Source organism: Pagrus major, chromosome 17 (genome assembly GCF_040436345.1).
Source record: "Pagrus major chromosome 17, Pma_NU_1.0".
NCBI classification, from domain to species: Eukaryota; Metazoa; Chordata; class Actinopteri; order Spariformes; family Sparidae; genus Pagrus; species Pagrus major.
In genome coordinates this window covers 9,923,027-9,995,115 of record NC_133231.1, presented here as the reverse complement: position 1 = coordinate 9,995,115, position 72,089 = coordinate 9,923,027, and the positions used below count along the sequence as shown (strand labels likewise).

General features: G+C 40.5%; 4 protein-coding genes across 5 annotated transcripts; 1 reads left to right on the top strand and 3 right to left on the bottom strand.

Annotated features, from left to right (window-relative positions):
• Nucleotides 1–47,948: 47,948 nt before the first annotated feature.
• Nucleotides 47,949–58,383, bottom strand: trmt11 (tRNA methyltransferase 11 homolog). 2 transcript variants are annotated; one of them, XM_073486190.1, is made up of 13 exons: nucleotides 58,283–58,383; nucleotides 57,409–57,489; nucleotides 57,218–57,291; nucleotides 57,064–57,145; nucleotides 56,847–56,939; nucleotides 56,600–56,734; nucleotides 56,357–56,513; nucleotides 56,161–56,241; nucleotides 55,844–56,008; nucleotides 55,652–55,724; nucleotides 54,940–55,074; nucleotides 51,033–51,153; nucleotides 47,949–48,273 (listed from the first exon to the last, which is right to left on the bottom strand). In XM_073486190.1, the coding sequence occupies exons 1-13, from the start codon at nucleotides 58,358–58,360 to the stop codon at nucleotides 48,133–48,135; spliced, it is 1,416 nt and encodes a 471-aa protein (XP_073342291.1). In that variant the 5' UTR covers nucleotides 58,361–58,383; the 3' UTR covers nucleotides 47,949–48,132. The 2 variants fall into 2 exon arrangements, with proteins under 2 accessions (XP_073342291.1, XP_073342292.1); XM_073486191.1 differs by having other exon boundaries at nucleotides 57,424–57,489.
• A 797-nt stretch (nucleotides 58,384–59,180) lies between these two features.
• Nucleotides 59,181–59,690, top strand: LOC141011795 (actin-binding Rho-activating protein). Its single transcript, XM_073485083.1, has one exon. The coding sequence runs from the start codon at nucleotides 59,181–59,183 to the stop codon at nucleotides 59,688–59,690; it is 510 nt and encodes a 169-aa protein (XP_073341184.1).
• Nucleotides 59,691–60,760: 1,070 nt separating this feature from the next.
• hint3 (histidine triad nucleotide binding protein 3) lies at nucleotides 60,761–64,000 on the bottom strand. Its single transcript, XM_073485335.1, has 5 exons — nucleotides 63,863–64,000; nucleotides 63,165–63,282; nucleotides 62,850–62,919; nucleotides 62,360–62,486; nucleotides 60,761–61,777 (listed from the first exon to the last, which is right to left on the bottom strand). Exons 1-5 carry the CDS (start codon nucleotides 63,998–64,000, stop codon nucleotides 61,730–61,732), a joined length of 501 nt encoding a protein of 166 aa, XP_073341436.1. The 3' UTR covers nucleotides 60,761–61,729.
• A 2,038-nt stretch (nucleotides 64,001–66,038) lies between these two features.
• On the bottom strand, nucleotides 66,039–70,676 carry ncoa7a (nuclear receptor coactivator 7a). Its single transcript, XM_073485259.1, has 7 exons — nucleotides 70,562–70,676; nucleotides 69,327–69,522; nucleotides 68,307–68,459; nucleotides 68,071–68,223; nucleotides 67,868–67,963; nucleotides 67,580–67,653; nucleotides 66,039–67,337 (listed from the first exon to the last, which is right to left on the bottom strand). Exons 1-7 carry the CDS (start codon nucleotides 70,585–70,587, stop codon nucleotides 67,199–67,201), a joined length of 837 nt encoding a protein of 278 aa, XP_073341360.1. The 5' UTR covers nucleotides 70,588–70,676; the 3' UTR covers nucleotides 66,039–67,198.
• Nucleotides 70,677–72,089: the final 1,413 nt, after the last annotated feature.

Genomic DNA, 72,089 nt, shown 5'->3' with positions numbered 1-72,089 from the left:
TCTCCATTCTTTACTCTCATTCCTCCTTTCTCTCAACTTTCTCATTGCCCCTCTCAGTGTGAAGTGCATTGTAGTGCTGCGCTCATGCAGTGCCAGGGACCAACCAGCCCTCCTTGTAAAACCCCCATGTCCAATTTCAATTCTCCAGCTCCTTCCACCATTCGCCTTATCTAATTAAATCTGCACTCAGTGGGTCCCGGGCACTGGAAACTGCATTGTGGGGTCCCTGGACAAGCAAAACAAATGGAGACCCCAGCATGTTAAGATTAGAAGCAGACCCTCCATGTGGCTTTTGTATGTATGGAGAAAAAGCAAGAGGGAGGGTGGAACTGGTAGGGGGAGTGGAGGGATGCAGGAGATGGAAAAAATGCAGGAAGGTAGAGCAGAGGAGAGAATGTGAGGTGGATGTGGTGGGCATGGAGATGGGAGAGTGAAAGAGAAAGAATGAAGCGATAGACCATGGAGAGAGAGGTGGGAAGTGAAGAGCGGGAGGGGAAGAAAGAGATGGAAAGATGGGGAGCAAATGTGGAGAAGTGCCACGGGCATATACTGTAGGTGGTGGAGAAAAGTATCTGGTGATAGAACGATAAGTCCAGGTGGAACTGAAGTCATATTTCTTTACTCTCACACAGCAGAGCGATTTATGTGTCCAGAGGTCAGAAAGATAGAAAGAAAAGGCGTTAAAACCTTTTGTCTGCTGCTTTTAACATTAAACTGCTCAACCGCAAGCGTCTCGCTATCAGTTCATTTCCAGCTGTGTAAACATGTGGATGTGTTAAATGAACCACAAGCTGAGTGCCCTGCATCAGGGCTTCTGCTAGGCAAACAAATAAACACCAAGGCACACTAACCTCATAACCTGCTGTTATGTTATGCTGAGTGCACACAGACACACACACACACACACACACACACACACACACACACACACACACACACACACACACACACACACACACAAACACACACACAGCTGTGTGAACAATCATACCAGCACTTACACACATTCAATAACATGCATGGACACATTAGTGCTCATACACAAATGCCTGCACAACACACATATAGATGCAGATGCAAACACACACACACACACACACTGGTGCTATGAAACCAGATCAGGCATAACGGTGGTTGCTGTTGTCGCGCTTCTCTCAGCTCATTACCTGTCTGAACAACATCTCTCTGTGAGGAGTGTCATTCTACAAATCTTCAGAGATGGTAAAAGACGAAAGTGGGGCTCACTCAAGGCAAAAAGCGTAAGTACACATTCAGCAAAAGGGCTTTTTTATGTAAAAAAAAAAAAAAAAGAAAGAAAAAAGAAAGAAAGAAAGAAATTGTAATTTAGGTACTAAAATTGTAAATAATATTTGGATGTCAACTCATCCTGGTAATGTGATCATAATAAAGACATTTTTTAGGATATGTTTTCATTCATTTTGTTTATAGCAACCACAAGCCAACCATCATGTCCAGATGTTTGGACATCACCTGATGGGCTCATTCAGTACACATGCAACTTTTGTCTCCAGCTAACTGATGGGAAGTCTTACTTTTTATTTTAATAACATGTTGCACACCTGCGCAGAAGACAAAGTTGCTATCTCGACATTTGAGAGCAGTAGCTGTTGTTGCTTTTATATTTGCCTTTAAAAAACTTTAAATGTCAGTACTGGCAGGTTACACTGCCACTGTTTTCCGCTACATTGGTGCATGTACATTAATTTGATTAAATGTAAAGGCTAATACATAAAACAAAACTATGTTTGTTATCTATCAAGTGATGTTTCTCAGATACATACTCTTTGGTTGAGGGTAATGATGATAAAAATTGATGTAATTTTCGCAAACATGTGGTGGCAAGATGAAATATCGGAAATCAAGGATCAACAAGAGATGTTTCAGGAGACATTATAGCACAGACTTTTCAAAGTGTAGCTGATTAGATCATGTGCAGCATAAAAACTAAATATTAAACAATACCATGTGGATGGTCTGCAGCAGATTAGATCAGATGACACTGTAAAAATGTACACAGTTGCGTAGTTTCAGAATTTTGTTATACTTTATATTAGTTAAGTTTAGATTTTTGTTGCATTTTCGGAGAGCTGAGGAGTGTCATTCTCATACAGTGACATTCTTACACCATTTTACACACTTACACCAGATTCATTTGTTGCTCCTCGCAAAAAACGAATTATTTTTGAATTGTGGGATGTACCTCATGTTTCCTGGTGTCTTATTTATAAATGTTATCTATGCACAAAGGAAGGTGTATGCCACTTTGTAAGCAAACTTTGGGATTTATGATTAAAGAGACAAACTTTTAAAAGTATTACCTCAACATACTACATTTTATATGAAGAGTTCATTTGGCGATGCCTCGGCCTGCTCAGTCATCCTCCTGAATCCACACACTTTACATGTATTATATCATTTGAATCAGATATTCTGTCATGCAATTTGTAAATTGTGATTTTGTTGTTCTGTTGTGTACATACAACATCTATTGCATGTCTGTCTGTCCTGGGAGAGGGATCCCTCCTCTGTGGCTCTTCCTGAGGTTTCTTCCTTTTTTTCTCTCCCTGTTAAAAGGTTAGTTTTTCTCTCAATATGGCAAGTTTTTCCTCACTAGAATCGAGGGTCTAAGGACAGAGGATGTCATTCATTGTACAGATTGTAAAAGCCCACTGAAGCAATTTGATTTGATTTTTAGGCTATATAAATAAAATTGATTTGATTTGATTCATTTGCAAAAAACAAAATCAAAGCCATTCAAAATATGAATGAAACACCTGTTTGATACTCATAGGAGTACACACAAAAAGGATGATTCACCATAAGCTACATACACAATAAGATATCTGTTACTGCAAGAGAACCCATCAAAAATGTACTGCGATTATCAAACAATACCTTCGTGTTATGAAATGTATCCTCATGAATAATAAGGTGCAGAATAGGAAACATTGTGTTTAAACTGATGTCATTTTGGATGCCTCAGCCGAGCTGAGCATGTCCTCATTCACCTGCTCCTCAGCACAGACACTCTGTGTAAGGCTACGTGCTTTGGATTTCCACTTTTATATCAAACCACTTACATTTCAGAGCCAGCAGCATTCACTGTGTCTGTCACACGCTGCAAGGCAATGCCTTTTTTGCATTTGTAATGCCAACACTGTGTCTGACAAACAACATCTCAACCCTCCACAGCAAGAACTTTGATTTCACACAATGTGAAATTTCTTTTTGTAGCCTTTTTCTCTGCAGTTGCCATGATTATCATCATGCAGTCAGTATAAATGAGTATTAATTAGTGGCCTTTCACTGACTATTTATAGGCAACTATGGGCGTTACATGAAGCTCACAAAAATTGAGCTGGAATAGATCTCTTATAGCCAATCAAAATGTTTAATTGTACCCATGATGTCATACAAAGCTTTTCGTAGGATTTACAATGCAATCACTGCAAGCATCAAATGAAGCCACATAGAAAATAAATGAAACTTCTCAGTAGGAGAACAAACGTGGGGCAAACCTGTTTTAGTGGTGAGCACAGTGTTCCTGCAGTTTATTGTGTGACTTAAGTTGCTGTCTTCTAGCCAAATTGTGAGAGAATACAAAGAAACAAAATCTTCCTTAGTTACGGTGAAAGAGGAGAAAGAAAACACGTGTTGGACTTTGCTCTTTTTGATTGATGTCTTTGGAGATTTGCAGTGCCTGTTAGTCTGGTTAGTTTCAACAACTGCTGGTCACTTTTTCATCCAGGTCTCTCTCTTTTTGTCTCTTGCACTGTGTCTTACTTCTGAAGCGGCCCACCTCTAGCTCTTCAAAAATGCATAACTCAGGCTGAGACGCTGCCACTTCCTTCACAAAGTAGAGAGAACACAGACAAATGGCGGTACATGGGGATGGGGATGGGGACCATCTTAGCTGGAATTATGAATTCCTTTGGCCTTGAATGCATTGATGGGTCATCTGTGTCATGATTTACAGCCACCTCCCCTGTCTCTCTCTGCTGTTACAAGACACATCAGGACATCATTTGTTATAGTTTCCGTCTTTGTTCAACAAATATATGTCTTCTCTAATAGCAGCGCTTTCAACCTTCCTGAAACAACAGCGATAATGGATGTGATGTGTGTGTGTGTGTGTGTGTGTGTGTGTGTGCGTGTGTGTGTGTGTGTGTTAGAGGGAGTTGGACATTGGTCACTGTAGTTTTAGCAGTGTTGCCCTCTACTGGTGAAGTGCATTAGACTTTTGGTTTTAGATGTCATGTGCTGGTAACCATCAGTGGGACAGATAACAGAAGTTACACTCTGTTGAAGACTTGTCTTAGAAAACATAAGAAGTGATTATTTACACTTCCATGATTCTGTTTGTTTCATTCCAGCCTGCATTGTGTTACATAGACTGGTCAGTTTAAAAATTTCACCTGAGGTGTGGAGGGAAAGTTAAGTGAGGTGATCGATCAATTATTAATAAGAATGAACAAATGACAAAAAATAACTTCTTTCTCTTATTTGCTTTCTAGCTACTACAGACTGTGGAGTCCATCTGTAAATGAACTTCAGCTAGGGGCCATCTAGGGCACACACACACACACACACACACACATACATATACAGAGGGCATACTAGATCAATCCCCTACTGCCCAATTAGGGCTGACAGTAGGATTAAGGAAGGCTGACTCCCCGGGTCACGTGAACTCTGTTGTCTGATACAGTTCCCCTCTGGAGACACACACTGGATTGATAGCACACAGAGGAGTGCGTGTGAATGTGTGTGTGTGTGTGTGTGTGTGCGTGCGTGCATGCGTGTGTGGAAAGGGGAGTATGGGGAGAATCATTTGTTTTCCTTAGACGTGTGTGAGTGCTGGACAAGGTATTTGTGTGTGTCTGTGCAGGCCCGCTTGTTCATACATGTGCACTGGTGCGAGCAGAAAACAAGCATTTGTTACCCTCTCTACTAAATCCTTTGGACCTCTTCAGGTGTATTAAATTACCATATAATCCATCATGATATCATTACAATCTATCATTATAACTTTCTTTCATGTGGAACTTCTGGAGATATGTTCTCATATGCGAGTCACATGCAAGTCTATTCTTTTGAGCTATCATAAGACTTAACATTTGCATGCTGACAAATGATCAGGATTGATAATAAGTTCATGCAATTGCCACAAAGTCTGTTACAAATCTACAAAATGTGGTGGTGATTGTGCGTGCAGCCTCACTGAACCGCAGCAGTATCCATGTTTCATTAGCAACACGCACTATCCATATTTCATTACCACGCTGGTCAGTTATTCAATACCAACAGTAATACCTGGTCAACAAGAGAGGCCTCGCTGAACTTTCCTTGTTTCAAAGCTGCCTCAGAGAGCATGCAGAAAATAATGGGCCTCAGTGTTGTCTGTGGACCAGCGCCAAGTATTTTGTTTTTTCCGCAACTGGATGAGGAAAGGGAGAGAAAGTCTAGGTGGTTACTCAACCGTGTGTCAGGATATAATGTATTAGCCCAGTTAAGTGGCATAAATTGTTTATTAGCAGCTATTAAGTAAGAGTGAAATCCAAAGATGTGAGGGCAGAGAGGGCCGCCTGCAGATACACACATCTGATAATGTCTGTCAGGAGGTAAGAGTGCATGCACATGTGCACATGTACACGCTCTGAAATTTCTCGAGGATACAGGTGTTTGTGATGCTCTCGTCTTGTAAAAATGTATCTGGTTGTTACAGGAGAAGAAGAATCACCGAAGCTTCAAAGGACCAGACCAACTCACACCTCTGCTCCAGACAACCAATCATATTGAGATTCACACAGTAGAATCCTTCACGCATAAAGTCCAAAACTGAAGGCATTCAAGAGGATAAAAGGATTTAGTGGACCTCTGATTAGAGCGAGATAAGAAGCAGAGGTACCGAGCATCAGGTGTACGGGCTCATAGGGAGATGGAATATGTGTTTTTATCAGCAGGAGTTGTCGCAGGTCATAAATTAAACATAAAAGTATATTCTCCACATATGTTTGTGTAACATGGGCATCAACATGCCTGTGAGTTATGAGTTACTATATGTTCCACATGTTAGCTGTATGTAAATGCATTCCACAGTCTGCTAGAGTCTGTGTCAGCACCAAAACACCAAATATGCATGCATGTACGTATTTGTGAATTCGTGTGTGAATGCATCTGCGTGGGACATTCCTTGACCCCCAAAACCACCAGAGACTCCATTACAATCAGCCGCAGAAAGGGCGTGAACATGTCCGTTTCTCAGACTCTCCAACAAATGTAAAATCATGTTTCTTGTTTTGGTCTGAAATCCCTCCTGCGACATGAAACACTCCCAGAGCTCGCAGAGAGCTCAGCCAACACCAGAGTTGGACAGCAGCTCAGTGCTCGCAGCGTAATCGAACATGAAAAAGGCCTCCTCTCTAAGCATTTCCTTGGCCCTGACAGCTTGATAATGAGGGTATTGATTGCAGTAACGCATGCTGATGAGGGATCAATGGGCCAGGCACCGCACAGTGACATCTGTTAACAATGCTGCATGATTAAATTAATATGTGGTTTGGAAACTCAATCTCTCTCTCTTTAACCATTCATGCTGGAGGTATCTCCCATCGAAGAGAAGGTAATGCTGCCTTTCCCTGTTGAGATGCAGTGTGCTCCTCTGAAAAACTGGAGTTAGAGGTGGAAAAGAGAGAGAGAGAGAGAGAGAGAGAGAGAGAGAGAGAGAGAGAGAGAGAGAGAGAGAGAGAGAGAGAGAGAGAGAGAGAGAGAGAGGAAATGGCCCATAGTATTGTCACATCATGTAGCCACAGTGGGGGTTTTGTTTGAGAAAGAAAGAATACTAATATAGCATATAGCATAAATCCTGTAAGGTTGTTTAAACTACAGTAACAATGACCAAGCATCCAGTAGTGGGCCTGAAAATACTGGAAGTCTAGTCTCACTAGTCTGAAAGTATTCCAACTTCTTAATGGCACCAAAATAGATAAGGTGCTGAGTGCAAACTGGGATTCACTGTAGTTTTGGACGTAAGTGTCTTATAATTAAGGATTTGAAGAATTTTTGCCCGGATTAAAAAATCAATGCAAATTCTTGATTATTGAGCTTTAGAGGTGCTGCCAGACATTTTTCTATATTTGAATAGAGCCAGGCCCAACACTCTCAGTCTTTATGCTAAGCTAAGCTAATCCTTTCCTATATATGTTGTATATATGTAGAAGTTCCCATGAAACGGTTAGTGAAGTGCTATTTGCTTCAGTATAATTACGTGTTTCCTGTTGAATCAGGGAGGGAGTGGATATTAATTGCCATCTGCTGTAGCCAATAGCGCTGAATGTGCATCATGCCCCCTGCCATAGAGCCAGTGACCATGACCGGGCCGGGACAGAACAACAAAGCCTCTGACAAGAATGAGGCCAGTTGACAACAGAGGATGTAGTACCGAGGTGGTTTTCTTGCCAGGTTTGACTTCTGGCACCCTAGGACTGAGACAACAAACAGGACCACTAACTAGCTAATGGCAGCTACATTTAGCAGCAATTAGCAATCACTTTAGCCACAAAACTAATGGTATAGGTTATTTACTGTTATTGGTAATTTTTGGATGTTTTAAACTAAAATTCTTACACGTTGCACCTTTAACAAACATCCTCATCTTTGTTTAACTTTCAGCACTAAAGGAAATAAGTAATTTCCAAAATGTCACACTATTGATTAAAGCCTCGGATTAAAGACGGAGAATCCCTGGGTGGTCTGCATCACTACTATGAAAGTTAAAATCCATAAACTAAGGCCTCTCATGCCACACATAAAGACGCTAGTACACACACACACACACACATACATGCTGCTGGATCTCCTCCAGTCTCGCCATTCTTTGCCTCCACCTGGGATTAGACCAGGAAATTGTCTTGTTTTCAGGGTCTCATCCATCTTACCTCGGCTCGTCATGAGAGTCCGAGCTGGGGGTCCACACAGGAGCTGCGCAGATACAGGTCCACTCAAAAACATGTTTACAACAACAACATAAGTGATTTCTGTTATCAAACTTACAACTGATCTGGTCATAGAAACCATGTACCGGACAGTCCTCAGGACCTTGACCCTGAGAAGATAACAGCACTGAGATAATCATAAAAAAGGTGCTTGTTTGACCATCGGATTCATTTCAGTTGAATAAAACTCTGATAAGACTGGTCAAGCTGCAGAGTGCATCTCTCTGACTCTTTCATACTCAGAATGAAGACACAAAGCAGGGCTGAACTTCATGCATATGTTGCCAGATATCTACCCAAAGGAGAATGCATCCTTGCCAGAAAAGAAAAGATGAAAAGGCACATAATGTCTTAGGAGGTTTTTCTCTGACTGCTACCTATTATATTATAAGAGTCTGCTCCCCCGTCTATTCAGGGTTTCTTCAGTGCTCTGAGTCTCTTAAACTTCAAAGTTTCCCTTCTATTACTTCACTCTGAAGCCTCGCAAAGCTAATTGAAACTGAGTTGAAACACTGCAGAAACAACACAAGGCCCTTTCATTCTGCAACGGGGGAAACAAGAAGCATCACACTGCTTCTCTTGAGGTTTTTAAACAAAATAGACCAACAATGTGTCGTCTCTGCTTTGGCAGTACATTTTCATTGACCTGTCAAATTCAGAAATTGAGTGGAACAAGTTGAATACACTCGCCCTCTAGCTCCTAATTATGAGTCTGCATTAGCCTTGAAGCTTGTTGGATGGAATGGGCAGAGAAAATATGTAGATAAAGCCCAAACATTAGCTAGTTTACACAGACCTCCTCTTGTCTTGAGCGCACACACACGCACACAAACACAGATCTCCATAATTTGACAATAACTTGGCAGCAGCGCAGTTGCCAGATATTTGTCAGATTGAGCTTTAAGGTGGATATGTTAGAAAAAATATGGACAGGTTTGCATGCACTCACACACATTCCCTGTTTAACACACTGCAAACGTCCAAAATACCTCTGAACCTCATCCAAAGAAATTTTCCAAACTCTGCTAATGATTTCAATGGAAAGAAAAAACAAACAGGTTTTTCTTGTGTGCCTGCTTGATAGCCATTTGGGTGCAATTTCAAGCTATTAATACTTCATTTTCATAATTGTAGGGTCATCTCTGGGGTGTCTGGATATTTCTCCAACAGCTGGCTGCAAAGCAAAGTTTAGTTTAGTCTGGCCTGGGAGATAATCAAAGCACCGAGTCTGGTTAGAGTTATACCGTCAAATCAAAGGTGATTTTTTTGGCACTTGTTTTATTAAAGCATACAATGAATACTGACAGGCAAGGTGAGGGTAACAAGGATGGCTGCAATACAAACTAAACCCATTTGTTGAGAGTCAGAGAAGTAGAGCTTTATAATAAGTGTGGCAGAGCGTAGTTTTATAAAAACATAGAAATGTGCTACAGTATGTCTCATGTCTCTGCCATTTTTCTTTTCTTTCTTTTTTTTGAAGTATTTTTTTTGTAATTTTGATGTTTTTTTCTTGGGTTCTTTGGTTCATATCCACATATCTGTAATGCATGAATTTCATATGTAGAGCTATATAAAGGAATGTATGATGTTTATTTACTAAACATCGGAGTGTATGAATTTTGTGGTATAAATTAAATGTAAAAAAAAAAAAGAAATAGCCTAACTGGACTGATTAAATGGAAAAGTCATTTCCATTCTGTTTATTTTGACAGTTTTAGACAAACCTGCTTTTCCTCAATGTTCTAAAATGATTTACCAGAATAAGAAGAAGCTTCATGTGCTACTTAGAAATGGTAGAACCGTGGAAGCACACTGCTGCTTTGCATTAAGAGCTCTGTTTTGAGAGAGTAAACAAGCACAGCAGCCTCAGTAAACTCTCATTAACCTGGGTGTGACTGATGACCTGCAGAGAGAGAGGGAGGACTGACTGTGAGGAACCCGGAGACCCTCATTTCCCAAAACCCGTCCACTTACTACTCAGCACCTCTCTGCTGGTTGTCAACATGGGGTTGTTAAGCTTAGAGTGTTGAGGTCTAGAGGATCATCTGTCTGTCCACCACTGTCAGCCTCGACTCGCCTGCCCAGAAGGAAGGCAGGCTGACAGTTTCACGTCTTCCTCGCTGAATGCCGCCAAGTGTTTTCGTGTTCAATCAACCATCAAACGTGGCCAAGGCCATGCCAGCGGAGAGGGAAAACAACACAACGAGCCCAAAGCCGCTGCAACCGCCCTGAAAGCTCGGCACGTATAAACACACAGGACAGGCCTCAGCTGCAGGACTCAGATGAAAGTGAGCTGTGGAGACTGCATCGTGACATTTGCTCATTTGTAGAAGTCAGTACCTTCTCACTTCACATCTGAGGCATCCACTGTTTCAGGTCTTGTGTGATCACATGCAAGATTATGACAATTTGTTTGGCAGATGCTGAGGGAAATCTACTAAATTATTACACTGAAAAATGATTGATTAAAACAGCTATATGCCTTCTGTGAGAATGAGACTGGATCCAAAATCCAGGACCGCTTTCTAGTAATACAAGAAATATGAACACAAATACAAGGCCGTCAGCAGTGCTTGAGATTGGAGTGCTTGACTATTTTCTGCCATCATTATCCTTAAAATCATATGTCCATGCATACAGTTTATATTTACGAGGGGAAACTTGCGGCCAGAAAAGAGCTAGGTCTCACTGGGTAGCTACTAACTGAGATACCGAATAAATGGAACAGAAAGGTTGCTAATTTTTACCAAACCCCATGACCTGCAGTGTAAAAGCTGGAGGCAAACAAATGCCAATTAAATCATGGAAAAATACATTAAACCTTATGGCACCAGAGGCCAGATCAAACCAGTGTGAAGGAAAGAGTGGGCTGATGTAAAAGAACACTCACTGTTTCTTTCTGTTTCTCTCTCTTCATGGCTTTATTGCTGGATTAGACTCCTGTAAAGTACTGCACCTTGCAGACAGGGTCTCTTTTTACATGCAACAGGGGTCTCCTCCTCAAGGCCTATAAAGTCCAGCCAGCTGGCCTGAGACAGATGAATTTCACTCATTAGGTTACAGGTAAGTTGGAAAGACGAACGCATAGACGGAGAGAAAATGATAAGCAGGTGAAACAGGTAGGTAAATAACTTAATATTAACCACACTAGTTGTTCTGTTGGTTGGTCGGCCAACTATTTGATGGATTGTCATTAAATTCTGTACAGACGTTCATGGTCCCCAGAAGATATATCCTAATGATGTTGGTGATATCCTGACTCTCCTCCAGCACCACCATTAAGTTGACAGTTTCGCTTTTCAGTGAAATGTCTGTGGCTGAAATATTTCAGCTCGTCAGGTCAATGTTTTAATTCCTCCAGTAATTTGGTTAATAAACAAAACTAAAGACATTCCCATCAGCCTCAACTGTTCTTTGTGTTCAGTGCAAAGTTAGCATGCGTTTCAGCATCCTGATGTTAGCATTTAGCTCAAAACACCACTTTCCACTTAAGAGAGCTACTAGCATGACTTTAGACTTTTGTTATATTGTGCTGCCTATTCAATTAAACTTTCTCACTCTCTGTCACTGTGCATGTGAGTGAAAGGCTAACCGCAGTGGCCACCAAGTTCCAGTAAGACTGACTTAGCCACTGCCATAAAGTGGACACGCACCTACATATACATGTCGAATGAAACCCACATTTACCACATTAGAAATATATATAATGTGTCTCATAACTTGAGTCATCACTGCCCACCAATCATACAGGCTGTATGTACAGAGTAAAACACAAAAATACATCCACAAACCCGCACTGACCTTTCTAAAGGCCACACATGGCAACAGACCACATCCTCTAATTCTTCTTCCAAGTCAGCAGGGCAGCAATTGCAGCCATTTTAAAGGAACTAAATGTCGAATTCTGCTTTACAAAAGGGAAAATATTTCGCAGAGCACCTGTTTATTACTATCATTAGCCAGCTATCTGAAGGAGAGGCTGCGGGTTAAGTGCATCTGGCATGGCTTAATATAGCACGCAAACTACTGCAATGGCAAGTAACCATAAAACCACACATGTAGTAGTTAATATCCACCTCACTCTGTCCCATTAAAAACTGATTAAGGACTTCAAACAGCCTCCCTTACAGAAGCGGTCTTCTGCTTTGGTTTAGGAGAAAACAGTATGGTCTCTATAAACAGCTCTGGTTTGGACTGTTGTGGTCTGATTGGTGTTCTACAGTATTAATGTGGTAGATTTAGTCACTATGATTGTACTGTACTTTGACTGGAGCTCTGTGTGTCTGTGTAGGCAATATATGACTTTAATGTGTGTTTTGTTTCCGTATATAAGAACATAGATGCAACGCCGGATGGATTTAATGACACAACCCAACCTTTTCGGAAGGATGGTGGTTTTGAAGAATTAGTGACACATTTAGTCAGACAAAGCAATTTAATCCTAACAGCACATGGTTAAAGCTGTTAAACTCTTTTTTTTAAAAACCCTAATGTCAACGTCTATGTCCAAAATCCAAAGTAACAGAAGAAAAATAGAAAAAGCCAGAATTATTTATGGTTGCTTACTTAGATCAGTACAAATTCTAGCTCGCTCTATCACAGATGGTACAAGGGAATTCCAGATAGACGTGCACCTGAAAATAAACTAAAACAGACTACATTTTAAAAGCGGGGGCATTTTTCTCTGCTACAAGTAAGTGAGAGAAAAAAAAAAACATTCAGCACATGTTAGGTACCACTACTACTCGTTCACATCGTCTTCCAAAAAAACATAAGGTATGTGAAACATCTGCAAAGCATTTGCAGAATTAAAAATAAATTAATAAATAATAATGGCCGTCTGGTGCTCTGCCAGGATTTTGAGTCCAGTTTAATGGCACATGGCTTCATGGTTTGTATTAATTTACCCTGGGCTTTGGCGTTTGGCAGCAGGCTGAAATGAAAGAGACTAGCCCTGGGCAAAATACATCATATTTACTAATAAAAAATACATATTGGAGCTGCAGGTTTTTCCTACCTCACTTTTTCCGTCCTAAATTACTGAGCTTGAAGTGCAAATGTGTCCGTGTCTGGTAAGAGGTTAAATTAAGTGTGAATTTAATGTTCCAGCTATGCATACCAGCAGTGGATGATAAGAAGCCTGATAAGACATTAATGCTCTTATGGAAACACAAGTCGAGCATGAAAAGTCAAACTTCCAACACTGTTGTTAAGATTTACTGATATCAACACTTGGTACTTCTAATGCTTTTCAATTGTTATCATGTATTCATACATAATTCTTAATCAGGTCTACATTTGATATTTGCTGTAGTGTTTTTGAACTTATCATCCTATATCTGACAGCACTGTGTGTGGACAGATTTCATGTTTATGTTCATTCTTTCATGGATGCAGCTTTTATAAGCAGGCAGAAGAAAGGAACCTGCCCTTTAATGAAGGCCATTTATACGCCACAGATGGTATCACATACCGTATTCCTGATGAAAGGTTATGGAAATGTTCAAAAATAGTTCCTGAGTTTGGTCGGGAAAAGAGCAGCTTGGTAGCAGCTGCTAGTAGTGTTTTATCTGTCAAGTAAATCAAATAGTGACTCAAAGCTTTTAACAGTAAATTGTGATGCTGACAATTTAAAAAAAGATCAAAAACACTCAGACAGGCTGTTCCTAAGAGATTGTTACTGTTGAATTCATTCACATTGTATGTTTGGACAGACTTAGGGAGGCATTTTAAACTCATTTTGGCGATAACCACTGCACAAAAAAGGGTATTTTTTGATAATTAGCAAGTCATTTGCTGGCCTCAACACATTTTTCTACTTTCTGCTTAGCAGTGATGGTTGCTTTAGGCTCCGAAAGGCGATCAAAGGCTCTTCATACACCATTAACCAGGAAGTGCTGCCATAACGACTCGAGGCTGTTGCCAGGTTTGACACCCTTCCCGAATTTCACCAGATTTGTGCAATCACCCTGAATATATCCTTTTAATTCAGATACACCTAATAACTTCATCATACTGTAGACATGATGTATGATAACAGTAGTGCAACAACAGAACAAGGTGCCTATTTCAACATATTAACTACATCTTTCAGTTTATAAACAATAAAATTTAATTAATCCTTTTACGGTTTTCAGTCATTGACATGGTCATTCATGTGTGTATAATGATAATACTTTTTAGATGGCCACACTTTCTGTACTTATGTTAATCCTACTATTTCATATGTTTTCATACTACTACAATGATGTAAATATTTACATTCAAAATAAATTGGAAATATTAAGCCTGTAGAAAAACAAGTGTGTTCATTTTGGCCTACATACTGTACTGTAGAGGGATTTTGGTGATTTCTGAGTTAGTGATAATACAAGCATAATCTAAATAGCAGGTTAAAGAGACATGTTGGCGAGTGATGGCACTTGCTCACTCTAAGGTTAGCAGCTCAAGCTGAAGTGGAATAACTGTTCTGGTAGTTTGTCCACACTGTACATACTGTACATGCTTTGCCTCTAACCCCAACCTTAACCCTAATATTTTGGATATAAAGTCAAATGTTGGAAATCATCACCACACTTGCAGTATTTATCCATTACAAGGTAAAAATAAAACCTGCAATCTGATTTTGAAACATTACGACGGGTGAAGTGTAACTTAAAATGCTTCATATTGGTTGGTAGTTTTGGGGGGAATATGGACAATGTAACTTTGTGATATTGTTTGTTTTTGTAAAATTTTGTTTTTTGGAAAGAGAACAAGTACAACATTGAACCTTGCAAAATTATGTGTACCATGAAAAACAAACAGCAGTCTGGGCTCTCAGTTGCTGTTTTGATCACTTTCAAAAGCTCTTTTATTTTGAAAGCTAAACAAGCCTGAAAATAACTGTACCTTCCATGTGTTATGGCAGTTGTGTTGTGAGTTAATATTTCACGTTATCTTGTCTTTTTTGTTTTTGTTTTACAAGCATCACTGTGCTAGTAATCCTAGTTCACCATTAAAAAGATGCTGGTTCATTAACAGATCATAAATGACAATTTAGTGGTTGAACTCATTTGTAAAAATATGAAACATGTATTCATAGGTTGACAAACACTGTAAGCAAACACTGAGTTGTTACTCAAAAGTCTACAGGGATGTAGTCACATGTTTCTGAATCCAAACAGGATTAAACTTTAACATTCCTCCGTCACTTAAAAACCCCGTGCTCTTGACTTTGAGCCCATGGAGGTGAAATGATTACCAGTCCTCTGTGAGAGGACTGAGTGCTTCTGGATGTCATTTGGGTCCAAGAATTGGTAACATGGGGTCATACCACATACACACACACACACACACACACACACACACACAATAGACTCTGCCTTGCCAGAGGGCTTTACTAACTGATTGGTTAAACGTGTGACAAGTGCTGTGTCCGCTCCAATTAAAGACCTCCAGCAATGAAAGTGCAACTCACTCACTTGCACTTGTGATTGTCAAAATATAGACAAACATCTTAATTGAAGCTAATACAAGAAACTGTATTTTTTGTTGATTCTTGCAGCCCCTATGGAGGCTGTGAAAATTGTCCACACATGTACATGTGGTGGATCTTATGGTTTTATGATACTTGTATTTAATTTTTGAGCTTAGCGTGGAGAAAAGTAAAGCAGGTTGAGATGCAGGAGGGATGTTGTCGCTCTGGTTGGTATCTCTTTCTTTTTCTTTCTTATACACACAGCCTATAGGCTAATCTTGACCCTGTGAGAAGGCATCTGTTGACTATTGGACTCTGCAACCTGCTTCGAAAGACCTCCAGAGTTGAAAGCTAAGAAACATAAAACAGGTGCATGCAAACACACACACACACACACACAGAAAGAAAGAGGAAATGGCCCCCAGATTCTGACAGAGAATGTGTGAAGGGGGATTTTTCCCAGTCCTGCTGAATATCAATGCATCTTATTCTAAACACCAAAGCACATGTGTGGAGGTGTGTGGGCATCGTTTGAACCACTGTCTGCGTTTGGCAAAGTCAACCAATGTTGGTGTAAAAGGGTGAGAAGTGCTCTCAGGCGGTGCTGCTCGTGGGATGAGACAAACACATGGAACTGTAAATGAATCAATCTGTGAAAGTGCTCTTTATCTTGTCACTTTTTAGATATAACTCTTTATGCTGTCCTGTGGCAAACAGATTAAAACGTAAAGGAAATAGGATGCTAGAAGAATAATTTATTCATATAAAATATACTTTATGAATCCAATTTTCTTTTCTCAGCACGAGGTTTATAAGTATACATTATTGCTTGTTGTTTCTTTTTATCATGAAGTTTCCTCATGGATATATCTCAGATCAATTTATAACATGTGGTACTTTACATATCAGCCTCAGATGAAATGTGATATCAGTCAGTACTGTATAGCCTTTTATCTTCTTTTTTTTTTTTTTTAGCTGGTTGAACTTATAACTGGTTTCATTCATCTTATCTCACAAAGCCCACAGCATCAAAGATTCAGTTCTCTACCCCCTGCTGAGAATGCATATGTATTTCTATAGTAGGCAGACTCAGGCTATTGCAGATATCAAGAATGCAGGAAGAGCCATTTGTCATGGTTTAAGAAACAACAGGGGGTCTGACAGCAAGTGAGGCTATTAATGTTTCCGCTTGTCTAGTGTGAACAATGTCTTCTTCAGCTCTCTTATCTATAAGATAACATACATCAAAGCATGACAAGATAGAAAGGGCCTATAGACAGACACATACTATAGTCTTGAGGCAAAGACCTGCACTATGAATTTCACAGAATAATCCTTGCAATGTTACAAATTTCGAATAGAAATAGTGTTAAATATTAAAGGGGCTCTGAGGAACTTCTGCGTTGTGCCTGAAGCTGTTCATTAGTTTATATTAGTGGACTCCATTTCTAAACTAATGTTAGCTACTGCTGCTGAGAGGAGACACTGAGTCCAACTGACTGTTGAGTCCTTCACAAAAGAAATCCACAGTCCAGCAGCAACAACTTAAACAAATCATCCACAGGCTCGTATGAGAGACATGAAAAAGCTCTAATTTTTCAGGTCACATTACAATACGCTCACATATTTAGCCCTAACTGTAACATTTAGAGATATAAAGTAAAGTACGGTGATCCAACCTATCTGATGTTTCTGCTGTGCTTGTTTTCTGTGCTTTTTTGCTTTGCTAGCATGTTTGTTATCTACCCAACAGCAACATCTCTGTCTGACTGGGTATACTCAAGCTGTCATATACTTAGTCTGTGGCCCATCAGGTAAAGTAGGTCTCCAAACTAACAGTAGTGAAAGTGGTTTTGGTAATGAGACAATTTTAGATGAATATACACTTTAAAATAACCCTTTAAAAAAAGACAGTTAATCTGTATTTAATGTACACATGGTGCAGGGATTTTGTACCTGAAAGTTATTGTAAACAAACATTGTGATTGGTTGTGGACGTTGTTGATCGACGATCCAGACAATGATGATGAAAGATTTCAACAAGAGGAAGGCGCTCCTGCTGGGCCTCAAGTTGACACAGAAGTCAACCAATTTGTGGAAGCGGAAGATCCCCTGCCAGGAGGATCCAGAAGAAGAGAGGAAGATAGTGCACTGACAGCAACACTGAGGAAGATGACCCAGTGTCAGGGTTTTCCTATGGCCCAGTGCCTCGGAGGATCCAGGAGGAGACCAAGAGAGGAAGATGATGATGGTGACAAGATGAGCAGTAAGCGATTTCGGTGCTTGAACGTATGAATGTGGCCATCTCATCATGAGTTTAACACCCCACCTCCAGAGGAATGTTCATTTATTTATTGTATGTTTAATACTACCATGGTTCATTTAAAGCTCACATGCATTTTAAAACATGCATGACAGTTTTCATACTTACAAAAGAAAATTCTTTGTCATTTGAGGAGAAGATTGAGTTACTAAGAAGTTATTGTTCAGTGTGGTAACTTAAAGAATTGAGCTCCAAGAAAATGACCTTTTCAGAAGAGGTTTGCTGAAAGAGAGAGAGCAAGAGAAGGGAGTTTGTTTGCATTCCCACATAGTGTTTATATCATTGGTGTGCCACGCAGCACCGCCCCGCTCTCTAGGACTTTGTGTGTGCGTGTGCGCATGCATGTGTGTGTGCGTGTGCGCATGTGGGAATCATGAATCACTCTCTAGGATTCGGGGCAAGTCTCTGACAGCAAAGTGAAACCATTAGACCTGACAAGATGCGGACGAAAGACATTTCATTCACAAAATTCAATACAGTTTACTTTTCCTTACAACAACCGTCTAGTCCTCAAATATGGAAAACATGTGTACAAAAAAGTAATAACATAATCTAGTTTATTCATTTTGTCTGGCTTGTTTTTAAGTTTATGTCTCGTGGTAATTAATATCAACTGTTTATGTGGTGGACTGACTCCACAGACAGGATACGTAAATGAAAGCATAAGTGCTGAGTCAGCCTTGCCAACAACAACAACAACAGCAAAAGCTCTAGACATATGCACTTTTGGTCTATTTCGATCCATAGTTTGCAATAGTTGTTGTCTGGCAGATCATCACTTGTTGTCTAAGAAAGAAGAGTTTTGTTTCTGTGCATGTGTTTCATATGAAATTCAGGAACACAGTCTTCAAAACTCACAAAACAACATTTTTTAGCCCAATGCATTAATTGGAATAGCTTGACATTTCAAGAAATATGCTTATTTACTTTGAAGCTACAGCCAGCAGCCAGTTAAAAGCTAAGCTAAGCTTATTTTAGCTTAGCTAAGTGTAAAGACGGGACACAATAAAGCAGTCTCCTGGGTGAAAGTCCTGTGTTTGACCTATCCAACCACCCTGACATCCTCCCCATGCTGACTTTGTTGCTCTTCATACTACGTCAGGTTAAGATTCTAGTTAATGGGTGACCAGAACAGTTACTCTGATAGCTAATATTGCTGTGAATACAGACACTAAAGCAGGGTTGCCAAAAGTGGGGCCTACAGACCAAAGTTTGCTCACTATAAGATTAGATTTGGCCTGCCAGATGTTTCTAGAGAAAAAGTAATCATTGAAAATGTAAACCCGCTGCTCATGTTGATTTACTTATTGTGAGGTAAAAGTGACACTGGAAAGTCAGGATGTCAGTTAAGGGAACTTGGAATCCAAGTACCAATTTGTATCTTAACAATACAATACAATAGGTGTTTGCTTTTTGCCCATGGCCCACCATTAACTTTCAGTTTAGGCTGTCTAGGGGAAAAAGTTTGGGCACCCCTGCACTAAAGGTATCTTGTGCATCTGTATGAGCATCAATGGCATGATCAAACGTCAGTATTTGACAACCTGGGAATGAGAATAGGGCGCTAAAGCCTCGTAACATAAAGTTGCTTGTAGACACATAACGTTGGGAGAGAGCTAGACTAGCTGTTTCCTCCTGTTTCCAGTGTGCTAAGCTAAGGTAACAGTCTCCTGACTTCAGCTTTATATTGAACAGATATGAGAGTGGTTCTCATCTAACTCATAAAAAGAAAGCAAAGAAGCCCTTTTCCCAAATATGTCAGTACAGTAGCCTAATTGTAGAATAAAAGGGGAATGCATTACATGAAGCAGAAAAAAATGGCACACTGTCCAAACTAAACTAAATATTACAAAAAGAAATGGCAAACGTTCTTCTTCCTCAGGTGAATGAGGTCCGTAGAAGAACAAATCCCCCTTAATTACCAGCCTACAACAACACAGCTGCAATAGCAAAATGCAGCCAGTCCATTCCTGTGGTGTCAGGGTCCGGGGGTGTCAAGAGAGCTGACCCCCAACACACAGCAAATAAAACTGATTTACTGCCGCTTCGCTGGCTGCAGCGCACTTTATAAAACTGTCCTGGGTAGAGTTACGACCCCAAGTAACACATACATAGACACACGTTTCATGGGCACATATAAACACACACATACAGAAAGAACACATATGCACACACACACACACACACACACACACACACACTGAAAGATGGATGGGAAATTTGCTCAGAAGTAGACTCACGATTGAACATGCGAGCAGATACTTAAACACAGACACACACATACACAGAGACTCACAAACCTTTTAAGGGAAAGAGTAGGATACTCATAAAATGATAACCATCATGGATGTTTTAAAGACCAAAATTACAACTTCCATATATCTTCCCAATTTCCAAGACCATTTTTCCAAGTAATTTAGCTGCATTAATGAAAGATAAGAGAAAGGCTTGCATGACAGTGAGCAAATCTAAGCAAATGAGATGTGGTGAAAGAGAGAGGAGCCTGTGTGCTTACATGTTTTCATGGGAGCTTTTCCTGCTCGGCAGTGCCATGCTCCAGGGATGTTGTGCAAGGCAGAGGTCCTGCCTGTGGAAGGGGGAAGAGAGAGCAGAGAGAGCAACATCGGGGAAAATATTTTCCTAGCTATTCTTAATTTAAATGTTTCATCACACTGTAAGACATTTACACTGCACCCAAGCTGACCTTCTCTTTATCATTTCATCACACATTGCTGATGGGGTAACAACATACAGAAGGCAGTCTGTACATGTATAAAAAATGAATTCATAAAAGGTAGATATCGTATGACTGAGAAATTATTCCATTTTCTGAAAAATATGACATAATGCCTCTTCTGCTTTCAACTTATTTAAGTTGGATACGTTGATTATTATGTCTACTTTTTAGCTGGCATGATGAAGATTATTGTCTAAAAAGTTCTGTTGACTGTCTTTAGTTGGATTTCTTTCTTTAGATGCTGTGATAGAAATGAAACCTGTTAGTCAGAGGATGCAACTCCTCCTTAAGATGAAGGTACAGTGCTTAGTCAACCTCTGGCTGGTTCATGCAGGATAGTACAGATGCATCTGGCTGTACTGTAATGTGTGTGTATGAGACTATGAAAACACACAGACCCTCAGTCAAACACAATGATTCCCCAAACAGCCAGGTTGAGTCAAAATCAGTTTTGCCAGTCATTCATTTTTGTATGACTAACAATCAGTACTTGAAAAATCTTAAAAACAACTGAATAAAGTCTTATGTCATGCCGTTACAAGTACTCTATTACTACCCAACCCTTGCAAAACACACTCAAAATCAGAGCTGTGCATTAAACCCTGCGTGTTTTAGCCACCATACTTTTTCCAAAAGAGGAAAAGCAGAGCCATCAGCTCATGAGTTTAAATCACCCTCCACTGCTACACACTCCCTCGACTAGTTCATCCCTCCAACCCTTTGCCGTGGCGGATCACTGACACTAAGCAGATGTGCTGCCTTTTATCTTGTCATGACACCAAGCTACTGAAGGAAACCCTTAAGGCTCAGAGGTTCAGCCTGAACTTGATTTTATACTACTTGATACCTCATTAACAGCAGGATTTTGTATAATGGTTATATAATAATCTGGTGACAAAACCTCTAAATTTTGACATTGAGCAGATGCCTATTGGAGGTGAGTTTAAATACTCAGTGTCCTCAGGTTCTGGCTGACAGGAAATCAGCTTCAGGTTCTGTGCTTTTGGTTATAAGCTCATCATGCAGTAACTTAAGCCTGATTGTCACATCATAGAAAACTTGACAATGTTGGCAGACCATTATGTCATATGTACCTGAACATGTTATGTAGATGAGACAAAATTCAATTCTTGGATGATTCAAAACTTGGTGTAAGGCTCGACTTTTCAATTATACCATTAGGTCCCGGAACCTTTTCAGCATCTTAAAATATTGTTTGATCACGATAAAGTGTGAGTGCTGAGACTAAGCAGATGTTCTGTGTGTTATCTTGTCATGCTACAGTGCTACCAAAGTCAACCCCTTAGTTTTCAGAGGTCCCTGCCTGCCTGCTGCCCTCCTTTGTGGCCCGTGACGGCTCTAACAGTTTCCTGATTAACAGCAGCTGTCAGTGCAATAGGGGGGATGACTGGTCCCATTATTAACTATTAACTCTTTGTTGTAGGGACGTTTACAAAGAAATTAGTTATAGGAAGAATGTGTCATGTATTGTTTTCACACGCGGAAATTCTAATCCACATATGAATGTATGTGATTACATGCAGTTAGATGCAATGCACATTTCACATGTGGAAATTGTCATTCACATGTGAAATGATCAGGCCATGTGAAAGCCAATCACTCCTGAAAATCTTCTGTTCACATGTGACAACTGTTAAATTTTACTTCACATGTGAAATTTCCAATGTGAAAAATATTCAGTTTCAACAATCACATATAAATGCATGTAATTCGCAGGTCAAAATGTAAAACAATGCCAGGGCGTGGAAAAAGCCAATGACTTTTGAAAATTTCCAGTTCACATGTGACAGTAATTGCTTTACCCATGCAAAAAACTCAATTAACATGTAAAAACTGCAAATCACAAGAGGAAATGTATCGAATGTACAGTATGTAATTACAGGTGCAAATGTAATGTTTCATTCACATGTTAAAAAAAGTCAATCACTTGTGAAAATGTCCAGTTCACACGTGACTTGTTTCTTTTTACATGTTGAAATTCTACTTCATGTGAAATTGCCATTAACATGTGAACATTTTCAATTCACCTGTGATCTGACACATGTGAAAAAGCAAATTTCAAATGTGACATTATCGTAAGGGACGTGTCAAGTTTGCGCCAGAGCTTCACAATCTTTTGTGTGCTCTCAAAGGTGTGTACTGTATCTATAACACAGTATTGTGCCAGAACCACCTACACTGGGAGTTTTGCTTCTCATTACTACAAAACAAGAAAGCACACCAAAATAAAGATTATAGACTGCTGTGTGTCAGTGCTCGACCCATGTTGGGGTTTTATGCTGAAGTGTGTGTTTGACATGATTCATCATGTTAAGCCCAGTCTGTTGTCACAGGCTGATCTGCTGTATTAATGTGCATGTGTGAAGTATAGCTCACCATCACAGAGCAGCAGATGCAGACAGCATGTTAGCTATGCGAGAAATGTTGACACAAGTCTTGTTCACCTTGTTCCCTGAGGTACCAGGTCGACAATTGCACTCAGGCTCAGTTGTGGCAATATATAGCAGCCACTACTTTTATTATAATTACACAGACAATACTTTATGACACATGTGTCTATCTCTGTCATTCTGTCTTCCCTCCCGGCCTCCAACCTTCATCTCTGTGTGGTGCGCTCCGGCCATGAGAGTTGGACTAGAGATTCCTGGAGGTGGAAGGAGGGCTGATCCCGCTCTCTGTCACCCAGCGATGAGAGGTGATCCTGGGATTAGAGCGGTGTTGGTTCAGGCTGGGTCACTGGAGACAGACTGGGGCTGGCATAGAGACAGTAGCAGGGGGAGGGAGGGAGGGAGGGAGGAGGCAGGTAGGTTAAAACAAAGGAAGTATGAGGGTGAGAAGGAAGGGGACTGCTTAAAGGAGGGATGAGTTTGGAGAAAAATATGAGGAAATGCAAACAGAAGGATAAGTGAAGGTTGTTGCAGAAAAAAAAATGTTGGTTAATTACTAGCCGTGATAGCATTTGCAGCTCAGCTAACATTAGTTTGGTTGTTGTACAAAGCCCATGTGTGTATATGTTCGTGCTGTGTGCAAATTTACATGGCAGACATGCACTGAAGATACCTATATATGTATATGTTAAAAACAAATGGTCTAACTGCAACATTTCATTTGTTTGGCAACTGTGTGTAGCTATGATTAGCATCCCGCAGTTAGTTTGCTAACACCACACAAGTTAAAAAGCTGTTACCTGGTGGCCCGCTGGGCAGTAACAGATGCTAATGTGAATCATATCCCTTCTCTAACATGTGCAGTGTTGAAGTTTTTCAAGAAGAAGTGGTTCCTGTGGTGATATTCACAATAATCAGTGTTGCCAGACCTTGAAGAGAAACAGGCAACCAGGGCTATGGAAACAAGCTCAAAAGAAGTGACTTGGCTTAAAACAAACAGGTGACTTACCTAATGTAAGAGAGGCCATTTGATCAATGTATACTTTATACAGTGTATTCTGAATTTATTTTGCATTTCATAAGAAACCATTTCAAAAATACAGGATCTTGTAATTGTATATTTTTCTTTTTACCCCTAAGTAACTCGAGCAAAACCAGCTGAGCAACACAAAATGAGGAATGAATAAACTGATGAATGAAAAGAGAGTTAAGACCCTGCATATAATGAACTGACCAAGTATATTAGCGAACATTGACGGGGTAATAGTAATATCTCAGTAACAAATTTATATAGCACAATACCATCACCCGTACAAACTGGCATGTTGAAAAGGATCTGCATGATGTGCACATATATTACACTAATCTTACAGTATCTGCAGAGTGCCTTTTAATCTACTTACCCCACTTGAAGTTGAAGCCAGTTGAAACACTTTTTCCCCACTATTTGTTATATTTTTCCCATATTTCGCCCACCTGGCCCCTGGCATTGTTAGCTTAGTAACTGTACAATATTATGAGATTTTAGCCTGGAAACTGCCTTTGTCAAAAAGATGCTATTTTATTCGATGTATCTCTGCTCTTCTTTTTTTCTCCCCAGCATTATTTACTTTTAATTCAATTATAACTTGACCCTTTTCAACCTGTCTGATACCTAAACTGAGTATTTGCCCTCAGCATGGGACCAAAGATCAGAAAAAGAAAGAAGAAAAGAACAGAAGCAAAGAAAAGTACTTCACTCCACAAAAGACCTAACATAGGAATATGTCTGTGATCTATTCTGGACTTGAGACCTGGTGCTGCATGACATTGATAATGAGGGTAAAAGAAGAGCAGTGAATCAAGCCAGCCTGCACGGGACCTCCTCTTTCCACAGGTGCAGCACCTATTCTGTTTCAGACAGAGGTCATTGTCACCCCCCGCTGAGGGGTGGAGGGCTGAAGGGAGGGATGAAGTGACCGGAGGACAGGACCCTTCAGCGCCTCTTTGGTTTGACAATGGGTTGCTTCTGCCCGGCTAAACGGTGGGTTTGTGTGTGGAGGGAGGGGTCATGAGTGTGTGTGTGTGTGTGATGGCGTGCAGGACGGAGGGAGGAAGAGTTGTTACCTCATGGAAGCACTATCCTCCACATACACAGACACACACAGATCTCTTCTCTCACTCTGTGCTTTGACCTTGCACTGACCTGAGCCAGTATCTGGTTCACCTGTCCACAGGGGATCTCCTCATCCTGCTGTCAACTCATCACTCTCTGTCCAACCATTATACCTCTGTGGCTGCAGACCAGACAAGGGAAAAAAGGGACCATATGAGCTACTGTGAACCCCTGGTTGCACCAACTTTGGAAAAAGCGAGACTAACCTAAATAGATTAAGCGTAGAAGGGTTAAAAATACTGATTTCATGCTCAGTTGAGCTGGGTTGATAAACCTCTGATGATGCTAGGACATTGCTAGAGATAACGTTTTGTTAAATCTGCTGTCATGAAATGTGTTCAACAATAGCTATGAAAAATAAAACTAGAACTGGAAAATTAAAGTAACGTTGCAGGTGAGATTTTATACAATGGCCTTAGCAACACACCTAACGGTACACCTAACTGTAACCTGGGGCTCGGGGTTGACAATGAGAAATGGCCCTTTTGCTCCCTCCTGTGGGCAAAGCAGTCACATATGACAACGTCATTTTGTCCAATTTACTTTATAAATTGAAAAAAATGTGATTGAATATCTTTCGTGTGCTTGGATTGTTTTCACGCACTCACAACCTACAGTATACGGTGCAGACAAGTGCACTTCTGTAAAGTGAATTTGTTCATCAGGTGTCTGAGAATGTGAATGTGTTATTTGTCAAAATTGCACTGAACTGATGCTAAAGCAAACCGAAAATCAAACGTTTTCACATGAATTTACGATATAGCACCTCGTTACTCAGCAAAATGGTGGCGAATATGACAGACACAAGGCTGTAGCAATAATTTCTCAAGCAAAGTGTGAGGGAAAGGGAGCTGGAGCTGAAAAGAGAAAACACTGCACAGACGGAGGAATAGAGTGATGTATGGAGACGGAGCAGTGGTCTGGATGTAATAGTTTTGTCAAGAGTTTCCAGTGGCTCCTACAGCGAGGGCTGAGTGATGGAGAGAGGAGAGCATGGCCTTCACCTCTCTATGACACCCATCCATCCACCGTCGTAACAGGAGCGCATCACAGCGACAGCCAACAAAGGCAGCTCCACTGGTTTGAGATGTGCACTCACCACAATAAAAGGTCATGGAGAATATCTGTGTGTGTGTGTGTGTGTGTGTGTGTGTGTGTGTGTGTGCATGAGTGTGTGTGTGTGTGTTTCATAACAGAGACATCCATGGTTTGGTCTACTTAGCCTCTGTCCTATCATCAAAGGACACAGGTGAGAGCAGCATTGTGGGTCCTCAGTTCTCATGTTACCCTTTCAACTCAGGGAGCGCACATCAAAGACGGGGGCTTAGAGGGTACAAAATACTTGCACACACATGCACACACACAAAATCATAAAAAATGCAAGAATGTTCTGTATGTGCATACATTACTCACACACAAACACACAAGTACACTCTAAAGGGATATAGCCAAACATGTGTGTGCGTGGTATACGCATAAATTATGTAACTCCTCCTCTTTTGGTCCACAGCACCACTTTGAACAAATTGGTCTTCCTCCATAACTCAAACCTCACCTTGTCATATTCTGTGGTATCCATTAAATGCCACTCATTCACTGTGAGCCACAGACTTGTGCAAACTTGAACATGAAACATGAATGCAGGTTGTGAAAAAGTATAATCCTGTGATGCAAGTGACCAAAATGCTCAAGTTCTCCCCTTGTGTTATGCTCATCTGCTGATGTAGGGATCCCATGAAGATACTAGTAATGACCTGCCAACACATCATCATTTAAAGACCCATCTTAAAGTGTTTTCCTCCTCTGGACCTGCATGAAGCAGTCCTGTCAGGCCCTGATAGCAAGACAGTGAGGGTATGCCAGGTGCTTCATAGCAGTGGCCAATGCATGCTTGACACATTTAAAGGCACAACACACACGCAAATAGACACAAGCTCAATCACAAGCACAACTGTCTGCATGTCTAATGTGTAGCAAAGAAAACGCATACTGCTCTTGAACAGCAACAAATTTCAGCTTCATCAGTTTGAGTCGTCAAGCGTTCACTAGAAAGAAAAAAAGGTTGCGAGCAAAAGAATGATACTGACTTCAACTGGAAAATTAGCCAAGTAGATGACATTTTCAAAATGTGCTTGTTTTTCATTTGGATCCGTCTTGCCAGTGAATCATAACAATGCTTACAGAGCTGAAAAACGCAGAGAGCTTCTATGCTTTTTAGAGATCAATATGTCAGATTGAGTGATACAGGTCAGATGTGTTTATGTGCTTGGGATACCTCAGCGTGTGCAAATGAAAACAAACCACGCCTAAACCCACTCACCCAAAAGCAACTCAGTGCTAACGTTATGATTTTCGTAAAATTTTAGGTTCCTACTTTGTATCATAAAAATGAACCCAGTGAGCCTTTTGTAACTCGAGACCTGATGTTTATAAGAAACTTTGATTCATGCATACAAACATTTTGGAGATGGGGGAAACGGGCAATGCAAATGGTGCCATGATGATTTGAAGCCAGTTTTTATAATGGTGCCTCCCATACATTCAAAATCCCGTTAATTATAAGTCTACGCCATTATAATCATTCAAACCAGCAGTGTTATGTCTGCTTGTCCTTATGGTGAGCCCTGACAGTGAACACAACAGTGCTGTCAGGCACACAGATCCCATTCAAGACAGGGCGGTGGCTGTCAGACATACTCTTTCTTCTTCATCCTCACCTCACCATTCAGGAGGTGCTTTGCATTGACAATTTATGGTTGAATGTCAGATGACATGGGGCTGATCCACATGCAGACAGTCTCAAGTTAAGTTGGATTTATAAAAAGAAACTGCGCACTGGCAGGCAAGGTTTATAAATCAGAATATGTATTGGTATGCGTTTATGTCCTGGTTCTTACGTACACAAACATCTAGCGTTGACTCTCCATGGAGTTTTATGAATGAGGCCGCTGGTGACTGTCTGGCCCCAGACTGACCTAAAAACACTGTATGAGTGACTCTCTAGTGGAAGTGACTAAGGAAGTAACAAATCCTAAACACGAGTGGACACCTTGGAGATGCACGATAGACAGCGATGTGTCTGTGACGCATTTTAATCTATGTGTAACCAGAGTCAGTAAGTCTTTAGAAAGAGCAAAGAAAGCCAAACAAATACCAGAATGTTTCTGCTGTGTGCTTAATTCAGGGTGTTACAGAGAAGGAGGTAAAGAGATGTCTTATAGGACACACCTGCACACCTCTATTTCTGTTTTTTGTCTTTTTGTTTCTTGTTTTTTTATTCAATTTTTGATTATTTTTATAGAGGCATAGTCTTCCCATTATTTTTTCTTTTTCGTCCACATGTGAGCACCTGCTGAGCTCGTTGATAGAAACCATATCCAACATACAGTACTGTAGATTCATCCCTGTCGAAGAAAACTATTACAAATTAAAAAAGAGACAGTTATTGTCAAAATATATGAACAGCTCTCCCTTTTGAGGGAGTCTCCAATTAGGCTATATCATATTGATATGACCTGTGTCCTGGGAGAACAAGAACCCACAATACAGATAGATAAAACTAATAATACATTTAATGAGACAAGTAAGTATCCAGAAAGTTAACTTTGCATGTTAATGTTTGGCACTTGATGTCCTCCAACCCCGAGTCTGGCTGTCTCACATCGAAGCTGGTGTCCACACAGCGACATTTTAAACTTCTTTTCTTTTAATTAAGTTAAAAAGGCATTAGATTTTTATGAGTACAGTGTGATAAATTAATGAATAAAGTAGGCATAATGGACAATGGACCTTTTTTTTCAAGGCAGGTTGAACTTCTCCAGCTGCTCTAAGAAGCACTGAGCTGCTGAGCCTTCTCAGTGAGGCTCCTGATGTTCTGCTCCCCATTGAGATCTTGAGTGATGATGGTATCCAGGAAGTGGATGGACTCCACAGTGAACTATGATTTTGAATTGACTAAGCATATCGCTCCCCATTTTCCCTCCTTTTCACTGCTGTTCTGTGTTTTATTGTTTCTTAAGCACATCTCTTAAAGTTGCCCACCCACCCTTTTTACAGTGTGCGTAAGTAATTATGGCCACAACTTTGGTTTGAGGGTGGTCAGGTGAGCAGAGGCAGTTGAACGTCAAGACCTTCAAAGTGTCATTCACCCTAAAGTCTCACATTTCTAAGCAAACATATCTCAAAATGCTATATGTAGCCTCTCTCCCTTCTACAGATATCAGATATCACATTAGATGTAAACTGAATCCATATCAGTGCTGATTGTTATCATCTGTGTTAACTCAGTTGTCCTCAAACTGGCTCACACAAGGAGCTCAAGCTTCTCAAAAAACCTCAGAGGTTTCAACAACAGAACTGTAACTTCTCTATTTTCTCTTGAGCTCTTACAAACATATATTCCAACTTCTGCCTTGACACTTTAATAGTGTTTGCCTCATGACGCCAGTGTATCAAAGCACATATCAACAGTTAAAAAGAGAACAGTAATCCAATGCAGAAGAAGCATACATGATTTTTTCTTTGCACAGACACCTTCACTACAAGCCCTTTATCTGAGCCCAAGAAGTGATGTCATCTATGATCGTTGTTCCCTAATGAGGTCCGTGACACATCATGGAATAGATATGGTGTGTTTGTGTGTATGTGTTTCTACAAACACAAATATGTAACATATGCCAATGTAAGTGTCTGGGACTGCTTTCATCACAAAATTGCCGCCCCAGCTGAGTGCTACACTGGGATCAGCTTACTTCACCCCCACACATGCTGTACTGTACATTCAACCTTTGAGGACAACCGCTGAAATGATCTAGGAGCTGCAGCTTGAAGGAAACCATAACCTGCCCTGAGTCTGTTTCACAGTAGCACTCTTCTCCATCTCATAACTTTCTCTTAACTCTCTGGTTATCCTTGGTGACAGCAGTAGCCAAGCTTGCGGTGAGAGAAAAGAAGGAGAGGGGGAAAAAAACAGTGACAGAGACTGGCCAGACGAAGCAGTTTTAAGTAGGGAATAAAGTTACTATCATCTGAAAGTTGGAACATAAAATTAAACAAGGGAAGTTTAGAAGTTATGGATGGATTGCAAACAAAGTGAAGTCTGTGCGTATATTTACTATATACGGGCTCATGTTTTATGATAGACTCCATAAACCACTGTAACAAAAGCTCTTCAGCTCTTCCAGAGATGGTCCGTTGCTTCTGTGTTCCTCTTTTTTCCCCTCACCAGTGTCAGGCCGAGACTCAATACAGGACTCAATTGCTGAGGTGTCAGTGAGCGATTTTTATTGTTTTTAGACAAGGCTCTCGAGAGAGTGATTTCAAAACAATATTGCTATGAAAATTACTCAAAGAGAGTCTATCGGGAGGGAAAAACTAGGCTAGAACAAAAACTCACTCCAAGGGAGGAAAAACTGGCTATCTAAATCAAAATCGCTCTTAAGGAGGAACTCGAAGTACAAAATCTATCTAAATCAAAATCACTCACAAAGAGGAAACTCGAGGTACAAAATCTATCAAAATCAAAATCACTCACAAGGAGGAAATAAAAAGGCTTCAAAACATTAACCATAAACACAATGAACAGAAAATCACTCACGAAGGAGGCTGACAAAAGAACAAACCTAACGACTATGAAAACTTAACAGAAAATCACTCACGAAGGAGGCTGACAAAAGAACAAACCTAACGACTATGAAAACTTAACAGAAAATCACTCTCACGAGGAAACAACAAAAACTCACGAAAACGCTTTGGCTTGATTCAGGACTATGGTAGGCTTCTGTGGTCGGACATGGAACGAGACACTTTGGCACAAGACAAAGGGGAACGCAGACTTTTAACACATGAGGGAAATGGGACACAGGTGGACACAATCAGGAATCAGGGGAGACGGGCAGGTGACACAAGAGGAAGGGCAAGTGATCGCGGTGTGACAACCAGTAAGCCTTGCGTGACTTCAAGTTCTTGCATACTGATTTTGCACATTCTGTACATTATGTGTGTGTGTGTGTGTGTTTCTGTCTAATAAGCGTAACCCCTCCTTATGCACATTCACGGGTCAGTGCCCTCCACAGAGGTAAGAAAACAAGGTGTGGCTGAGTTCGCAAACTGTAAATTTGTTATGCTCTGTGAATAACTCAGCTGATCAATTACAAACCATTACCGTCAGTTAACTGGACGTTAAATCACAGAGCTTTCATTGCCAGCACATGTGCTGGATCTAGAACAAATGCAGCAAAGTAGTCCACAAGCTCATGACTTCAAAGCTTTTGCTTCTTAATAATTGGCACATTGTGGATTTAAGAGGGTATTTTATCACCATTACTGAAGGTATTTCATAAAGTCCACTTTGTCTAGGTGTCAGGGTGGATGATCAGGGGCGCAGATATAGATAGTGCAGGCAGTGCGGTTGCATTGGGGCAATGCAGCCACACTGTCTGTGCAATGTGCAAATCTTGCAACACTTCAGGAGAAACTTCTGCTAACCTGCTCAGGATTATCCACGGTAATCATGTTAAAAGTCCATGTAGGACAAAGACACTTCTGCACATCTGCTTGCATGGGACCTGGTGACTTTTATGAGAATGACCTCCCTATCCACTCCTGTCTTCTTCCCATCCCAGACCAGCACTTTTCAGTTTTTAACCTTATTTTCAGAAATCTCCTTCATGCAAAATGTAAGCATCAACAAGTGTAATACGCTCAATATTGAGTAATAGTAATAGTAACAGTAATAGTAAATAGTTATGTGATCAAGAACACAGAAAGTCAGGCTACGGCATCAACTACAAAAGGGATTGCCATGAAATGTTGTACTGACATTCATAGTCCCCTGATGATGATCCCCTTTGGTGATCCCCTGACTTTTCCTCTACCGCCACCATAAAGTTGTCTTACTTTTTAGCGTAATCTTAATCAATAATTTCAGATGTACTTCAGTATTTTCATCTGAAGTATTGCACTATGCAACATTTGGCATCCAATACGGAGTAAAAACAAAAGAAAGCACAAGTCACATAAAGAAATATGATAAACCGTGTGAGAATGAAACAACAGAAATGAGCCAAATCAGCATCTGCAGCAGAGAAGAAGCTGCTTGTGTGTTTGAGGCATAAAGAGCACAGAGCTCGATGTCCATTCATGACTCGGCTGATAATCTGTTGAAGATACATACTGAATGTTGTTGTTGAAAGGCCAAAAGAAGGATGGCGTTGTTGTGGGTTATAGTTCAGATTAGCATTCTTGTACCTGAGCATAGATTATAAAAAATGGCTTAATTAAACACCGGTTTAATGCAACACCACCAACGTTGATCCGTTTGGTTTTAATATGTTTTGAGAAAGATTGATTTGAAAAGTTGAACCGGGCAGGATGAGGAGGATGTCGGCTGTAGCTGCTCTCAGTTGTCTATACATCTCTGTGCTGGCTGCCTTGCCAATGCCTTACCCCTTGATTTCACTGTTTGTTCTTTGTTACCCGGCGTGTCCGATGCTGTTTTGTTCCGTCTTCTACTCGGCTTCATATCCCACTGGGAGCGTTTCAGGAGCGGAGCGTCATGCCTGTCTGATTGTGTTTATTTCATAATTTGCCTTTGATTTTGGAGCTTCTGCTGTGGTTGAGTAGGCTACAGAGTTAAATTGTTTCATTATTTGTCCGTTTAGTGTGTTTATTGGTAATATTTCTATTTCTATTTAGACTTTGTTGCACTGTAGAACCCAAGTCAGCACAGGTTGTTTTATTTTGAAAATTGATCGAATACACCATGCTATTCCGCTACCTGACTTCCTGTCTCACTCCATCTGCTCTGTGCTAATTGTTGTATAAGTTTTGTTTGTAACATCCACTGTTATGTCCATATCTTATTTTTATAGTTATTTAATTTTAACTGTCTGAGTCGTATCCTTCTTTCTGGTGCATTCTATTAAGGTTACACTGAGGAAAGCAGCACAGGCTGCACAAAGGCATTTATTGTTACTCAGAGAGCACAACTGACCCATTTACTTTTATATTATGCTTAATATAATGTACTTGGAGCATTGGTTCATCCAATACTTTGATTCATTAGAAAAGATTTTTAAAACGTATGACATTCCTATCAGCCTCAGCTGTAGCCTGCTTTCTGTTTTGTGATAATTAAGAAATGTTAGCATGCTAACACACTAAACTAAGTTGGCAAACAAAGTAAACATAATACCTGCTTACAGTAGTCTGTCTGTCACTGTAAAGATGTGCCATGCAAGTATAAGCACTTAGCTCAAAGCACTGCTGTGCTTAAGGAACCGCTCACAGTGAGGTTCGCATGACTGTAGACTTACCCCCAGATTCCATCAGGCCTGGTGGCATTACTTTACAGCCTCGTTACTGTCACCAGAGCTATTCGTGGCTGTTCTAGACAATTCTCGTGGTTCCACCAGCTGTGCCATGGCAGGTTTCAGCAACGTACCAGAAGCAGATCGAGCCAGACAGAAAGTCAGACAGCAGAACACTGCATCTGGTCAATTTTCAAAATAAAATACCCTGTGCAGAAATCTACAGCACAACAAAGTCAGACATATTAGCAATAAACACACTTAAAACAGACAAATAACGAATGATTTAACTACGTAGCCTACTCAGCCACAGTATAGGCACAAAAATCAAGGAAATATGAAATACAATCTGAGCAAGTCAACAAGATCAGGCTTCTGAAACGCTCCTGCTAGGATATGAAGCTTTGTGGAGGATGGAACAAAACAGCGGCGCACACACCAGGTAACAGAGGGTTTTTTTGTCTCAATAAACATAAAAAAGGGAAAAACACTTGCTTGCACTTACAAAAAATAGCTGTAATGAACTTGTAATATAATTAGCTGTAATAAAAAAAGGATCAAAATGTCCAAATCTTCAAAATGTAAGTAAGTTTGATGTCCAAACTCAATACAAGCACTATTTTCTTACAGATGTTCGCCAACTCTTTCTGCCTCTTCTGAACTTTCTTTCCAGAGACATCTGCCTTCTGCTGGGCATACATTCTCAACATTTGTTTGGTGACATCTTAACTGTGGAAAAATGTGCCTCAGTTCTGGGAACATGGCAGTCGGTGGTGATGCCGTTGTGCAAGAGCATTCAGCTATTAAGAGCCAGCCCGACAACGGTGCGTTCGGTTCTGCTTGCAGCCTCATAAAAGCGAAGAGCATCTAGAGCCCCCTCTTTGCATCCAAGCCTTAATTCATTCCTTATAATGTGACGTGACGTGCCCAAACCCACCCCCCACCACACCACTCCACACCACCACCACCACCTTGGGGAGTGCTGGCAGCAAATGAGACGTCACCTCCTTCGCCTCCTACATGGCATGTCTGTTTTTTATTACAGGTTAAAAGTTTTTCCCTTCATTTTTCCAGTTTTCTTCCCCTCTGAGCTTTCATTACACAAATGGTTCTTTTTTGGAAATAAGTATATGATGATAAATGACTGTTGGAGGCACACACGGTGTTACACTGCGGGCACATGTACCTTTGATGAAGAATGGAGGGAGGGATGAGAGGTATGAAGCTGGTGAGGTGGAAGAAGGATGAAGTCCTGTTTTTCTGCCTTAAAAATAAAGGTTCCCTCAAGACCTTTTCAATTAGTCATCGGAAGGTAGATTGGTCAGTTTATTTGAGCAAATAGGAGCAGATTTCAAGAAAAATGACTTCAATGATGATGAAGTCAGAGAGGAATTTCTCACCCAACTCCCTCCTGTTAATACAACTGTGTGCTCTGCATGTGGTGTTGGTCCAAGACCTGGACTGATTATCTTTGTGTTTCAGTTTTCATGCCAACTTCACATGTCTGACGACTTGAAAGCTAAAAAAAGAGCATGGCTGCCGCCATTATTAAAATCCATTATGCCTCATGAAAGAACCAACCTTTCAGAAAGCCTTTGTGTTGACCGCTCAGATCATGGTATAGCCACTTTTAAAACAGATGCGGCCGGTTCTCAGTATGGTGTTGACTATACCGGGAAATGCCACCAGTGGTAACACCCACCACCACCTGCTAGTCATGCTCACCATGGCTGCGGGTTGGCAGGCCTCCAATCATCCCTTTTTACAACAAGTCTGTCTGGAAAGTTCTGATGAGGTGCTAAGTGTCTAATAAAGGGTGAGATAAAACTCCTTAAATCAGGACATGACTCCTTTCATACTCCTTTAGCAATCTCTTTATCATTTGCCAAGGAATGTGTCCACTTCTAACTGGGAGCACAGAGGGTCACTTACATTTCTGTGTGCACCTAAACCACCACCGGACTCTGCCCAATTGCTTAAATATGCACACAAATAACTTTTCAAGTTGCTTGCAGTACATACAGTCCATTTACATGCAATACTTCCCATTAAGTTCTGAGGATGGATGGGTCAAAACAAAGGACCTTCATATAAGAGACCACGGTTCATGTCCTGTTTGAAACCAAAAATTAGCACTGACTTGTGACTTAAATCCGGACGTTAACATATTTTGACTTGTATCACGTATACAAAGCGACATCTTTTCTAAAATGTTACCAAGTAGTTTTGATTGAAGGCTATGTATCATTTACAGCTGCAAAATTAGACTTTGGCATATGCGACTTGGATTTCAAGTTGATTTCTAGTTATAAACTGTGTGATATTCAGTCTGAACATGCGTTTAAGTCTTTTTGCCAACATTAACATGTCACAAAAGACAAATATGTGTGTCATCTTGTCGTTTGACGATATTAACTTTGTGAAGGCATTTCTCCAAAGTTATATTGTACTGTAAGGTGAAGTGTGGTCTACATGAAGACGTAATTTCAATGCATTTTGAAGAGGTCATATTATGCTAATTTTTAGGTTCATAGTTTTATTTAGGGGTCCAGTAGAATAGGTTTACATAAATTAATTTTAAAAAACACATTATTTTTCTCATATGGTGCATTGTTGCAGCATCCCTTTTCACACTGTCTCCCTTCCAGCTACGAGTGAGACATCTCGCCTCTGTTCAATCTTTGATAATAGTTGCACATGCACATTATTTAATGGGCAGGATGTAGCCAATCAGAGGCAAAGTAGGGCAGGTCATGCCGAGCAAGGTAGTGTATATTATATTTATATGTAAATATATATATATATATATATATATATATATATATATATATATATATATATATATATATATATATATATATATATATATATATATATATATATATATATATATATATATATATATATATATATATATATATATATATATATATATACATATACATATATAAAACGCCTGTTACATAGTGACGCACATAAGTTACGGAAGTAAAGGCTCGACTCCAAACCAGGTGTTTCAGGCAGGGCAGGAGCAGTGTTTTCTGTGGGAGAGAGTAACTCCCTTTGGCATGGACTCTGGCCTTTTTCACTTTGCAGACCTTTTACATGCACAAAAATGCTACATAACACAATAAAGGAAGGGCAAAAACCCCAAAAGCATAATATGACCTCTTTAAGTTTCATATGAAATGTTATAAATATAGAACTATATATAGGCTGTGAGCTGCCAACAAGAAGCTCGACAGGAGCAGTATCATACATTAATGTACCACTGTAAAGCATCGGCAAGTACTTACAGCAAGTACATAAAGCGTTACAGCTTCGAACTGGAACTTGTGGATCAGGGTAAGGAAATGAATAAGCACTGTTGTGGTGCAACAGGTAGAGTAGCCTTGATCCCTGCAGAATTTTATAGAATTTGCTATGAAGACATCATTCATCCTCTACAATGTGCAAATAAGAAGCTACTGTAATTTTAGAGCCTCACTAAGAAACCTAATCCATTCTCAGCTGAATGTCGGTATTGCAAATCCCAATGAAATATGATGTAAACGTGAACATTTAATCAACGTCTTGAAATATTTGGTGGAAAAAGGTTCACTTTTGAACCAGTTTTGAACGTCTTTTCACCAGTGACCATAGCCATGTTTTAAACATCTTTTCAAGGGGCAAAATGCTCACTGGGTGGGTTGCCTGACTAGTTACTGTTGAGGCTTTCTGAAACTCTTCTCCCCTTCAGTTCTCTCCCTCTCTACATGTTTATCAAGAGGTTGGTAAGTAAAAGGTCAAGTTTGTTATTTGCTCAGTTAATGACTATGGTCAACTGCGTTGCCAGGTGGTCCGCAAAGTACAATCGAGGAAAGCCATTCACCGCCCATCGTTGTTTGCACTACTGGATGCTTGTGGTACAGTGTATGGTGGTCCCATTTCAAGATTTAATGGAGGAACTTCATTTGTTAAAATAGTTACTTCACGATTTCCACTCACACACACACACCCAACCACAAAAAAAGAAACATGTTCAAGTTTACAACAAAAAAATATATATTTTATCAAACAACTGTTCCAAGAAGCCATTACGATGATTGAGTGCTTTCATCTGAGCCCCCTTCACCCGTCTTTGGACCGTCACGATGTCTCTCTCAACGCCCCGCTGTGCTGCTGGAATCAAGAACCATCTGGCTCAGTTCTCAGAGGAACCATCACCAACTTTGAAGTGTGGAGGTGGATGGAGCCAGGAGTCAGTTTAAATCAGAGTGTACAGGTCAAACAAAACTCAACGCTAAATAGGGTTTGCATAAAAATGAACAGCCTGCAATGTCAGCAAGAGGAACTGATTGTTGAGGAATATTAAAAGCGGGTATAGAAGCAAAATGTTTTCTGTTGGGGTGTATGAAAATACGTAGTAATTACAGAATAAAGACATGGACCATTTCTGGACCTTTTACTTGTAATTATGTAATTTACTTGTCTTTTTGTGTTTTTACATTTTCTGTTCTGCCTTCTTGTTTTAACTCACCTTAGACTAGGCGTCCTTGTGTTTGGGTTGACTGTTGAGTGTTTATTCTTTAATATTGTCTCCCTGAGTTTCCTGCTTTTGCTTGTTTGTCAAAGCACTTTGTAAATTATGTTTGTAAAGGTGCTATATAAATAAAGTTTAAATTAATATTATTATTATATTCAAATTCAGGACTGCTGTAAACCTTACCACAATACCTGCAGTGACAAAATATAAAAAGTGAATAATGGTAGAAGACCAGACTCATTGCATGCATGATACACTGTGTTAAAATGTTCTTTAAAAATCATCTGAAATCTGGTTTCTGTTATATGACAGATGCTGAATCACTGCATTAGTGTGGCAGGTGGGAGGCAAAAAGCATCATAGGGGGCAGAAAACAAGGAGAGAGCAGATGTCAATGAGGGCAAAGAGAAAGATGTTCTGGAAAGCCCCCTTGATACAAATTGTACAGATAGTCAAAATCACTCACGCAAATACACACACAGGCGTAAAAACACAGTCGTGTGTGCAGACACCTACACACACAAACACGCTCCTGCATGCACACGCAGGAGCTTACACAAACAGATATTTTATTTATTTAGATTCTTAAAACCTCAAAACGTTCAACAAAAGCTATGCAAGAATGAAACTAAAAAAACAACAGCAACAAACTCATCATGCCATATCCAAACACACAAAGTAAATTAACTTCCCACCGGCCTCATATTACACACTATAGATTGTAACATACCACCTACATTCACATCAAAGCCCATTTATTTGTTTGCAGGTGAAAGAGTGCAGGCACTGCGCAAGGCTTTTGTTAATCCCTGTCTGACAGATATTTATCACCAAAGTGTGTAGAACCAGAAACTCAAAAAAGATAACACAAAAACATTTTATACAATATATACCAGATATCTCAGCAACCTGGCGCCTAACAACAGGCCTGAACCACCAGCAGAGTTTTCTGCAGTCTGCAAACTGCTTATGGTTTTGTGACACGACGAGGTGGCACAGCAACATGGTTTTAAAAGGGTAAGAAAAGAAAAGATCAAAAATAAACAGAATTTCTTGTGGTTTGTCTGAGAATGTTGTTTTTTTTCTGTTAATCTGGCCATAACACTTAATTTTTTATATCAACCATTTAAATGCCTCAAGAATCCTCTTCCTTCAGCACGACGTCTGTTGTTACTCAGAGAGGAAACCGAGGAACCTAAACACATCTCACAAAGCACTTGAGTTGGATTTAAGTATCACCCCTTAAAACTTTATAGCCAATTGAAGCTTGAGATGTTCTTTATTGTATATTGTCGGTTTGGAAAGACAACTTATACACAAATTAGAGTCTATTTACCAGCGTTATACTGTAGTGCTCCTTGCTGCCTGGTCATATAAAACAAAGTTGTTACAGCTCTGGGCAGCTCTGAATGCTACATGGATGAAAGTCAGTGTTGGTCCTGGCCTGCGCAAAGCCAAAAAGCTGTAACAACAAGAACAAGCACTAACTCAAATCTACAGGGTTTATTTGGTTTGAGTTCCACACTGTCAGATACTGGCGAGGTCGTTTTTGGCCACACAGCAGAGCGGAGAGGAAAATGAAGTTAGAAAAGTGCTTAATCCAAGCACTTTTTATACGAGCTGATGATCAGATCAAAAAAAGCTGCATGGAAAAATATGATTAAGTTGTCTAAATACTACGGAAAGGTTTTTATACAAGGTAGTGGTTTTCTTTCTTGTTGTTTCCATTCCGCCACCACATACAGTCTACACGCAATCTAATAAATGTTGCTGGTTTTGCATCGGCTACTATCAGTTGGAAACGCCTGTAGCTTACACAGGATTTACACTGACAGGCTACAGCCTCTGGTCACATCTGTTAGGACAATATCAACACCTGTAGATATCTTCTATCATACAGGATTTACACCATAATTGCAACCGTACTTTACTAAGTGACTAATGGGGACAACATTTTTTGACATTGATCCAGCAGAGCGCTGCTGCCAGCAGCCACTAATCAGACTGCAATTCAATCCTTCTGGGCATCTGCACACTGTCAAAGTACGTCCACGTAAAGTGCTTGTTTTTGCCACTGACACGCTCAGATTTTTATTCTAAAAGTCTGACAATATTATGAAAAGGTCCCCACAGAGATAGACCATTTTTTAAGAATAAGATCAGTTTGACCAGAAACAGCCGCTATCACACTCGCCAAATCCACCACACTCCATTTGCAAAAAAAGTTATCTTATTATCGTGAAACACACTTATTTCAAAAAAGAAATTCAAAAAAAACTTCTGGTTCATATTTTCGCTGTTTCAACAATCGCCAACTCTGGTCTGGTTGAAATAAACCCTTATTTCACCACATTAGATGTGAAAATATCCAGAGAGGAGTGAGGTAAAATTACTGGCTCTGTAAATGCAGGCTGCTGGCGATTTGGAGGCTGTTTCTGGTTAAACAGAAGAGGATTATTTCAACCTGGTGCCTGGCCGGAAAGAGCTGAAATAGTTAGCTAAAAGTGGAGCTGAAACAGGTAATAATTAAAATAAATTGCGGGGCTTTTAAACTGGTAGCTTACTTGGCAGCGGTTTTCTGCCATCCGCTTCAGTGTCAAGAGATGTGTCGTCCTTGTCGTCCTCACTGCCAGGCTCTGACTCTTTGCAAGAGAACCAAGTTTTGAAAACTGTTAAATTGTGACTGTATTTTTCTGTTTTCCATCTCTCTTCTCTGCCATCCTTTTTCTCTTTTAGCTTTTCATGTTGCTGCTCCACTGTTCTACCGTTTTTTTATCCGAGTTTCTACTAATGTCATCTACATTCGGTCTTGACACTGTGATCCCCATGATACAGACCAATCATTATATTTTTCTTATTTGCAAATAAAGTAACTCTGCAGTCATTTGTTCATATTTATACACACATGCACATACACACACTCAATTCCTTTATCTAACTTTAACAAAAACAAAACAGGGCGGTCAGAGGACCCAGGGCACCGGTCCAATCAGTCCATTGGTTAGCTAACAGCTAGCCTGGGTCTGTCTGTAACAGCAGCTCTAAAGCTCACTAAATAACACATTTTGTCTCATGTAAAGGTGCTATTTGTAAGGAAAATACATTATTGAGTCTCATTCCCAACTCGTCAAATAATGATGCTCTTGGTATCCCAACTTGTAAGAAATTGATGCTTAAGGGTGGCGGGCGACCCGTCCTAAAGCATCAGCTCTGTTTAATCACTTTTCTCTAGAGACCAAAAGAACTTAGAAAACAATGTAGGAAAGACGGGAGGTAGAGCTGAGGATTGACAAACTTGTTGTGCGCTGTGTCTCTCTTCCTGAAAGCAACTTAAAATAATGATTATCCAGTCAGGTCTACAGGATCCACATAAGAAAAAGAAATAATAGATGAGATGTTTCATTTTTGCATGATGTGAGCAATATACTCTACACTATACTTTTAGAAAAAGAGTTCAATAGTGTCATAATCAACCAGATGCGCTATTTGCCTTCCACAGCATGATATCATCTCTGAGACTGGAAACTGTCAAAAGGTGGCAGTTCATTCAATCATTAACACACAGTTTGTATAAATGAGGCCCAGCCAAAATTACTGTGGCCCACCCACACTGAAATCCTGGCACTGTGCCTGAGCTTAATTGAATGTAACGATAAGAGCGTCGTGTTGATCTTCTCATCTGTCTCTGAACAAGACGGCAAATTCTCCAAAATGTTGAACTAATTCCTTTAATTGTGTGTTTGGCAATCTGGGGACGAGACACAACAATCAACGATCTTTCTGCAGAAAGTTACATTTTTGTTGCTTTAATGCCAAGCTCGATGACAGCGCTTACTTTTTGTGTAAGATGTAAAGCACCACTGGATAGTTCAATGTGAATGTAAAGACAAACAGAGAACCATGTGAGAGAAAAAGGACAACGAGACAGAAAGTGTGGTTAGACAAAGTAAAATAGACACAATACAGGTAGAGATACATCGACTCATAGAGAAACGCAGGCATGCAGGTGAGCTGGGCGGGCTCACATCAGAAAGGGCAGGTGTGAGTGTGTTGGTACCCAGGAGGCACCTCACAAATTCCCCCAGCAGTGATAGGGGTGTGATAGTCTGCGCAGGTCTCACAGGAGAAAACATTTGAGTGTCATGCGTGTCTCCTGGCCCTGACGAGCATACACCCCCATGGATAACACATTCCAGTCAGCTAAACAGCCGTGAGAGCAGTCGGTGTGATCGGCAAGGTACGTCTCTACGCAGCCAATGATGCTTACGGACTCACAACTTCCTCCAGCACATGGTACCCCTACACCTCAATCAGACCCTCTCAAGAGGCACTGAGGTGCATCGCTGAAATTCAAACCCAGCATAGACCGACACTCTTCACTGCTGAGAGGCAGAGCAGTTCGTCCTGAAAGATGTAATTTCTCCCTGAGAGGGGGGATGCAGGGACCATGTAAAGTGGGCTGGAGGAGTTAAAGAGGGGACTCTGTGAATAGAAAGACAGGGAGAAACAGGCATCTGCTAGTACGCTTGCAAATTAGAGTGTGGACGATAGAACGGAGGTGGAAGTGCATTAAAGTCATTTTTTAAAGCTCTAAATGAGATATATCGTGTAAAGCACAGAGGATATTGATATTTCCTGTCTGTGGTGTTCTTCCTGTGTTCACATATTTCCTTTGGCAGCTCCAGTTTCCTCCCACTTTGCAAATACATGCAAGTCTGCAGAGACTGGAGACTCAGATTTGCTCATTAGTGTGAATTTCAGCATTAGGGCGTGTGTCTGTATTTGCTCTATGACAGACTAGTAACCTGTCCAGGCTGTTTCCATGCCTTCAGTCCAATGCATGCTGGGATACGGCTCCCAATCACCCTGAATAGGAAGTTATGGAAAATGGATGAAAAATGGCTGCATCCTCACTGGTGTCCTTCACTATATTAGACCCAGTTAGAGGTATTAGCGCTTTATGATCCTTGCAGGAGTGGAAGAGGAAATGTGTCACAACCACCATGTTTGCCATCTTGGCTTTGTGTGTATGTGGGTGAATGTGTGTGTGTGTGTGTGTGTGTGTGTGTGTGTGTGTGTGTGTGTGTGTGTGTGTGTGTGTGTGTGTACCCACTTGGCAGTTTACAGTCATTAAAAGAGGGCGTGAGGGAGCCATCCAGCGGTTTCTTGTCATTAATGAAGAACAGCACTGACAACCGCAAGAACCCCCCTCCACACACACACACACACACACACACACACACACACACACACAGACAGACAGACACACACAAACACTATAAACACAAAACAAGGCACACATGCACACATCCAAATAGACCCATTGACTGTTTGTCTTTGGCTCTTTGCCTCCTGCTGCTCTCTGCTACAAACACATTTATTTTCTTCCTCTTAACGGTTGTATTAACTGTGACGACCCCTTAAATACATCCAGACACAGACAAACATGGAATTTTACAAAATCAACAATGCATGTGTGAAGTGCTCGGGGGGACTTAAGGGTCACATTCTGGAAAAAAATAACAGGAAAACAAGGAGCTGCAGAAACCCCAAAGTGGGATATCTGTGGGTTTGTTTAAAGCATGAGTGGTTGTAGCTTAGCTTTACTCTGCGATAAAACCTTGCATGATGATATAACAGCTGTGAATGGACCGTGGATAGGTGAAAGAAGGATGAGGAAGTTGTGTGACAAGCCGTTCAGTCACCCCCTTTACTTCCTGGGCCAACAACCCCTGACCACACTTCCAGGCGAGTATCTTTAAAGAGGATGTTGTGTGTTCTGAGCGGCTCTGCACTTTCTCAACCACAGCTCTATCACTTCAAAAGCTTAGCCCCTGAACTGTTTGTTTACAGGCTGCACAGCATTGATTGTATGGCAAACAGTCTGTAGGCTGGACTACAGTAAGTACACACAGCACACACAGGAACTCTTGAGTGCTTTCTCTGCTCAAGGCTGTCATCTAGTGGCACTGGAGTCAATGATGATTCCTGAATTTTTGCAATAAAACAAAATACTATAATCTCAAGATATTCTCCTCTCTTCTCTGAGTGCTCACCTTTCATTATTCGTCTTCCTCTTCTACTTTGTCCGAAGCATGGTTTGAGTTTCACATAGCTGTTTGAGATGCAACTCCTGCTGTGATTTGTAGCACTGTAATGGCTTTTCCTCTGCTGCGCTTCTCCTCCCAGACATTGAGATAACAGCTCTCACCTTACCTCGATCAACAACTGAGGGGCTGCGGAGGGCTTCCCGGGGTGGATGAGGGCAGTGGGGTGACCTGAGGGCGGGGGAGGCAAGGCGAGAAGGGGTGGAGAACTTGCAGGTGTCCAAACTCCCCTGGCTACGGACAGGTGCACTGCACCTGTGCCACATATGTTCAGTCACTCACATGTGGAGGGGTGTGTGTGTGTGTGTGAAGCTTAGACACTCCTGAATACCAGCTGTGCACTATGAAGTTTCTTTCTCTCGCCTTCATATACTGACCACCATCCCTCCTTAAAAGAACACACCCACACAGCCTTTGGACACACACACACTCTTACATATATGTTTCATCAGGTGCCCCACACACTTCTGTGAAAAAGGATCAATGTGTTAGGTAGCATTACAGGTCACAAGGCGTCTAATCACTTGCCATCCATCAGATGGTGAACAGATGCATCTTTTCACCAGATCTGATAACGTCATGATGGATACACAGCCCTCTGTCTGACTGCAGGGATACGCCCTAAAGGTTTGAGAGAGAGAGGTGTGTGTTGTACATATGTCTCCAGGTTAAAGCAACAATACTTAACTTTTTTACCTTAAAATAACAGCTTCAAAATCATGTTGATGGTACAGTGTCTCGCAATAGTGTGAATGGTGTCTCTGTCTCAGCCACTCCGGCCCCTATCACTTGTTTCTGCACTATGTAACTTCAGTGAGAGGGTAGGATCACAGCATTACATACATGTTTACTTCAAAAAAGAAGAGGTTTTCAACACAAATTATCACAGACCTGGGATTTGTGTTTACAACAAATGGTGTTGCATTTGGAAATTGTGCGGGGTGCCAAATCGAACAAGATGCCAATTTCTACATAACGTTGCTTTCGGGGAATAGTTCAGCATTTTGGGAAACATGCTTTTCCTGCAGAGAGTTAGATGAGAAGATAGATACCACTTTCAATAGTGATGTGTGTGCATGTTCTTATGGCTCAATCTGAAAACAAATGAGTTTAAAGGTGTGATATGTAGGATTTGACAAAAACATTCAAAAGTTAACTAAAGTTATCAACAGATTGTGAAGGAATAACAGTTTTGACATTATGATGTCTATGAGTCTTCTTGCAGAGATATCTATTGAAATCAGCATGTTAACCAGCTAGTCCTGGCCCATCCCAGTCCAAAGCTCCTGTGCTAGCGATAAAAACACCAACACACACTCAGTCCTCCAAGTTCCCAGTCTGGACTGCCAGCTACATGGCTAACTGAGCTAAGAAGCTAATGGTAGCTACAGTTAGCAGCAATTAGCACTTAATCTGGTGATATGCTGCCCCTTATTTGTTTTAAGTATGAATTCAAGGACTCCAATTCTTACATATTGCAATTTTTTTGTTTTACTTACTACTAAAATTAGGTTTAACTTATACAATGGTTGTGTGTTTGAGTGTCCTAGGGTTCTCATTGCATACCAGCTGATTCAGCAGTCTGAAGGTCACTTTCAAACAGACGGGAGTTTAATCAGGAGCCATCGTTCCAAAACAGTGGCCCTCTCCTCCTACAGGGAGTTCCCCTTTGAGAAAAAAGAGAGGCCTGTAGATGACAGAGGAGAGAGGAGGAAAGGGCAGAGGTGAAGTAGGTGAGGGAGAGGTGAAGGGGAGGCTGGGAAATTGGTGATGGTGAGGTGGAGACTGATATAGGAAGAAGATCGCAAGAGGAATAGAGGCTATAAATATTTATTATTGCTTGTTATGGCTCTGCACACTGTGTATCAAAGAAAGAGGGATAATGATTGGTAAAGAAATATAAAGTAAAGTAAAGTAGAGACAGACCGATGAGACACGACTATTATTTACAGGTTAGGTCTCAAATCATTTTATTGCCACTGAATTACACCAGGAAACTGTTCTGCTGCAGTTAGCATCCAACATAAAACAAAACCAGATCTTACAAGTACACACATGCATACACACACACACAAACAGAATTTCCACAACGTCTGGACAGCATTACGTGGTGTAGAGAAGAACCCCCACCCCACCCCTCCCTAATTATAGTCTGCATCATTGGAGACAGAGGGCTCGTAGAGAACATGGTTTATCACTGTAGTGTGGCAGAGCAAACACTCCTCAAACACAGTAATAGAGGGGCTGCTTTAAAACTACCATCTTCAACACAGAGGGGTCCTCTGTTGTGGCAAACACACTACTCATTTACATGAGACAGGCGAGGAAATATCAAGGGAAGACAGAAGTGATAAGAAAGGCAAGGTCTTTGAGTGTCTTGTGGAATCATTTGATTTTGCCTGATGATGATGGACAACAAAAGGGCACTGTGGGAACTGTAAACAACACGCACCGCAAGCGATGGCGAGCAGGGTATCATGCGATGGTGCCTGGAACTCAAACAGGGAAGTGTGGTGGAGAGGCAGAGGCCCAAGTGATAAACAGAGCGAACGGGTAATGTACATAAAGGCCTGCTGCGTTGCTCTCAGGAGATGAATAATGAGCCAGGCGGCATGTAAACTGTGGTTGGAAAACAACAAAAGCTGCTGACTAACTGTAGTGGTGTGTGGCGAGGTGGGGACGCCCTGTCATTTGGGCTCTTGCCTGCACAGGGAGGCCTCTCTCGCCTAAACATGCTCCCTTTTGTCGGAACAAAGCTGGACTATAAAAGGCTCTACATGGAGTCATACATTTGTTTTTTTTTTAGATAAACTAGATTTAGAATTAAAAACAACAAACATTTGTAAATCAAATTAATTACAGGTCAGTCTGATATAATAAACCTTGTGGTATTTGTATAACAGGCACATTATAGGCCCTGATAATGAATGGTGGTTAGTATTAAGTAAACAGGATTATTCTGTAGTATCCTGTGAAAGATTTTAAATGCCTGAATGAAAACAAATAAAACAGAATTAAGTGAAATACAAAAAACATCATCTGTATTTGCTTTGCTATGTATGTAGGCACTAGGGCTGTCACAATTTCACTACATCATTATTATTATTGTGGCCTGAAGAGATCAAAATAACGATATTATCGCAACATCTACAGAAAATTACAAACCAACAATGTCATCAGTCAAATTCATCTTTGACTTTGTTTATTTTGTTTTCTCTTTTTTTTAAATGAATTATGCTCACAATTAGGTGTAAAGAGGTAGAGAGAGAGTCTGTGACCATTACTGCACACAAGCGTACAAAAAAAACAAAAAAAAACAATTACACTCAATGAAATTTTATGGTGGATGCCAACCAGCATTTGGGTGCATCACCACCTACTATGACAAAGCGAGAACAGAAAGAAACGGAAATGTTTAATGAGGCATTGGATTATCAACACGATATTGTCATATGTGTATTATTAATATAATATTCACATTTGTTATATTTGTATATTCCAACACCCCTAACATGCACTTTGTCATTATTAAATGAAAATGATTTAGCATTCGGTCTTTAACTGAATTGTTTTTCAGTGTGAAATGAACACTTAATGGAAAATGTCTAAATTTGAACTGTAACAGTTTGTGTTGCAAAGAGGTGGCATCGAGTTTAAAGGCACAGAGAGAGTTACTAAAGACACTGTCAAAGAATATTGTGGGAAATTTAGGATCCAGTGCTCTATGACATATGGATATGTTTATGTGTTCTACTAAATCACTGGAGTGCTTCTGTAACGTTTCACATTGTGTGGCCTTATAAAAGTTCCTTATAAAATATTCACAAATGTTGAATTTATCATTCAGGCAGTCAACTGTCGGTGTAGTAACTGTCTTGTAGTTTTAATAGTCAGCACTCAGGACAAGACATTTGTATTTTCTTGATTTATTTGCAGAGCAATAACAAGAAGCTTAAAAAGAATCATAATCAAAATGTTGAAAAAGATTTTAAAAATTAAGAAAGAGTAACAAATAAGTTAACAATTTTCCTTTCCGAGTCCACTGACATGCACGTCCTGATCCTTGTGTCCGGTTGTTTTCTCGCTCGAGTCGTTCACTCTCCGTTGACTTCAGGTTTGTTTTCCTCCTTGCTACACCTCTTGTTTACTCCACTGAAATACTTCTCTCTGAAGGCGTTGTGTCCCTGGTAGGGGCTTAAGCTTGGGTCTGCTACAAGAGCTAGATTGTCTTGTTCCTGTAAAGAGACAAACGTAGAGATTGAACATACTGTAATGTGACTGTGCTGCCAATTAGAACAAACAAACGAAGAGAACCTCTTACAGCATTCAGCCCCATTAAACATGGCAGAATACAGACTGGAGCATGTTTTTTTTTCATCCTCTCCCTTTTTCAATAATAAAAAACAAAGCTTCATCCTCCCTGACACATTTTGCTATTAAGATTTACAGCATGTTAAAGAGTGTTATGAGAAGAAAGAAAGGAGAAAGCAGCTGCCAGTTTATACTTTCTATCCCCAAAAAGAACATGTGTTGAGCATGTGTTGAGAACAAAAATGTGATAACACTATATTAATATAAATGTAATATACATGTAAAAGTTGAAACAGCTTTTCTTTTTTTCCAGTCGATAAAGCGTTATTGGCATTGCAAGGTTTGCATACTTTTTCCATATTTGCATGGAGGAACAGGACTCTTGTATATTCACAATGTATATGAGCTGTTATGAATCCCTTCAGTTAAACAGTTTGTCTTGGCTGTAAGGTAGCCGCTGGTCAAAGGAGGGATGAGGGGAGGAAGAGAGATGCTGGGAAGAGGAATAATGAGGTGAGCTGAGTTGAAAGTGATGACTCCGATGCTGGGCCTGTAATTTGTCAGGAACACCTCTCTTTTGCTTTCTCATGCTGCCAAGCAACCTGGAAACAAGACTGACAACGTAACCATGACCCCAAGTTAATAAGGACAGAGGGACATGACAGCAAACAACTGAAAACAGTGGAAATCACCACGCTGTGTTTGCCAACAATCATACAGGTGGAGGGTTAAATGCATGTAGAAAAATAAGCTATTTATGGCCACCAAACACTTTGTGTCACACCCCATAAATAAGAAGATGTGAGCTGTTTATGCACTAGTTTAACTGGAAATGTTTACAGCAATTAGGTTGGCCCCTTTATTATCAAAACACAGAAAACAGTGTGGACACATGCACGTGCATCACAGACATACAAACACATTTAACATACACACACACGCGCACACGCGCGCACACACACACACACACACACACACACACACACACACACACACACACACACACACACACACACACACACACACACACACACACACACACACACACCAAGCTTTGGACCCAGGCGAGTGCACATAGGTAAAGACTGAGGTCTATCTGGAAAAGAAAAACCTTGTGACCTGAGACTGATACCAGTCAGATACAGCAAGATCAAACATCTGTGTGTTTGTGTGTGTGTGTCATACAAGGCTCTTTATGGGAGCAATTTGGGGTTTCCAAATGGAATGGATGTCAGATCCAAAGATGGATTGTTTTCCATACGATGCGTGATTAAGCCATTTACGGCTCCAGAATAAAAGAGATGAGCCAATCATAGCCAGATGGTGAGGATTTACCCCAGACAGACACAGAGACACCATCACTTCCACTGGGATGACATGTTAAAAACGAATACATATGCACACAAACTGCATACATGAACATGACACATACTTGTGTGGTTACATATACAAACAACTCTGAAATAAACATGAAAAACATAAAAGATCATGCACACACATGCTTTCATTTTACAAAATCATATCTGTGTTGCTGTTTACGCTCACACATAGAAAAACAGTCAACAACCCTGTAGCACACACAGGTTGGTACTGTGCAGATAGGATCTCAGTCATTACAGTGCAACCACAATATGTATTCAAAAAGTTGTGGATGCATAAAAATGTGATTTGTATTCATAGGCACTTCAGAAGAAAAAAAATGTTTGAATTCTGTAAAATAACTTGTTTTTCCTGCACATTAACCAGGCGACAATGCCACTGTGTGTACAGAACAATGACACCGGTAGGAAAAAATACAGTTATGAAACAAAAATGTCACAAAGAATTGCACAGTGTTCGTCATGTCATAACTTCACCATTTTATCCGATTAGATATTTGTGTTAATTTTGTTGTAATTATCATATGCATTGTTGAGAATTGGCCAAAATGTCTCCATGCCAGCGATAGCCGTGGCCGGAGAACTAAGCATACATCTCTGTACATCCTCACACCCTTGCAAGCTAAAAACAAAGGCCCTCATCCAATTATTTTCTTGATTTATGTGTCGGAAAATAGTAGTTTCATCATTTCCCGGAGCTTAAATGGAAATTGCTTGTTTTATCCAAACCAACAGACCTCAAGTCTGTTCTAAGACAATCAATTAACTAACATATAACAGAGAAAAAGCCATGATTTCCTACATGGGCAAAAGTGGAAACAGAGAACAAAGAGAAAAAAATTAAACAACTAATCTACTGTCATAAAAGCTGCCAATCACTTTTCTGTTGTTTGACTTATCCGTTAAGCGATTACTTGTTTCCACTCTAATCCAAACACATCGAAAAACATAAGAGAATTTTTCCTTCTTATTTTTCCCATTAGAAAACTGTTTTGACCGCAGACTTGATCTACGTTTGATGCATCAGAGTTACATTAGGAGTTAAAATAACAGATAAAGTAAACCCCAAGTTACCAGATTGATAAACTAAATAACACAAAATAATGACTTCATTTTAATATCTGCACTCCCGTCAACAAGCGGCCCAACAAAATCAAATAAGTATTCGTAATTTGTAACAAGTTACTTTTTAAAGAATTTGTGCCCATCTGTGATTGTCGGTTAATACATTTTTAATTGGTTAAATTTTTAACTACATTTAATCTATTACTGATTTATCATTAACATCCCTAGTATGCACACACCTCTGGCTCCTTGATCTTCTCCATGGTGATCAGGCGTCGTGAGGTGTGGCTGGAGAGCGTCTGCTCACAGTTACTGATGATCCGCAGACACGGATGAAGAGGCACCATCTCCTCAGAATAGCTGAAAAGGGGACACATACACTCAAGGTTACACATCAGTCTCCATAAGTAGCAAAGAGAGACAGAGAAGAGAGCAGTTTCCTTCCTGTGGGCATAATACAGTTTGACAGTACACACCTAAAGAACTAGACCTGAGAGGAATGTTTAAGGCCCTTATGAAAACAATCAACTTCCTATTTGGTCTGGAGGCCATAAAGAGGCTGCTGGGATACAGACATAGACTAATCCTGTCAAAATTACTACCTCACTTTTGCCAACTCTCTTTGCCACCCACTCCACTGCCCCGTTCGGTTTCTCTCTCACCAATCAAACTGCTAAACATTCGGACCAGTGCAGTGTAACCACAGCAAAGGTGGCCCGTTTTGTGCAAAGAAAGACGGAGGTGGAAAAAGTGACTCTGACCTGACAGGTCGACTGCTGGCTCTGTCATCACCAGCCAGGCCAGGTTAGGGCCTATTAACAGTGGATGATGTATGTGTTTGCATATTTGTGTCAGTAGCACCATCACAGCAGCAACAGTCCCGACTCACAGCCAGATTTCACTGTTTGTCTGCCCTGTTGCCATGGCCTGGTGGTGATGCAGCCTGGCGATCGTTCTCTCCTGCCAATCAGGAGTCATTAGTGGAGAGTCCTACCTGTTGAGCTAGTTTTAACGTCTAAGTTGAGGCGCAAGGGTTGTCTTTCATCTCCAGAGCTTCTTTTTATGACTTTGTAAAGGACACTTTCACGCTAAATGCTAGTGCTCTCTGCTGTCACACTAATTTAAAAACAGTATTTTTCATGCCTTTTTCTTGGGTAAGAATTTAAATATCTATTGTTTTGGAAATGTAAACATAACCTTATTCTTTATGTGACTTAAAGGTCCAATATCATAGAAGGTGGTGTTTCAATTGTTGATCATAAAGCAGTAGGTGCTGTATAAATACTGTGAAAGTATCAAACACTCGATCCATGGAGAAACACACGTATTCAGAATCTGTGCCCTTAAACGAGCTGTCTTCCTTGAGGTTGCGATGTCACAACTATCAAATACCACCAGCAGAGCTGATGCAGAAACACGGTGGACGGTGCATGCTCAGGCCTGTGAGAGCTGACCAATCAGAGCGCTCTGAGCTATTCGAGAGGAGGGCCTTAAAGAGACAGGTACTAAATTGGAGTGTTGAGACAGAGGGTGAATAGAGGTGCTGCAGCAACAGACAGTATAAGAATGATGTGTTTTTTGAACATTAAAGCGTGTAAACATGTTCTAGTAGACACCTTAAATAAAAGTATGAACCCGAACCTCAGCGAAATATGGGACCTTCAAAGAAGTATTTCACCACTGTTCATAAAACTGTCTGTCTATGCAGCAGAGAGATGCAAATATTTTTGTAAATTGGTGTTACACAATCAGAGAAAACAGAGAAAAGGGGCTGTGGTATTCATTTTGCCTCAAAAGATAGACAGTCTACAACAACCAGAATGCAATGGGCTGCACCAGGCCAATAAACACTCGTACTGATGGTGAGTTGGACAGTGCTTGGTTTTGGCTCCTCCATTTTCAAGCAAGAAAAAATGCTTCATTTGCATGTGCAACCCACACTGTAATGAAACAAAGCTGGTTGAAAATCAGCAACGCTTCCCTTTAACATTTAAGAATAACAACAGTGTGGTGAAGCAGGCAGGAGGTAATTATCCAACAGGATTCACAATAATACAATGTATGCTGTGTTTAACAAAAAACATGATTTTAAATGCACCAAAGACATTTTCAAACTACATTATTTGACCCATAACTTATTGGGTTCATATCTGCGCAGGATGTTAATCTGATGCTGAAGCAGTGGCCTTTGACAGTACCACTAAATGAGAGATTTGCCAACATGTCTGGAAACTTAAACTGAAGTGAATTATGATGACCTGAAAATGAAAACATGGCTCATTTATACTCAATGACACATGTATCACCTTACTTCTGACAATACAGCCACTTCATTTCTTCGCTTCACTTGTTTATGTTGTAATTAGTTCCTTTATGACTGTGATGACTGATATTACATCATCTGTCTTGATACTTTTTCTTCCTTCATTTATTTTTTAAGGGCAGAAAGAGAAGAGAGTTTAAGGGGTCTGACCTGGTCTAGACGCCGTCTTTTGCCGACAGGACTTGTGTCACCTGTCATCACATGCGCACACAACCTCACCATTCTCATGACGCAGACACACACACACACACACAATCCCCACTGTTTCTATCACGGCCATGGACGCAGATACACACATATGTGGGGTGACAGAAACCTGATATCTCCCCTGTAGAGCCCCAGATTAGGCCCAGGAGACAGGCTGCGTCTGGGCTTACACACATATCCAAAAACACACATGCGATTGTACACAGAAACACACACGCAGGTCAGCCTGCAGAGACAGATAGTTCACATATCTGACTGGCCTGGCCTCAGACGTTTATTTTGGCACGGCGCTCTGACAGGCACAGAGTCAAGCACCGGTAGATGAGTAGCAAAGACAAATGTGTGAACATGATGACACACATGGATGCATGGGCTCATACACAAGACCACACACATTCATGCATATGTACAGATGCATTCACACACACACACACACACACACACACACACACACACACACACACACGCACGCACATACACATACACATAGGGACATGGGGTCCATAGGTTTGAAAGGTGTGTTTGTACATGCACATCCATATTGGATTATCTCATCTCCTTCCCAGTCTTATAATCAGTGACCAGAAGATTTTTCTTCCTCCTGCCTCTGTCTGTTGTGGTTCAGACCTTTACAGTCAAACACCTGCACTTGGAGTCAGCACTTCACTTTCTGCTAATGCACACATTATTTAACAATGCACAACTGTGTTTCAGAGGAGCCCGCTTATAGAGCCGACATATAAAGGAGCCGTCAGCTGTGGTTTACTGTAACCCAGCTGTTTGGGCAGGAAGACCTCAACACACCTGTATACCCCTCTGTATAAACATTGCCATTCACACAGGTGGCTACATGCGCAGGACAGTGTTTTACTTTATAGGAGCGGGAATGGAATAGTGTTACGGGGAAACGCTGGGAGGTGGAAAAGTGTGGTGGAAAAGAGCTGTGTGTGCCAGTCTACTGGACTCAAACTGAAAGAGCTGCATACATACACCGCAGGGTTTTATAGCATTTAGCAGCTCATTAACTCATTTGTCAAAACGGATTTATAAACTGACATTTTCCTACTGAATGTGCTACATTTACAATTCCCTCAATTAACTTACAAAGCCTCATTTATTATAGGCATTAGTTAAATTTATTAAATGCAATCATGTTGACATTATACTGTAATAATCCTTTGTTTTATTTTGTTTGCTTATTTGGGTAATTAATTAGATCACCAATAGATTTAAATGTTACGCTCAGGACAGGCTTGTATTGTGCAGTTCTGGTTTCTGGTATGAGCCTGCCCCCTACTGGTACAGATCGTTAACTGGAGACAAGCACCATTTAAGCTAAAGGACTCCTCAAGCTAAACCTATGAGGAAAGAGTTCACTTAAAAATCAAGTATCAAAACATAAATATCCGTTCACCAAGGCATGTTTTTTTTAAACAACAAAAATAAATTTGTCACAGACCCAGTTTGACTGTTCAAATAACACAAGTCAGTAAACTTTAAAGAGCTTTATGTTCATGTTACTGTCATTCTAAATGGTGACTGTAGCAGCAGGCTCATCATCCTAAAGACCTTCGTATCATCAGTGAATGTCACAAGACAATAGCTCGCATACTTACTCTGGTCTGTAGACAGGAAGCCAGTAGACCAACCTCCCGCCCATGACTAAACGGTGGGCGGAAAAGTTTAACAGATCTGTGAAGATGTCACTCAGGTGGTACGCCTGTGTGACGGGGACGTGAGACTCTACGTAGCTGGGCAAAGGAATCAAATAAACATGGACAGATTTAGAGGAGAGCAAAGAAACACAATGATTAACATAACAAACATAACATTTCAAATTATTCTCTTAACTTACTAACCACCTGCGAGGGCAAAGTTATTGGGACAACAAACGTGTGACCTAAAGGTCCAGTGTGTAGGATTTAGGAGGGTCTACTGGCAGAAATGGAATATAATATTCATAATTATGTTTTTATTTGTGTTTATCACCTGAGGGAGTGGGCCTGTTCTTATAGAGCCCACCATGTTGCACCGCCAGGTTATCATGTTTTTGGCATCCATTTTAGTTTCTCCTACATGCTTGGAAAGAGAGGATGTAGCAACAGGTATTCAGTTGGTTGTAATCTGCAACTTCACCACTAGATGCCACTAAATCCTAAACACCGGACCTTTTAAAATGATGCATAGGAAAAGTCTGAAAATAACTGTAAGAGCTAAGAGAAATTCACTGCTACATAAAGGGTGGTGGACCATGTACAATGGAGAGCCAAGAGACTGCAGGTTTTTGTTGCATTTGTCAGTAAGTCACAGTGAATCAGGTGAACTTACATGCCGTCAGGGGGTTTAGGAGTGTCTTTGTGGGAGCCCGTTCTCCTTGTGGACTCGCGGATACCGTAGGGAGCTGAAAAAAAGGACCACAGAGGAAAAAGGTCATTACATAAGCTACTGAAACATTTATCACAAGTTTTCACACGCAGCATGTCTAATACTGGTCTGTTAAGCGTAATTCTAAGGACTTACGATCAGTAATGATGGCATCAAACAGAGCGGTCTCCCTCCACACAGGCTTGGATGCATCAGACACCATGACATCTAAATACATGTTCTCTGTTCCGTACTGCCGCAGGTTGGCTCTGATATTCTCATCAGGTCCTCGCCACTTCTGGTTTTTACGGCTTGACCTACCTGAAAAACAGAGGCACTTTGAGGAAGGTATCTTAAATTGAGAGCAGGTAGAGCACAGTCCCGCCACTCTTAACCCAAAAATTACCTGAAGTAATATTAAATATAAGACTACAGCTGGTGTGCCATGTAAGCTCTGAGTTGACAAAACTTACCTTTGCCGTGAATAGTGTTGTAATCAATATCTGATCCACAGACGTAGGCTCCAAACTGAGAACATGCTACCAACAGGCTCCCTGAAACAAGAAAGAAACAGAAAGAACTGAAACCATTTATCAACACAGAATTCCCCAAAGTGTGTGACTGTCTGTAGCTATGCATGTGTGAGAGTCAGTGCCATGATCTTCTCACCTGTGCCGACAAAAGGGTCAAAGACGACGTCATTCTCGTTGACCTTAGCATGGTTGGCCATAATGAATGAGAGCCCAGCATCCATACTGGTGTTTCCTATGAAGTGCCTGTTCTTCACACTGTGGGAGCGGATCAGTTCACGCTGTCCATCCCCTATCTGGAGTGTGTAAAAATAGAGAGTGTTGATTTGCAGACCAGCCCCTTTATTAATCAAATGTAAGCAAACAGTCAAATGCATCTCACCCATCGGCCAAAATAGATGTAGTATGGATGCTCAGGGATGTTGTTGGGGTCTGTTCCATAATCTTCCAGCAAACAGAAGACGTGCTGAGGGCTCTTCAGGCTCACCGTGCCTTCAAATGGAAGATACTCCAAAGCCTGGTGAGAGAGAACAGACCATGACATTCTGCACATGGGCAGAGGCATTCAAAGATGATATACACCACACTTGTTAATGTGTTTTCACGTGCACACACACCTAAATACTTACATCAATCTTTTTGATTCTGTCAGTAAACTCCAGAGTCTTGTTGAAAGTGTAGACGTTGATTCTGTAAGTTGAGTGTTTGTCCATAAACGGTGACTGTGGAGAAAGAGCACAAACAGAAATGAAACATATTAGCCTAGACTCATGTGGAAGTTTTGCTAAAGATGCAGGGATCAGTCTCTCCAACAGAAATATAAATACAAGCTGTAGCATCACCAACCATGTTCTCTGATGGGTAGTTCAAGAGGGATGTTCTGAGTTCACTGTGTGTTTGTCCGTGGCCCCATAGTTCAAAAGCAGACCTGAAAGGATAAAGCAACATGAGTTACATAACAAGGTCACAGATTAATATGGATGATAGCTAAAATGCTTACTTTGCACAAACAGATCTGGCCATGATGCCGCGGACATCCTCCTCAGACAAACCATCCAGACACCAGAAAGGAGACTAGAGAGAAGAGGCAAGAAGAGGAGTGACTGTGAGGAATGGGGTCAACTGGATAGAAACCGCCTCATGTGGCAGCTGTCAAATCATCAAAAAAAGAACAAGAATTAAAATAGTTACATTTGTCTTGCGAACCTTTTCCTTGAAGTTTTCAATTGGCTGGAATTGTTTTCCTCTGAGAGCCAGCAAGGCTTTAATCTCCTGCAAGAATCAATACACAAATCAGGAACACATACAGACAGATTAAAGGACCATATATTTAAAAATACTAGATCATACAATTTACATAATGTAATGGCATCTTTTTGTTGGACCCTCCCTGCTTGGTGTCCACGTCTTTCAATCACCAAACTCCCATTTTGTTCAGCAGGCTAAGAGTTAAATAACAAGAATATTTTTGCTGACTTTAGAAACCATACGGCTGTTTTTACAGGCTGAGCAGTACTCCTAGTGAAAGATAACCTGATTCCCAATTGTAAAAATCATTGAAATGTCTCTTTAAGGATCGAGTGGAATAATTTTTAAAAAAAATAGACATGATGCAAATGACTTTGCGTATGTACACGTGTGCATTACTGCACATCAAGTCTACAATGTCCATCTGTCCAGGTGTGCTAACATGCATACTGATCATATTCACATGGTAAGATTTACAGATGATTAGAAACAGGCTACAGATCACGTGATCAGGGGTTAATTACCAGTTTATCACCATGTCGATAAGAGTTCAGCGGTCAGGTGGAAAAATGCGTGAACGTGTCACTATCATGTGATTACAAATCGAGAACTTCTCACGTGACACCAACGCCCAAATCCAGTCACACCGCTACAGTAACAGATGAGGTTTTTTTTACAGTTTGAATTAGCATGTAGCTAATGTAGCACATCAAGCTAGGAGGAGCTGCTGTCTGTCAAATTCTGAAGTTTTCCCGAAAACACGTAGACATTCACAACAAGAGCTGAGTGTAAACTGTGAGAAGTTTAATAAGGTTACCGGTAACCTGAAGTCCAAATTATCATGCGCGAGGTGTAGTAGATATTGGAGGCATGATCGACTGTTGGTGGTCGCCATTTCTGTTGCGGATTCAAAACAGGTCCGGCTCGAAACAAGTGTCTGACACAAAGTACCGCCCGGTGACCAAATAACCATAAATGGAAAAGAATGAGTCCTTCTCTTCCAGTTTGATACCAAACAGTTTAAAATTATACATAAATACAGGCGGACAACCAGTTTTTACACTTGCTGCTGTTGGCTTAAGATTTTCATTGTGACTTTGTCCAATTTAAGTAGCTTTATTGTTTGTTTTGCCTGAACAGTAACATGTCGCGTACAAGCAGCTTTTTGTTCTCAATAACTCACTGCTGTGTATTTGCGTGCTCGGATAAACTCCTCTCCAGGCTGTAATCTGCTTTTCTTCAGAGGCACCTTGTCACCCTTTCTGGTCACTGATTGGCTGCCTGGATCTTCTCTGACAGGTCACTGGTCGAGACAGATGTCCATCAGACTGGTGTTGCCTCGGGACAGAGAGGCATCCGCACTCCTGCTGCTGTCAGCAGTGCTGCAGTGTTGTAAAATACTAGTTACAGTGTCACTGCAGGATGTATTTGCACTTTGGCCATAATGCCACACTGTTGCAGGTGGAGTGAGGACCGAGTCAGTGTGTGACATGTAAGTTGGATCATGCTTGATTATAGTTTGCTCCAAATCTCTGAAAGGTTGTACAGATTATCTTTACAAAGCAGGATGTTCACTTCTTCAAGATTTAAAGATTAACTGCTTTTGTGAATTATTTTTTCTTTTCAATGACTTTTTAAAATGACCAGATGAAAGCTATGTATTGTTCCCTTCAGTGGAGCCAGTGATGGGGACCAACAGCCAGATCACCACCACCATGGAAAATGAAAATGACGTCCCAGCTCCTGCTCGGTTTAGTGATGACACAGCAGTGTGCATTGCTTCTGTGAAAGGCTTAAAAGAGAACTGGCAGAAGTGGTCCAGTGAGCACCAGGAGTACCAGAAGCACAACCCCTTCAGTCACGACACCAGGCCCAGTGTGGTGGTCCCTCAGAGGGGGCAGGATGACTACGGGAGGCCCCTGCAGGGCTCCATGACGGAGCAGCGGGGAAAGGATGCTCACACACACATCAGCAGAGAGGTCGAGGAGCTGCGTGAGGTGATAAGGAACATTGGAGAGCCGAGAGATAAAGACAGGGATGGAAGCGGCAGCGATGGGAAAGTGATCACTGTGGAATTTGGGAAACTGTTTGAGCATTATGTGACCATCTCTAATAAACTGGTGGGGATTCTTCTACGAGCGAGGAAGCAGAAGCTGGTTGACTTTGAGGGGGAGATGCTGTGGCAGGGGCAGGATGACCATGTAGTTATCACTCTGCTGCAGTGATCAGAAACTTGGGATTAGTGTTTATGCCTTGATTCATGTTACATGCAGCAGCAAATATACTACAAATATACTACTGCTACTTTATGGCAGCACTCACTGTATTCAGACACCAGGAGGACCTGACTGATTGTGGCACTTTTTTTCCCCTTCTGCTTAAACAAGTAACAGCCTGCACCAGATGGTTTGTGATTCTGCACATCTAGCTGACTCACAGGGTGATAAATCTGCAGTCCAAAGTGCAGCTACATGCTGAGGTATAAAAAGTAATGTAAAAACTCAAAAAAGTAATGGACTAACATAAGTTAATCACAAATATAAACACGGTTATGAATTTGTGTCATACCAGGTGAAATGCTAGTTAGCAGCTTAAGTCATCAGCATGTTGATATGTGAGTTTTTTTCAAAGCATTTAATAGCATCTGTACCTAAAGAGGTAAATAACAGTAGGAAAACACCCTCACCCTCCATTATATTTCCTTCATTAGCTTTTTATTGTGAGGAAAGATGAGGAGTGAGCAGCTGAAATGAAGTCAGAGTGGTTAATGACACTGAACCAAAGCCAAAGAGAACATGAGGCTGCCTGTGACAGACAATATGGTGCTATAGGATGAACTTGATCCTACTTGGCTCGAGTGCTTCGGAGCATGTATTTATTACAAGTGTGCTCTGTAATTTAGGAAACCTCTTTACAGTTGGAAGCTTTGTATACCTGCAGCACACTGTGATAGATGCACAGTAAACTGAAAGTGCTGCTGTAATGGAGAACTACATTGTAAACTATACACTGACTGACGCGCCATAATATCTGCTGCTATAAAGAGTAATGGCCATGCAAATGAACACATTTTTTAATCACAAGGAGGTAGTATTCTGGTCAGAAACAATTATTCTGAAGTACTGCTTATGTCATTATGGTGTTATAATAAAGGAAAGAAATAGCATCCTGTCTATCATTGTGTTACTGTGGGTGTTTGTGAAATGTAAGCACTGACTGGTGTAGTTAAACTAAAGACTGGCAGAGAGAGTGTAAAGTGATATCTGTGACCTACTACATTAGAAACACACAGAGAACCAGTAATATATTATTTATTCTAAATTAAATCTATTAAAGTGCACACCAGTTCGTACAGTACATACAGTATGATTTTGTCTTTACGTTCCTTATTATACAGCATTATAGTATCATCTCGTGCAGCAACCAGTCACTTCATACTCTACAGTACATCTTAACACATTACATCAAATTAAAAATAAATGAGCATGTGTAAGCAAATACCCCACTATATTTTAGTGCTTTTTCAGATCATTAAGCATACTTTACAGTGTCAGAGGAAGCCCACTGTAAAGGAACCCTGTGAATAGTTAATGAAGATGTTAAAGCCACAAACTGCCCATCAGTAAAGAGGTCACTCAACATAGCTTAGGATCACGTGGTTTACACAGCCGTCCAATATGGTATGTCAATATATATTAATAAAATATTCATTTTTTTAGAGTTTTCAAAGGATTTCAGTTCTACATGCATACAATCAGACCTGCAAAGTATTAAGGCAGTCTTTCATGTCAAGAAATCAAACGCGAATTACATGTGCGTAATGCCATCTCAATACATCTACTGTTAGACTCAGCTTACCTTTACATTCAGTCAAAATAAAGACTGTCTTCAACATTTTCTTCGGTGATTAATAGATGTGAATCACACTGTCTCCTACTTGGTCCATAACGTGAATACATTTCATTACAGCGGAGTTATGGAGGTTTAATTAACTTCTGTAAAATATAACATTAAAACAATAATTACTTATAATCCCAGAACATTTTTGTGACCCGTCTCAAGCAGCAAGAAATATGTTGTGGCTTATTTAAGCCTGTATCTGGCTTCCAGTCTGAAAAGTTTTCATACCAAAATTAAAAACCCAAGTGGTTTCTTGTTACAAATATGTCACCAGCGTTTTATATTGTAATGGCAACTTAATGGCATCTGCAAAAAGGTGGATGTTCCAGCCACTACAGCACAGCAAGACCTGCATCTGAAGTGATCAGTCGGTCTCTCCTTTAGAGTTTAAAAGCTCGATCAGCTGGTCTGCCTGCAACACATTAACACGGGACAAAACAAAAATCAGACTGACATCAATACTACCTGACCTTCAAACTCTATCTGGATGTGTTGACTTCATGGTTCTACAATGCACTGCCCTGTAACTGGTTAGTTGCTTCTATAAAACCAGCTTTTACACTGTAAATCCTTATGCAGCACGGGGCGGAGCATGGCTTTTATTTCAAAGGAAGTCAATAAATGTATTGTTTCATGCACACACAGTGATAGAGAGAGAGAGAGAGAGAGAGAGAGAGAGAGAGAGAGAGAGAGAGAGAGAATGTCCAAGAACAGTAAAAACAATGGGACTGTCTACTCATTAGATTATTTGGTTCAATGGTCTCTACACTTTTAAGTCATGCTGCATACAAGAAATTAATACTTAATGAGAAGGGAAAATACATCATCACATGGTAAGATCACAGTGGACTTCTGCATCTGTTCTGATTTTGCTTTCTTGTCACCCTGATGGTGCCACAAATTTGAAAGCAATCAAAACGATTCATTTATTTTTATTAATCCTTCAATTATGTGCAATTGCATTTCTAGTACAACTAATGAAGAGGGGGCTCACCGTGATAAACCAATAGGAATTGAGTCTGTAGAAGAGGCGGGACATGAAGCTCATTTGACTGGCAGGTGCCAGGACATGAAGGTGTAGGTGTGTGACAGAACAAAATGGGGGCCAATGGAAACCAAACCTGCAGACAAAGAAAAGGGCTTCACTGCTCCAAAGGAAGTTGTTCAGATGTTACAAAACTAAATAATTAATCAGTGACACATTACACAACAGCTTTAAGATAATCTGTGACTGTTTACATTAGATTAAGTGTTACTGTTCACTTGGTAAATACATCTCAGTTTACACTACATTAAAGTAAATACTGTGATGATGTGTACTAATAATCATGTTTATCAGAAGCTGTCATCACTGTGAATTGATTGCTTGTTCCCCTGGCTAGACAGTGTTGACTGTTAGTATTGATTGACATTAAAGGGACAACTGAACCTGAAATCAGTGTGATGAGCAGTAATCTACATATGTAACACTGAATAAAGCTCACCTGACATCACTGAGATCTGTTACGCTGTTTTTCTGGAGGATCTCCTTCCCTGTCTCCACCATTTGCTTGACTGAGTATGACAACAAAAACACATGTTAAGACATTAAAATTCTACTTTTCTTGTCTGACAAAAATAGCATTGCTGATTTTATTTTATTCAGTTGCCAAGTAGTTGACACCAGACACAAGTTCCAGTCAGGATCAGTTAGCAAGGCACTGTCACTGTAATTGTCTCAGATGGCACAAACTGTGGACAGCAACATCTACACATTTGTGCACAGGCAGCAGTAATAAGATGTGGAGTTTAAACCTCACCCAAAGGCACGTGTTCTTTACTGAGTGATTTACAGTTCCCAACATGTTTGGTTGGGACGACCAGGTAATGATGAGGAGCTCCAGGTTTGATGTCTCTGAAACATGAGATCTCCTCATCCTGCAGTGGAGATAAATGTATAAGTCAGCAAATACAAATTAATAAATCAGCTCTAGGATTGGAAGCGTAAAAGGGTAGGGACTATAGTTCACTTTAGCAACTTCATTTTTTTGTTATGTTTATAGTCCATTTCATTGACTGAGGGCTCTTTTCAGCTTCTCTTTCCTACACCAGTGTTTTATAAAAAAAATAAATGAAGCAGAACATATTGGTCATTGGAATGAAATTTTTTGGCAAAGCTAGCTAGTAAGCTAACACATGCCTGCACGTAGTGGACACAACATACCTGTATGTGCGTACAATAACCTCGTGTTTGAGGGGCAAACATGAGGCACACCCAGCAAAACACAATAGCCCAGCCAATCAAAATGAATATTCACTTTAGTATTAAATAAAAATGTGATGGTAAAATTACTGTACAGTTAATTTATATTGTCTCAACGAACATTAAATATTAGCTACATGTTGACAAAGCCGGTATTTGTTACACAGCTAATAAGGCTGCTGTTTACAAAAGCAACAGGCTAACGCTAACTAGCTAGCTTGGCACTCTGTTATTTGATTATCACAATATTCTCACACAGTGAAGAAGCTCCGTGCCCATTTCATTGTTAATAATCTTGCAGAAAATACATTTCTTGTCATATCCTTCAGCCGGCGCGCTGCTAGTTTCGGATAAATCAACCTGGGCAGGTTGTGTAGCCTCGACTGCTGCCATTGTTGTACAATGAACTGTCAATAGTAAGAGCTGCACAGTCGATCCCAGAGCTCATCGAGCTGACAAGGGGAGACCGAAAGATTGCCGATTTGCACCACAAGTGTAATGGAGGTAAACGGCCACCAGAGGGCGATGTGGTTCGTCGTAGCTCAAAATCCATGTCCAACTTTTCTCTTTCCCTCTTTTGGTGCAGTGGTCCTTAACCTGGATTCAGCTCCTTTATGTGCCTCATGAATTCATCAGGCTCCATCATAATTTTGTATATTAAGTGCTTCCCTGTATTTTAATTAAAGATTCAGGCAAATTGTAATGAGGGTTGATGACTCTGTGTATAGGATTTTTTACTTACAACAAAAAGGACGGATATTTGGAGACGTTTGGACAAAAACAGACATTCCTCGGACGATGTGGTCAAAGTAAAAAGTGGAGATTGAGGGCTCATTTGGCAAAAGTCTCCCCAGGAAGGGCTCCAAACTGTTTCATGAGGGCTCAGTGAAAGGAAGTGGGGAAAAAAGAACAAATATCATGAATTATTATATTATTCTTCAAAATAAGATCAAATGGAATCTGTAGGAGCCTAATATTTGTGATTTAGTTAAAGAGATAGTTCACTGATTCAGTAACTTTCCTTTTTTCCACTTTCCCAAAGTCAGAAACTAATAAATAACCTAAGACTAACCCCAACAAGCAGTATTATCCTGGCTCAATTCTTAAGTGTCTTTGGGCTCATATAACATAATCATGATCCTAAATATCAAATGATCAAATTTCAAATGAAGATTGCATCCAGGAATTGAGCGAAACTTAACAAGTAAGAGGAGGTGGGGGGCACTGCTTCCAAAAATCCCTGCCTTCAAATGTAGCCTACATTTGACAGAGACAGTGGCCATAAAGATTCTGAGGAGTGACACCAACAGCATTAAGGATGGAAAATAGAAATAGTCTCCATATAAGGCGTTTTTCTTTATTCAGTTTCTTTTTTTGTTATTATGTAATCATGATTTTGGTCTAACTGTTTCTGTTCCCATGGACAGTGTATGACACAGTTAGTGTCTGGGTACAGACGTAAAAAGCACCCCTCTTGCTTACCAGAGAACCTACTTCACTGGGAAATCCGGTGTGGTTTTCTAATCTTTTTCCGTGGTATTCTGCATGTCAACCTCTGAACTCTTGTTGCTTGAAACTATTTTGCTTTTCATCAAAGCAAACCCGTGATGCAGGAAAATAACCCTATTCTGCTGTCAAACACATTTCAAAAGCTTTACTAACTTTTATGTGGTCTTTTTCTCTACACGTACAGCACTGCACAGCTTTGTTAGAGAAAAATGAGTTCACATACAATACTAATTAATACCTGATCCAATTTGGTATCAGCAGATCAAGATCTAAACTAGACTTTCTGAGTAACTTTATCTTGGTAACCCACCCCTGCATGTGTGTCTTCGTTTCCTCTGGGTCAAAGTTTTGCAAGTCAGGTTATATGAAAACATTAAATTGCCCATAGGTGTGAATGTGTTTGACTGTGTGTGAGCCCTGTGATAGACCGGCACTTTGTCATGCTGTTAAATAGATAAATGAACTGCAACATGTAACTTAAAGGATTACCAATTCTTTTTTGATTTGCTTTGTCTCAATATTTCTATTCAGGTTGTTTGGTGCTGAAAGCGGAGTGCAGGGCTTTGAGCAGGTTCAGTTGCATGTGTGGTGTCATGTTGGTTTTCCTATTCAGCCACTCTTCAGGTAGTCATCTGTTGTCTGGGGGACAGCATGGCTGCAGTAATACAATGTTTATGTTACTTCTAATTCCTCTCTATTGTTACCTCTTTCTCTGTGAATATTCAGTAATGTACGGATGTAAATGTATTGTGAATGTTCAAGTCATCCTAATGTGTGTGTGTGTTTGTTGTGTCAGTACCTATGTTATGTCATAAGTATGTGACACAAATGCAGCTATAGATGAGTCACAAAAATATGACAGTTTTTATACAGTCTAATTCTATTTTGTCTTTTTAAAAAACAACATCCTCAGTGGAAAAGGTGATATTTTAAGGGTTTATTCATAATAAAATATGAATGCTTTGAAAACCTTGTCTTTCACCTGGAGAGACAACATTTTAATGTGGTATCACAAAACAACATTGGCAGTGCCGGCACTGCCTGGCAGACAAATGTAAAACAAACAGACAAACAGGAACAAACTGTTTAAATTTTCTTAAAAATAAATTTAAATATATAGATAGTAAAAAGATCTGAAATGTTATCTTGAATCCACTATCCATATATGGAAAGAGGCAGGCAGGTGCGTCACTTCCAAAAAACAGAAGTGACGGTTAACAGTTGAGGTTGTTTCCTCTTCAAGTGGGACACAGAAAATTAGTTGTTTATAGTGCAATCCTCTACTTTTATTTTTTTATCCTGAATGGACAGGTCACCGTCTGCAGCTGTAGTTTTCAAATGGACAACAAAAAAGCAAACCTCACGTAAGAAAAAACTCAAAAGTATAATTAGAGTCCCGACAGGCCACTGTGGGCCCTGTCGTGTTACAGTGTTTTTACCATAAATTCATTATTTAACCTCTTTTATCTTAAATATTTATATGGCCCATTACAGCATGTGCCAAGTGTGTTTCATAAACCTTGGGGCCATGACAGCAGAAAACAGACGTATGTGCACTTTCACACAAGGAGATACAAACTGTAAAAACCACACACTTTAAAATCTCACAAACACATTTGGTTGTTCAACAAAAAAAAATTAAAAAAGCATTTTCCTTACATCCTGTGTGCTTACAGTTGTTACCAATTTTTATCCAACAGTGTTACTGTGAACTTTGTATCATAATGCTCACCACAACCAATGGAGGGCACGGAGGGCTTAAAGCTTCAGATGCCAGTTACTTACTGGGCTTAGCACAGGGCTACTGATGAATAGCCGGTATAGTTTAGAGCAGTGGGACCCTGAATCGCAGGATTTCATCCAACCAACTGATTTAGCAGGCAAAGATCAAACCAGCATAACAAGAAAGTCCAGTCCAAGAACCCCCAGAACAGACTTCAGACTGTATGTGGGCTAATCTGAGCCGGGTGCACAGACCGTAGCAACCAATCTATCAGGGTTTGTACAGTAGTGGCTAAACCACACATACTCATTGGAGTCTAGAAATTCTCTAACCCCAGACAGGACAGTGGGATCTTCTTCTCAGTTCTGCACGGTCCAGACTTCGAGGTCTTGGACAACAAAGTCTTCTTGTGTGGAGAGAGACTCGTTGTGAAAGGTGGGACAGGAGAAGCTCGAACCATGGTACAGATCAGCATCCAGCCACAGGCCAAAACCGCCCCTGTGGATTACAAAAAAGCACTTCAGTGTCGAATCTTTTCAAAGTCGTTCATGTGTCATGCTCTTAGATAACAGGTAGTATAATCGCACACAGCTCACAGATAGCTCACAGATAGCTCACAGATTGCAGTAGCAGTAATTATTTTTACAGCCATGCTTTTTATTACTTTATGACACTGACAGGTGTAACTGCAGCCCTTTCCCTTTGATGAGCATGTGTATATTGTTTAATCTGTAACTTACCCTCCTCCACCAATCTGCAGTGATTCAAGGTTGCCGCTTACAAAGTAGGAGTTCTCACCACTCCACCTGTATGCCTGTGAAGACGACAAATATGACACATAAAAAAAACTTGTAGACAAACTCAATGAACAATTTTCAAAATATAATAAATTTGTGCTTTTTAAATGGTTGCAAACATCATTGTAAATGGTATTTAAAAGTCTTGTCTCGTAATTATACACTGTTTCTCAGATTGCTGGTAGATATAATTTGTAACCAGGTGGTGACAAAAAATGGTCCCACTCTTACCTGGAAGTCTGGGTTGAAGCTGAACAGGAAGGTTTCTCCTGTACCGTAGCAGTATTTACTGACTTTGAATGGATCGGAAGAAAAAGCCCCAAACACCTGAAAAGACCAAGACACCAGGTCATTAAGGGCGTCCACAGCGATACTGTTAATATTTAACATTTGTGTATTGAGGAGGCTTGGTGGGTTATGATGAAGATGCCGACCTTTTGGTGCATGTCTTTGATGACCAGCAGCACAGGGCTGTCCAGGCCCACCATGTTCCTGTACAGAGTCTTCAGGCTGCTCCCATGGATGGCTGTGCTGTAGACCAGCTGCCATGGATAGCACTGGGTCCTTGCTGGCATGTGAGCAGCGAGCTGTTGGAAAAGGGGGGTGTTAATGAAGGGAAAACTTTCCTCGTCTTCCAGTTTGATTATGTTGAAATGTTGCAGTCACTTACTCTCTTTATGTGGTAGTCATCCATCAGCTGGCTTTCGTCACCCAGGACAGGCAGAGCATCGTCATCTTCCTTCTGGTAGTCGGGCTCCTCTGCCTCCGAGTCCTCCGAGCTGCACAGACTCAGGCGGCGTTTGGGGTCCTTTACTGTGATGATCTGGAAGAGGGCAAGTGGGTTAGAAATCAAACAAGGTCATACTCTTGTTTTTCTCATATACCCTACTGTTGTTTTTCTGAGATTTTCCTCTACACACATTATGTACAGGTCTGCGGCTGAGTGACTCATTTAGAGACAGTGCAGACGTCAAATTGAAAGGGTAAAAGTTTGGCACCAGTAAGTTGCAAGATGCAGGGACCGGTTTAACACAGTAGCATCACAAGGTGCTGGATGATGGAGGGATGATATGAAAACAAACTTTTTACCATTCAGAGTAAAGTATTCTACCCATACCCCATGCATACAGTACAGCACAGTATCTCCTAACATGATTAGTAGTCCTACCTCAACATAAGGCTCCACACAGTCACTGGCAAAATAAAGCACTTTGATATTTTCTGGCAGCAGCTTCATAGCTCCTGTTTTGCCTGTCAGGCTCTGCCCTCTGCTGTACCACATGTCTGTTAGACAAACTGCCCGGCAGTCATCACTTTTGTACTCTGATTTACTTTCACTCTCTACGGTTTGACCTGCAATTGGTTGGAGACTCGAGCAGACGGGGCATCTCATTGGTTAGCTGTGATACAGAACAGTTTCTTTTTTCTCTAAACAGGAAGGTGACACACGGGATACTGAGAGGGAGTGGGGAGAGAGAGAGAGAGAGGATGTCCATATATAGAGAGTGGGATTTCCCACAACCGACTGGGAGAACTGCCAAGCACTTTGGTGCCTCAGTTACTGTAAATTGGAGATACTTGATGATATTTGTCTGCAGATGTTTAAACTGTAGCGCCTCAGGTCATGACCTGAGTTAAGCCTGAAGTTAAGAAGCCACTGGGGGCTTTTGTATGTTTGTGCAAACCTTACCTCCCAGTTGTTAGCAGCAGGGTTGACAGGGTTACTGAGGAGCTTGTTGATCACAGCCACCTTGTTCTTCTCCACTACCAGAAAGTGTTTCTGATGTTTCTCTCTGATGAGGTAGTGGGGGTGGCGGCGCTTCTTGTTGCCCTTGGTGTAAATTTCTGGTGACCATTGCACAAAGAAGGTGTAGAGGTGGTCAACCCTGGAGAAGCAAAGGGACAAAGTACATTTTTACTTGCAGATAATCAATGTGTCATGTAACTAAACAGATCATTTTAGTCTGTTCATGTCGCTTGTTATGGATCAAATGAACAGCTGTTAATTCAGTTACAATGACATATTGTTAAGTTAATAAATCTCCATGACTTATACTGAGCATGTAACGTTGCTGCATGTTTAAAGCTATAATGACAGTTGGCCAAACCTCTATTTCCCATTCGAGAAAAAACAAACAACTTGAGCAAATGGCACTCTTCCATACTTTAATATCTGTTTAGACATGTCCACGCATGAATATCAGGAAAGTGAAGCATGCCTTAAATGCTGTAAGCGTTAATCATGCTGGACCGAGAATATCCGAGAACATCTGCCAACACTGGGAACCCTTTTTTGGAGCTTTTTCAACTGGATTCCGCTATCGTCTCCAGTTTCAACAAAGAGAAGCACTTCTGGGCAATTCAATGCTCAAAAAATCCTGGAAGTCAATTTTAAAGCCACTTTGACGTTAGTGTTGTTTGGCCTCAGTCAAGCCTCTCTCTTTTCTTTTCTTTCTCTTCCCCTCCCTTTCTCCCTCTCTTCCTGTCACGCACACAGACGCACAATCTCCAACCCTTCCAGTATGCACTACAATGGTTTGACAAAATGACTCCCTCTTGCTTCCTTTGCACACATAAATGCAAAAGATTGGATTTAAAATGTTAAAATGTTCTTTGTAAGTGCATGTTTTCTTGCTTAAATTACACTGTGCAATCTGACAAAGTGTGGAAACCGATTAACTTAAAATGACCAAGTAAAGTAGATCATTTTAAGTTGTTAAAACTTTTTAGCTCACTCAACTTAAATTTGATAATCTACTTTACTTGGTGATTATGCGGTCTTCGGTCAAGTCAACATTTAAGTTTTACAGTATAGTTGACACAAGCAAATCAACATACAGTCAGTTTCATCTCCAGACAACACCACCGTGATCAGGACCCAGCATAACAATGTTCACAGTTGTCTTGATGTAATTTTTCACTTACTCTCCGACACTGTACGCAACTCCCATGGCTGACTGAAGAGGAAGGCGTAGATGGTACACTGTGAGGAGAAGGAGAGAGAAGGTGGTTTGGAGGCTCAGTGCTGAAGCAGCATGTCCACACTGAGTCTCTGCCATCGCTGGCCTTTTATACCAGAGGATCAATCGCTGAGATAAGCTCCTTTGACCATAAACCCTCCCTTTGACTCTTCACAGCTCTTACATGACCTGCGCATATTCACAGATGGATTTCACAATGGCGCCTGCATGTGGTGACACATTAACCTGACCTGCTCTGGGTCCCTGTCCTTACGTTTGGCTTGAGTTCAGACAGTTACTGTGTCAAGGTAGCAGCTCAGTGAGTGAATCTGATGGCTTTACATAAAGATAAAGGTCTGTCTCTCTGTCTGTCAGTTTGGTTGTCTTATCAATGTGACATCCCATCTGTGTGTCTGTCTCTCAGTCTTCATAGATATCTGGTGTGTCTGTCCCGTCCCATTGTGAAAAGTAAATTACATTTCCATCTAAGTACTGTAACAACTCATTAATTATTGTGAATTACTTTAATAAAGTTACCCTTTTTGTGCCCCCCTAAAGTAAAAAGGGAGACATCATCCTGAGTAGTTACCAAGTGGACTCATTAATTACAAATTAGTTCATATTTAGTTACTCTTTTTATGCACACTTGGGAGTAATGATACAAACAGCTATGTGCTGGTAAGCTGTGTTGTGTCGCTCTGTTTTACTTGGTTAAAGGGGCATTATGTAGTTTTGGAGAATAATTCAAAGTCAGAATTTTAATATTTACAATATTAATGAGATAATAATACAAACTCAGAAACATGAACTGAATAAAAAAGCTGTTCTCAGAACATGGTGTTGCATTTTATTTGTAATTTTCTTTATTATTGCTTTATGGAAGGACTTCACTGAATAAGAAGCCTAACAACATGAAAACAAGGACCTTATATGATATTTATATGTAAACAGAAGGAAATAAATCTAGTGAAAACATTAAAAAATGTCATTGCTGTTACTATAACTACTGATTTCAAATACACTGTAAGGGCAGACATTGTTTTGATGTGCTCATATTTGAAGGTCGGTTATGAAGGAATTAATTGTGATCTCCCTGGAAAAACTTGGTAATGAGGGACTACTCAGTAACTACTCAATATGATGGATCGTTTTACATGACATGACACAAAAAGAGTAACTAATGATTAAATAATCTGTGATTAATGAGAATACTTGAGAACTACTCAGTATGATGTTTCTGTTTGCTTTTAGATGCACACAAAGAGTAACTGATTAAGTTGTCAGTAATTATTCAGGAATTACTTATTAGCGATTCACTAATTATCAACTCATTCATGGTTCAATCCTTATTAGCTCCTTAGTACTACTACTCACCTAATCACATGTTTGTGTACCTTGTAATTGAGCATTTTACACTGCGGTATGAAGTACTTAAAGGTACTAAAAGTACTATCTCTCACTTTTAAGTTTTGTTTTTTCTTTGTCTTGCAGCA

What these genes read in the sequence shown, in the direction of transcription:
- LOC141011795 (XM_073485083.1), top strand. Translation starts at nt 59,181, where the DNA reads ATGGAAAATGAAAATGACGTCCCAGCTCCTGCTCGGTTTAGTGATGAC.
- hint3 (XM_073485335.1), bottom strand. Translation starts at nt 64,000, where the DNA reads ATGGCAGCAGTCGAGGCTACACAACCTGCCCAGGTTGATTTATCCGAA. An exon ending in ACAGATCTCAGTGATGTCAG is followed by an intron (nt 62,487 to 62,849) that starts GTGAGCTTTATT and finishes CTTTGTCTGCAG; the next exon opens with GTTTGGTTTCCATTGGCCCC. An exon ending in ATTCCTATTGGTTTATCACG is followed by an intron (nt 61,778 to 62,359) that starts GTGAGCCCCCTC and finishes AATGTGTTGCAG; the next exon opens with GCAGACCAGCTGATCGAGCT.
- trmt11 (XM_073486190.1), bottom strand. Translation starts at nt 58,360, where the DNA reads ATGGCGACCACCAACAGTCGATCATGCCTCCAATATCTACTACACCTC. An exon ending in ATTTGGACTTCAGGTTACCG is followed by an intron (nt 57,490 to 58,282) that starts GTAACCTTATTA and finishes TGATTCTTGCAG; the next exon opens with GAGATTAAAGCCTTGCTGGC. An exon ending in GCCAGATCTGTTTGTGCAAA is followed by an intron (nt 57,146 to 57,217) that starts GTAAGCATTTTA and finishes TTATCCTTTCAG; the next exon opens with GTCTGCTTTTGAACTATGGG.
- ncoa7a (XM_073485259.1), bottom strand. Translation starts at nt 70,587, where the DNA reads ATGGGAGTTGCGTACAGTGTCGGAGA. An exon ending in ATGACTACCACATAAAGAGA is followed by an intron (nt 68,224 to 68,306) that starts GTAAGTGACTGC and finishes CTTTTCCAACAG; the next exon opens with CTCGCTGCTCACATGCCAGC. An exon ending in CTGCAGATTGGTGGAGGAGG is followed by an intron (nt 67,338 to 67,579) that starts GTAAGTTACAGA and finishes TGTAATCCACAG; the next exon opens with GGGCGGTTTTGGCCTGTGGC.